Source organism: Rhagoletis pomonella, unplaced genomic scaffold (genome assembly GCF_013731165.1).
Source record: "Rhagoletis pomonella isolate Grant_MI unplaced genomic scaffold, Rhpom_1.0 Rhpom_scaffold_00004, whole genome shotgun sequence".
NCBI classification, from domain to species: domain Eukaryota; kingdom Metazoa; phylum Arthropoda; class Insecta; order Diptera; family Tephritidae; genus Rhagoletis; species Rhagoletis pomonella.
In genome coordinates, this window is record NW_023458558.1 from 83,304,876 (window position 1) to 83,368,986 (window position 64,111).

A 64,111-nucleotide genomic window follows, 5' to 3' on the forward strand; every position below is an offset into this window, starting at 1 on the left:
GTGGTCGTTGTTTATAACTCGTATAAATTGTAAATACCCCCGAGGTTCAGTCGTACAATTTACGTTTGTTTAAATTTCTCGCTTTAATTAAATTAATTGATAGTACGTTGTTTTATCAATTTTTGTTGTCGATAATTCGCGAAAATAGTAATTTACCTCGAGGTTCAGTAGTACAATTGACGTTTGTTTTTAAATTTTTCGTGTTAATTAAATTAATATTCGAAAGATGGCCAATGTTAATGATTTTTCGCGGGCGTGTGATGCATTGTTGGAATTCGAAGCGGGCTTCAACAACATGCCGTGTAGCAGCCATTCCATTTTTTCACTGGAGATCCAAAAGGAGGAACTGAAGGCGCTCTGGGTCAAGGTGAAGGATGCGTTCGATGACTATTCGAAAAAGGTGTCGGACGACGAAACCGGTCAGGCTGCACTTCGGCTGGCGAAGTGCAGATATCAGGATTGCTACTCAGCATACTTGACGTGCGGCGCATTGATGGGAGAGACGGCTCATAACCTGACGTTCACGCAGCAAAGTAGTTCGACAGTTAATCCGGTAAATCGCGAGATTGAACCCCCAGCCCGCTCGAGTATCCATTTACCTCCATGTGACACAGAAATTTTTTACGGTGATTACATGTCGTGGCCATCTTTCCGCGATTTGTTTACGGCAATTTATATTAACAATTCGCGTTTGACCCCGGTAGAGAAATTGTACCACTTGAATCAAAAGACCCGTGGTGAAGCGAAAGATATCGTAAAAAAATCGCCTTTGACTAACGACGGTTTCGCGACTGCTTGGCAAAATTTATCCGACCGCTATGAAAATAAGAGGATAATGGTTAATAGCCAATTAAAAACGCTCTTTAACCTACCATCGGTAACGAGTGAACGCGGGACGGAAATTAAAAATTTACAGCGGGCAGTTAATAATTGTATATCCGTTTTAGAAATGTACGGGATTGATATTGAGAACTGGGATGCGATCTTTGTGTTCTTAGTATCGAGTCGGTTACCGGATACCACGCTGGCGTTGTGGGAACAAGGCATTGTGAGAAAGGCGGAAATTCCAAAGTGGGAGGAATTAGACAGCTTTCTCACAAGTCGGTTCCAGACGTTAGAAACGGTGTCCGATATCCGAAGTGCACGCGCAGTAAAGCCTGTACCTAATCGCCAACCCGCAGCGACGTACGAAAGGAAGGTATCGGCACACCACGGTCAGTTTTCGCAGCCCGCATGCAGATTATGCCCCGAACAATCTCATGCTCTAAAGGGCTGCCCCAAATTTCTGGCAATGAAAGTTGAGGATCGCCTCAACTTAGTCAGAAAACACAATTTGTGTATGAACTGCCTAGCGCATTCACACATCGCGAAGGATTGCAAGAGTCCGTTTAATTGTTGGAGCTGTCACCAGAGGCATCATTCACTATTACATCGAACTTTAGCTCCACAGAAGGCCAACTCTTCGCAACAGCGACCCCCCCCGAGGAACAAGGACTCACGATCTGAGCAACCCCCCGCAGGCACCAGCAATGTGCAGGCGCTTTTTGCGGCGAGCAACCGGAACATTCTTTTAGGTACTGCTATGGTGAACATCTGCCACTCAGGAGTTAACTATGAGGCCAGAGCCCTACTGGATTCTGGATCAGAGGGAACTTTCATCACGGAGCGACTACAGAGACTCATCAGGCTGCCAACGCGTGCGGTTGATACGCAGGTATCGGGCATAAATGCCAGGGTATCGGCAAATGTGCGAAAAGTCGCGCATCTGGCTATAGGTTCTCCTATAAACCCCCAGTTTAGAATCGAGGCAAGAGGTCTGGTTCTACCCCAATTAACAGGAAACCTCCCGAAGTTTACAGTGGATCAAGGGCATTTTGATTCACTGCCCCCCTTACGGCTAGCCGATGTCAATTTTTACAGGAGTCAGCAAGTGGACCTAATTCTTGGAGCGGATGTTTACCCAGCAGTCATAAGGGACAAGGTCCAAAGGAATGTTCTGGGGTCACTCGTAGCGCAGGAAACGGTGTTCGGCTGGATTTTGACGGGACCAGTACCACCAACGACCACGAGGAGTTTCACTACTTCTGTGTCTCACGGCGCAGAAACTCCAACCCCCCCAGCTAACTCGGTTTTGGGAGTTAGAAGAAGTTTCCACCAAAAGGAAAATTACCCCCGAAGATGCGTTTTGTGAGGAGTTGTACGCTAAGACGACCACGAGGAATGAGCAAGGACGGTATGTGGTGGCTCTACCTTTTCGTCGGGAATTCCCAGACGAAATTAACCTCGGCCTTTCAAGGACTGGAGCAGCACGGCAATTCTTGCGCAGCGAGGCCGGTTATATCAGGAAACCGGAGTTGAAAACGGAATACGACCGGGTTCTGAAGGAGTACATCGAGCTCAACCATATGTGCCCCGTGAGGAAAACAGCGCAACAACCAGCACACAGGCCATACTACTTACCACATCACGCCGTCGTGAAACCGGACAGCATAACAACGAAGGTGCGAGTGGTGTTTAACGCGTCTTGTCCCACGTCAAATGGAGTCAGCTTAAATGACATATTATACCCCGGGCCAATTCTGCAAGCGGATTTGGTTTGCTTACTTTTAAAGTGGCGCTTATTCAAATACGTATTTAATGCAGACATCGAGAAGATGTATAGGCAAATTATGCTCCATCAGGAGCATACCCCATTTCAAAGAATTCTTTTCAGAGAATCCCCGGACGAAGAACTTAAGGATTACGAACTTAAGACCGTGACGTTTGGAGTAAACTGCGCTCCATATTTGGCAATAAGGACGCTACACCAGCTCGCAGATGATGTGAAAACGAGATTTCCACTGGCAGCAAAGATTTTGAAGCAGTATATGTATGTCGATGACGTCCTAGCTGGAGCCCACGATTGCACAACTGCAATACAAATGAGAGATGAGGTAATTGAAGCTCTTAACACCGCCAGCTTCCCACTAAGAAAGTGGACTTCGAATTGTAAGAAGATTTTGGCAGGACTACCCAAGGCGCACATATACAAGGAGAATTTCCTGGAGCTTGACGACATGAGTGAGACAAAAATGTTGGGAATCCGTTGGAACGCGGTACATGACATGTTTCACTTCACAGTACAGCCGATCCCCCGGAAGCAGGAGTATACCAAGCGAGAGGTTTTATCCTGCGTAGCAAAATTGTTCGATCCAGCTGGATGGCTCGGACCAATTGTAGTGGTGGCAAAGATCTTCATGCAGGAGATCTGGCTAACCAAAATAGACTGGGATGACAGTCTACCCCGAAATTTACTGCTACGTTGGGAGACCTTTCTGGATAACTATAAGCATATCCAGAAGGTAAAAATCCCCCGATGGACCCATTTTACGCCATGGGACGAAGTGGAGTTCCATGGTTTCTGCGATGCCTCTGAAAAGGCATATGCAGCCGCACTATATATTAGGGTACGCGATCGCGCATCAAACAATGCGCCCCACATAAACTTGCTGGTTGGTAAAACAAAAGTAGCACCAGTAAAAACGGTGTCTCTCCCCCCGGTTAGAGCTCTGCGGAGCATTATTACTGGCCGAACTAATTAATACTTTTATTCCGCAGTTTGAAGTCACGCAGCCAGTAATATACAAATGGACCGACTCCACGATCGTACTCTCGTGGCTTAGGAAACCGGCATGTACATGGACAACGTTTGTAGCTAACAGAGTCGCAAAAATTGATGAGCTGGTTGGAGTGTCAGGGTGGAACCATGTGGACTCTGCTGATAATCCAGCGGATCTTGGCAGCCGAGGCGTGTCCCCCCAGGATTTACTCGCAAGCACTCTGTGGTGGTATGGACCTAAGTGGCTGGAGCAAGATTCATCTACTTGGCCCCACCAAACCAATAGAAATCCATTAGAAACCGACCTGGAGCAAAAAACGGTACGGGCTCATGCGGCAGGCATCTCCGAGGAAATGGACATTCTGGAGCGGTTTTCAGACTTCTCGCGAGCCATGAGAGTAATTGCGCGAATTTTCCGATTTTTTAGAAAAACTCATCCGGTGCATAAGTTGGCCGCTAGTGACGAGACAGACGAAATAACCTCCGATGAAGTAAAGCAGGTAAAATGTCGTCTCATCCTTATTGCACAGAGGCGTCACTACGCAGATGAATACAGGGCCATCATCGCTTCAACGCCAATCAACGCGAAAAGTTCACTTCGCGCTCTCAACCCCTTCCTCGACAGGAACGGAGTAATGAGGGTAGGAGGACGACTGGCGTTAACGAACATACCTTACAGGGAACGGTATCCAATAATTCTCCCGTACGACTGCCAGTATTCAAGATTGCTCGTAAAATTCACACATCTGATTTCCTTGCACGGAGGAAACCAGCTCATGTTGAGAATTTTGCGGTCCGAATACTGGATAGTGCGAATGAAAAACGTGATTAAAAATTCAGTTCATAACTGTAAGGTCTGTGTTATTTACAGAAAGAAGGCGCGGGAGCAGTTGATGGCAGCGTTACCACCGGAACGGACTGAGGTATCCAGACCCTTCACCAACACTGGAGTCGACTTCACCGGGCCCTTTGAGATAAGGAGTTTTACGGGTCGAGCTTGTCGTATTACCAAGGGCTATGTCTGCGTTTTCGTCTGTTTTGCGACAAAGGCAATACACTTGGAGGCCACCAGCGATTTGTCCACCGCCACATTTTTAGCAGCTTTTGCGCGTTTTGTGTCTAGACGCGGCTGCCCGCAAAATATGTATTCGGACAATGGAACCAATTTTGTAGGGGCGAATAAGGCATTGCAACAGGATCTTAAGCTCTTTGTCACTGCAGCGGCCAACAGCACAACTCAGACATACGCTCATCAGGGCATTACGTGGCATTTTATACCTCCAGGAGCACCTCACATGGGAGGGCTCTGGGAAGCGGGGGTAAAAAGCTTCAAGATGCATTTCAGGAAGGTAGCGAACAACATGCGTTTTACCATTGAGGAGCTCTCCACGCTTCTGGCAAGAATCGAATCTTGTCTTAATTCACGACCAATCAGCCCCATCTCTGAAGACGCGGAATCAATGGAACCTTTAACCCCAGGACATTTTTTGATTGGCACCCCGCTACTGGCACTCGCTGAACCCGAAATTAACGAGAACCCGATGTCTATTGTCAACCGGTGGCAAAAGATCAAGGCGATTCACCAGACATTCTGCAGAAGGTGGAAAGCAGAATACCTGAAGGAATTGCAGAAGAGAGTGAAATGGCACTCCCCCCAACGAAACCTCGAAGTTGACGATCTAGTCGTCGTCAAAGAGGATAACCTTCCCCCAAATGAATGGCGACTTGGCAGAGTAACTAGGGTCTTTTCAGGTCAGGACAGCCGAGTACGAGTCGTAGAAATACGAACGGCACGCGGAATTATAACTCGACCAATTGTAAAATTGGTACTTCTGCCAGATTGACAAAACAAAATAATAATCGTATCTCTCTTTACAGAACTCAACGCAAAATGGTACGTGCAACCAAGAGCAACACCCAAGCTAACAAGGGCCAATACCGCTGCCCAGTGTGCCGCAGCAACCACCGCCTGGCTTTTTGTCGCGAGATGCGCAGGATGGAACCGGCCGAGAGACTGCGTGCTGTCCTCGTGCACCGCCACTGCGCCAACTGCCTGTCGCCGCATCACACGGCGAAGAATTGCGCATCGCCCCGAAAATGTGAGCATTGCCGAGACCGGCACCATAGCCTTCTCCACCTGGGCGAGGCGCCCCGAGATGAGGAAGACGTGCTACTGGGATTGGTCGAGCCAGAGATCCGTCAGCGACGACCGTTCCGCCCGTACACCATCCGGCCATTAGCCGAAACAAGCGACGAAGGTGAGGTGCTGGAAATCGACGCCGATGAAGAAGACCTTCAACAAGCATTGGGGGATGATCCCGAGCTTAGTGCACCGCCGGCATTCAGACCTGCTCTGTCGGGTGTCCGGTCGGTAGTGCAGCGAGCCCCAGCAACGAGGTCGAAGCGCCGAGGCGCACACCGACGCCAACGGCGATCCCAGCAACAACCCCACCGCCGTGGTGTGAGAGACGCCCGAGAGCGGATTACGGGCACGGCCCGTAGCGCTCCTAGGCTATCTGTCCTCACACCCACAGTAGCGGTTAAGGTAATGACCCGAGGGAGGACGCAAGTAGTGCGCGCCATCGTCGACCCAGCACAGTCCAGGTCGACAATATCGCTTCAGCTGGCACGCCAACTTCGAGTTTTGCCACGGGGCTATGCAGATGTGTGCAGGCTCACGCTCAAAGGGTGGCATGAAAGGCTGGATATTTGCGCCGACGTGCAACCAGGCCTCTCTCGGGTAACCCCCCCTCGCACGCTGGATGCCAGGATTACCAACGAGTTCGACAATTTTCGGCTGGCCGACCCGGGCTTTTACAAATCTAGCGCCGTATCACTAGTCCTAGGAGCCGAAATATACGCAATGATCCTGCGTCCGGGACTCATGCCAGCCACCCCCACTCGACCAACGGCACAGAACACAATGTTCGGGTGGATGATCTCGGGAGGCACCATCTATTAGTGGACTACCAGAAGAAATTGGCCTGAAATCCAAAAAATGAATTTTTTAATGAATTTATGAATTGTAAATAGCAAAATGAAATAGAAAAAAATGAATTGTAAATATCTAGTTAAGTTTATTGCAGCGACACTGCAAGGCGGGCGGCATGTTTACGCTAGCCCCCTTCACCTTAAGTATGTTTATGAAGTAGAGAATTTCACTTGTAGATGTCGCTGTGATCTAAGCGGGAACAGCTACTCGTTACTCGAGTTCCTTTTTCTCGAGTCCTGTTACCCGCCTCGGATGTTGGGTTTCGCCTTCTGCGATCGCCCAACACTCTGCCACTTTGGAAGAGAACTCCGAGCAATCCACAAGTAAGGTCCTCTACTATTAATCACTTTATATACCATTTTATTACAGCATTTTTTATATACACATATATACATATAATAAAGTGGCCGTTAGGCGCTTATATATATATATACATATATACGAGTAAAAGGTGAAGTGTTTTTATTTAATTTTATTGAGCGAATTTAAGCGTGTTAAATTCAACCCTCGAAGGACTTCAGGGATTCGGCAGCTCCTCGACCCTCGTTTGCCGCGGAATTCAAGAGGAATTCCCGGCCCCCAAATCATCCCGTCCCGAACAACGGCTAAAATGTTTTAGTGAAAATTCACATGCTTTATTTAAATATATCGCAAGAAACGAAAGACTAGTTAACACCATTAATTTATATCGAGTGTATATTCCTCATCATCAAATGAATCACTATTGTATATATCACCGGAATTCATTAATTTTAAGAATGCACATTGGATTTCTTTGCTTAGTTTTTATTATATTCATTGAACCAAATATTCGCTCTACTTCTGCATTACTTATAGGCAAAACAAGAAAACTAAAAAATAGGTTGGAAAGGTCAGCAAAAGGGTTTTCTCCTAGGGCATTTCGAAATTGATAAACTTCGGCCCAAAATTTTACAGTTGAGTCTAAATTACTCCAGGTATGTAACGTTAACCATTGCCATTGCATCTCTATGGATGTTATTTCGTCGGCATTATATTTGTGTTTTTGTTGCTGTAGTTGAACAAATACTTTTGGTTTAATTACTCTTAATGCATTTCCAACCGAAAAAAGTCAATTTTTTTTAGTGTGGCAATATTTGTAGGAAGGCGTTGGCGTAATTCCTTTATTAAAGTGATAATAAAATACCGACCATTTTCTCGAATTATTTTCTCGGCTTCGTGGTCAAAAGCGTTTGTGCTTACTTTTGTTTTTAAATACTCTTCAAAACTGTGATAAAACTGAGGAAATGGAGCAAGGTATGGTTCCAACGGGGAGCATATAGGATCAAATGTGTCCACGCTAATAACCACTAGGGAGCATAGATGCGAAAGTAAAACATTGAGTTCATTAAAAATCTTCATTGGGTCTGCATTATTGCTTTCGAACAACTTGTTTACTTTTTGCACCTGAAAATTAGGCAAATAGTAAAATCGGCTAAAAACGGCTAAATTTTTTTTACAAACCGGCTAACAAATCGGCTGCCGGCTAGATCGAATTTTCTCCGGCTAGTTGCTATCAAAACCGGCTAAATCTAGCCGGAAAACGGCTAAAATGGCAACGCTGGTCGCCACTCGCCAACATTTTTTTCTACCAAAATCTCTGAAGAGAAGTTACCAAATGTTACCAAATCTTCACTACCAAAATCTTCACTTCTTCAGTGAGAAAAAAATTTACTGAATAACAGTGCTATATTTTATAACAAATATGTATATACTTACAGCCCGGTTCTGTGCACTTAATAAATTCAATATTTTTATAATTTGTCAATTTTTGATTATTTATCAAGAACTCCCGGTTCTAGCACAGAAGTTTAAATCTATTTTCTTGATAAATTATCAAGATTGAAAATGCTATTGACAATTATAATAATACTTTTTATTAGAAAATATTTTTCTATCAATTAATTACTGCATGTGCCGTTATTCTCATTTTCGTTGTTGGTGTTTCCGACAGGGTAGGAGTATGATGTAATGTGGAACGATTTTCCATTATCCCTTGTCAAATTTGGTGTGGAGACAAACCGGTTTCGGCGTTGTACCATTTTCAGTGTAATTTTTCGTTCGGCATGTGCCGATACTTGGACCTGTGACTCACGGAATAATAGCACCGGCACACAAAAAAAGTGGCGGGTGGTTTTAACCGTTCGTTTGACTCGTACAAAATTTCGAGTAAATTGCGAAAATTGCTAATTTTTTTTTGTTATTTTTTCGGTTTTTCATAATTTACTGTACGTCGAAATATATGTCGGTAGGTGTCGAAACACATGTCGGTAGATGGGTCTGGTAAAAAGCACGCAACATTTTTTTTTTTGCCGGAATAAGCAAAACGATTTATGGACCTTACCAAAAATTGCCAGATGGCCAATATTAAAATGTGAGAGGGTATAGTTCAAAATTTATCGCAAAAAGTTGTTTTAAAAGTGCAGCCCTTGGTGCTGCCACTGTAATTCAAATATTTCCAGTATTTGAATATGATATGACTCTAATTTAATCGAAGTAATTTTATGAAAGTGTCAGTAGTGCTGCCACTGAAACTCGAAGAATTTTATATAATTACGCACATTCAAAACATAATTCATTTCTTTCTAGTAATGCAGATAGATATTTAGTTGCAAAAGTTACCAAAATGAAATAAAAGTTACCAAGTTACCAAACCATTTAAAAGTTACCAATTTTGGTAGAAAGTTACCAATTGTGGCAACCATGTCCGTGAGACTCCGTGTCAGTGTTACCAGGTCTTCGGCATGAAAAAACGTCCCTTTTTGGTCTGAAAAAACGTAATTTCCTACCCAAAAACGTCTTTTTCAAATGTATGCACAGAGAATTGCTCTTATTAAACTTTTATTGTATACAAGGGTACATAAGTATTTACTTAAGGTATATTAAAATATCATTTCGACAGAGCACATTTAAAATTCATGGTAAACTGCTTTGAGATCGTTATATAAAAATCATTTTATACATACACTTGTGATTAGCTGATTAACATCAACATTTTGATCGATTGTGGCTGTTTTTGTTTATTTAATGTTTATTATTTTTCCATAAAAGCCTAGCTTTTTATATAACAAACAAATTATAAATCCACATTTCAAACTTATTGCAAAAATTATAAAAAATCTGAAAAATTTCAGCTAGATTTTTACCTTTTTATTCAGAGTTTTAGGAATTTTTTGAGTATGCTATGAAGCCTATTAAATTCCAAGGTAATAATGTGCAAGTTTGAAGTTGCTAAAGAATCGCGTTGATTTTTAATAATTCTTTTTCTTGCAGCATTTGGTTAGGTAATCGGTTGTCGAAAATGCTAAATTACGGTCTGTAAGAAGGAACATAGCAATATTTCAGCCGTTTTTGCGTTCAAAACATTTCCACGGCAGTCTTAAAAAAGTCGCCTAATTTTTTCTGACTTTTTATGCTGCTACAGCTTTTTTGGTGCTTTTGCGAGAATCTCCAAATGACGTTAAAAACGTCAACCTGGCAACGCTGCTCCGTGTGCACCACTGGTCTAGACCAGTGTTGATATTTAAAATTTTTTAATCGTACTAAATCAATGTAACTTTTTGAGCTTAATTGTCTTTTTCACCATTACCGTCAATATATTACCTCCCCTTTTCCCTCAACCAAACAAAAACCATTTTTATGTCTACTACAGTGCGTTTGTTGTTCAGTTCATTGTACAGCTTCAGTTTGTGTAGAGTATACATTTCAGACTTAATTTAACGTAATTTATTATTGAGATCTCTTCGACTAGCCCATAAAGTCATAGCCAGTTTTGTCAGAAATCTCCACTTAGTTTCATTAATTTTACATTTAGTCTTAAATTATTTACACAAATAAATTCGTATATTATAATCAACGTTTTTAAAAGTACACCCCGCGACAAAATGCTCCAAACCGGGTAACCGCACAATTTTATCGCTGATGTACATATATTCAAAGATGAATTATGATAAAAAATGAATAGAGTAGATAGATCAAATTATATCCTTCTTCTTCTTCTTTATTGGCGCTGTAACCGCCTAAGCGATTTTGGCTGAGTCCCACAGCATGCCAGTCATTTCTTTTCTGTGAAAACTGACGCCAATTGGAAATGCCAAGTGAAGCAAAGTCCTTCTCCAACTGGTATTTCCAACGCAGAGGAGGCCTTCCTCTTCCTCTGTTACAAGCATTGCGGCCCGCGTTGAATATTTTCAGAGCAGGAGCGTTTCTGTCCATTTGAACGACATGGCCAAGCCAGCGGCGCTGAATTTTAATTTGCCGCACTACGTGTATATCGTTGTAAAGCTCGTACAGCTCATCGTTTAATCGTCTTCGGTATTCGCCATCGCCAACGCGTAAAGGTCCGTAAATCTTTCGCAGAATCCTTCTCTCGTAAACTCGAAGAGCCGCTTCATCAGATGTTTTCATTGTACATGCCTCCGCGCCATACACCAGCACAGGCATTATGAGTGACTTATAGAGTGTGAGCTTTGTACGATGAGACAGGACTTTACTTCTCAATTGCCAACTCCGTTATTATTGGTTGGATTTCAAGGCTGACATTATTATTGGTGTTAATGCTGGTTCCCAACTAAACGAATTCGTCTACGTTTTCAAACTTGTAACTGTCAACAGAGACGTGGGTGCCAAGACGCGTATGCTCTGACTGACACACGATGACAGGAGATACTTCGTTTTGTCCTCGTTCACCACCAGACCCATTCGCTTTGCTTCTCTGTCCAATCCCGAGAAGGAAGAACAGACGTAGCCCTTGTTTCTGCCGATAATATCAATGTCGTCGGCATACACCAGCAATTGTACGCTCTTGTAAAGTATTGTGCCTGAGCGGTTCAGTTCTGCGACTCTTATTATCTTCTCCAACATCAGATTAAATAAATCACACGAAAGGGATCCTATTTTGACGGAGCTAGTGGTATTGCTCAACGTCATTTTACATAGCCGTATTAGTTTCGCGGGAATACCAAATTCAGACATCGCGGCATAAACGCAACTTCCCTTCGTGCTGTCGAAAGCACGATCCAATTCTCGCGGGACTTTTCCAAGATTTGGCGTATTGTGGATACCTGATATATGGTGGATTTGCCAGGCTTAAATCCACACTGATAAGGTCCAATCAGTTCGTTAACGGTGAGTTTCAGTCTTTTGCACAATACTCTCGATAAGACCTTGTAACCTATGCTTAGAAGGCTGATTCCGCGGTAGTTGGTGCGAATGGCGGGGTCGCCTTTCTTGTGGATTTGGCAGAGCACACTTAAATTCCAGTCGTCGGGCATGCGTTTATCTGAACATATTCTGTATAAGAGCTGATGCAGGAACCTCATCAGCTCCTCGCCGTCGTGCTTGAATATCTCGGCTGGCAGGCCGTCATAGCCAGGCGGTGGGAGAACGACTCCATCGGGTGGAAAAGTGTTGCCTCCATAATAATTTTACATTCTGGACATCGGTAACTAGGTCGCCATTGTTGTTCTTACAGGAGTGCGCCCTGGTCTTGAAACCTTCCGTAAGTCGCCTAACTCTCTGGTTTAATTTTCGGGCGTTCTTCATGCCGGCCAGCATCTCAAGCTCTTCGCACTCACGCATTTCGGCCCCTCTCTTTTTATTGCGGCAAATACGTCTCGCTTCCTTCTTCAGTTCCCTATAAAGGTCCCAAATAGCTCGTGTTGCGCCTGATCGCAGCGCGGTTCTATAGGCGGCGTTTTTTCCTCTGCTGTGGTTCCACTCCTCGCGTATATCGGATTGTTGAAGATTGCTCACAGAGCGCAGGTGTGTGGGTCATGTGGCGAATAAATTGGCCGTCTATTTTGATTGCAGCTTATCGACGTTAAGCTTTCCTTGCATTGTTGGGCGGACATTTTTTCTTGCACAGAGGCGGGTGCGTATCTCGGCTACAACAAGATAGTGGTCCGAGTTGATATTAGGCCCTCGGAGTGTACGTACATCTGAAACGCTGGAAGCATGTCTTCCGTCTATCACAACATGGCCAATTTGGTTTCTCGTTTTTCGATCTGGAGACAGCCATGTAGCTTGGCGGATGTTCTTATACTGGAACTTAGTACTACATATTACTTTAGGGCCCCGGCGAAGTCGATCAGCCTCAGTCCGTTATCGTACGTCTCGTCGTGTAGGAGGAATTTTCCGACAGTGGCGCTAAAAATCCCTTACTTGCCCACCTTGGTATTAAAATCGCTGAGCACGCTTTTAACATCGTGTGTGGTGCTCATATGTACGCTCCAAGCGCTCATAGAGGAGATCCGTGGACGCCTCGTCCATCTCTTTCGTCGGGTCATGGGTGCAGAGGAGCGAGATGTTGAATAATCTCGCTTTGATGCGGATTGTGGCTAGACGTTCGTCCACCGGGGTGAACTCCAGTACTCGGCGACAGAGTCTCTCTTGTACCACGAATCAAACACCGAGTTTGCGCTCCTTTACGTGGCAACTGTTGTAGACGTTGCAAAGCTTCACACTTACCTTTTCTTGCCCCATCCATCGCCTTTCTTGGATGGCGGTGATGTCAGCCTTTGTCTTCCCGAGGACATCAACCAGCCGGGCAGATACACCTTCCCCATTAAAGGTCCGGATATTCCAGGTACATACCCTCAAATCATAGTCCTTTGAACGTTTGCCGTGGTCGTCATCAAAGAAACGGTGTATCATCCTAGGCTTATTGGAAATTTACTTTGGGCAAGGTTTTAACTTGGCGGCACCCAAGCCCAGCGCACGCGAAGTTTCACGCCTTCTCACTTTAGCTCGCTCCCAAACCGGTGTTTGGTTGCTACGCAGAGGATACGTGGTTATAAATATCCGGACGTTGTGAGCAGCGATTTGAACCGTACGCACAAGGATCACTTCTGGCCACTCCTAGGTGAATGGCAGTCAACAATTTTCCACTTCCGCGCACGCAACCATCCACCAACTATGCCAAACATAGTTTTAAATTAACAGCCACACACTTATACGATTTTGTTCCATCGATTTATTTGAGTATTCACAGTTTTTCTTCCTTACGTCTTGCGAAAATCGCAGACTGCCGCGTTTTGAGAACTAAAAAGACCAAAACGTCGCTCGAATAAAGAAACAGTGTAAATGCCACATACACTATTATTCGATAATTGCACCATTGGATAGACAATCCTTTAATCTATTAGAAAAATCTTTAGTTTTCTTAAATATCTCTTTGGCTCACTAATTTATTCCCGAAAAACGAAATTGCATTTGTATGGTTTGTAATGGTTTATAAAAACTTTCAATTCGTTTTTCTCAAAAGTATACTTTTCATGTTACATTATTTCATTATTCCAGCGAATTCCAGGAATTGAACAGGTGTGTCGGTGCCTTCATAATTAGTTTTATTACCGAGCGCACTTGTGCACGAGGGTATTATAACTTTGTTTACATAACGGTTGTTTGTAAAAGCCTCGAGGAATTAAGATAGATATATACTAAGGTGCCCATGGATTTTTTTTTTAATTTCAAGACCTACCCTCTAATTTCGTTCCTTTTTATGTGAAATATTATTGCCTATTTTTATAGATTTTTTAAAAATCGTTTAGAGGTCGCAACCTATCAATTTAAGTCAGAAAATACGGGTTTGGAGATTTGTCAGTTTTGAATGACTATTTTTCATTAAATTTTAAAGATCGAATATGCTGTAGGAAGAGGATTTATAGGCCTTTAAAACTTTGTATAATAGTGTCGCGACCTTTAAATGATTTCTAAAAATCTATAAAATCAGCAATAATATTTCTCATAAAAAGAAACGAAATTTGGTGGTGGGACTTGAAATTAAAAAAAGAAATTCGATGGTACCCTAATATATACAAATCGTCATTAAAAGTCCAAAACCGCGTATCAAGAAAATGCAAAACCTCTTATGTGACCACAAAAGATAAATTTTAAAACAAATTTTTTAAAAAGTTTTTTTTTTTTTTAATTTTAATCTTCAATCATAACACCCTTTAGGCTTGCACAATATTATTTATAGAACAAGAAATTGTATTTAAATCTCTTCGCCAACATGACAAATTAAAACAATGGATATGTCATACGTCATACGTTTCAAAGTGATACAAACAAGGAATACCATTTGTTTTCTTTAACTTTTTTGGACCATTGTATAGCACATAATTAGCTCTATATTTAACCGAAAAATGAAAACAATCAAACTGCTTGGTCCTGAAATATAAGCATTTAAAGAGAGTGTCGTTACGTGACAAAAAATGGAAGTAGATTATTTCTTTTCTTACAAAATTGCAAAACTCTGCGAATTGTGGATGGCTATTTTCATGAAACTTATTTTAATATGATTTGGAGTAATTCTAGTTGTTTTTAGAGTTTTTTGAATTAATGCAACTTGTTTCAATTTTCTTTTACAAACCCAAGTGTGAAACGTTACGTGGCGTAGCGTCACGTGACATAAATTTCCATCGTTATGTTTTTGTTAATATTGCTTTTAAATGAATTTTTAACGCAAATAGAACATGTATTTCATGTAGAATATACTTTATATTTTGCCTTCAGCGCCAATTCAGGGTGAATTTGTTGGAAATCTATGACTTATTATGTTTCAACTACATACGCCAAATTGGAACCAAATCGGACCATAAATACTGTTCTACTTACATAGCCAGTATATATTTTAAAACGCAGACAAATCGCCCCTTAAATACGTTAGATATAAGATTTTTATTTTTTTTTGTCGTGGTGGACCTTCCGATGGAAACACCCATATGTAGATACTATGAATGTATTGTCCTTTTATAACTTGACGACACTCACATATTGACAAGATTTGGCCATTTGTCTTAATATTTTTTTTTTTAATTTTAATTATTTGTTTATAAAAATGTAGAATATTACTTAACAAAAACCATAAAAAACCAAGTTTGGGTATTGGCGCAACACTTGAAAATAATCAACAGACTTTAGTTAAAATTTCGAACTTTTGACTTCGATTTTTTGGAAATATTTTGAGAATGCAGTTCAATTTTACTATAATAAAGTGAAAGTTTAAAGTAACTGGGACTTATGATTGATTTTTTGTTTTTTTTTGTTGACGGTGTCAGGCATTTTCTTTCATACGAAGGATTTTCGATGATTTTTTTTTTTTTAAATGGAGAAATGGGGCAACATCTTCAACAAAAAAATTCCCAAAAATCAATGGTAATTCCGAGCTACTTTAGACCTGCACTTTGCTATACTAAAATTGAATGGGCTACAAAACTGCATACTTAAAATAATTCTAAAAAATCGAATGAAAAGGTCGAAATTTTTACGAGAGTTTGTTGATTTATATTTAAATTTTGCACATGCATTGAAACTTGGATTTATTAGGTTTTTGTTAAAAAACATACCATATTATTATAAACAAATAATTAAAATTAAAAATATTAAGATAACTGGTGAAATCTGGTCATTATGTGTGTGTCGTAAAGTTATGATAATCACTATATGTATGTCGAATCGAACTTTCTGACACTATTTTTGTCTATTTCCGCGGTGAACGTAGAAATTTTTACTTTCAACTGCGTAACCAGTCAATTTTATGCGCAAAAAGTTATTAATAACTAGAAAAATATACTAAAAATTAAAAATAAATCTATAACCGTTCATTACCGTTCTTATTAATTTTTATTATAAGAGCATATTTTATGAAAACATCTGTATTCAAAGGTTAAAATAAATTAAGAAGTCCCGGCTTAATCAGTATTACCCCGATGTACTACATGATTAAAAGGATGAAGGATAGCAGAATGCCCACTGCTCCTAAAATGCGCACAAATTAGCCATAAATTGCCAAATGCATTAATATTCACGTAATATATTCATTTCATGTCAGGGAAATAACAGCAAAATGAGTAGAAATTAAATAAAAACTTGTAAAAACGCTTGCATTGCCACGTTAGTTACCGATATCGCTAAGGAATTGGATTTGAACTTATTTCTTCCATCTAAAATTTGTGAATATAATACGCTATATGAAATAAAATGCGTGTGTAACACCGTACACATGATAGAAGTGAAACTTCTTAAAAAAAAGATGTGTAAACATATGTTTACGGTTCAGCAAACCATTAGGCGATTGAGTTACATACATAGGTTTGGTTAGAAATCAAACAATAATTTCATTTCATCTTATTAATTTTCTGATATACATATAATTTATTTATTCATTTTCCGGTAACCTTATATGAATTCGCGCTTCTAGTATCTATAGGAGCGGGTTGTAATGGAAGTAATTGTGTGTTTAACAAATAAATGAAAATGTTTATAATGCAATCAATAGATCCTTACGAATTCGCCATTACCAAGGCACTTAGTAACGTACGCACTTTTGTTTGCAAAATGCATTTATTTTAGTTGAAAGAAGACAAATTCCTTTGTTCGGCATTTATTCTTACTCGCTTTCTATCTTCCTAGGCGAATTCATATAAACTTATCACGAATTCATATATTCATGTGGTAGCAAGAGTATAAAAACATAAAATTACCTTATAAATAAAAAACATAAGTATCACATGTATGCGTAGTCCAATTCACGAAATCATTTCATCGATCTGAGTAAAAACTGCATAAGTGCATAAACTCTATTTCGCGTTAATTGAAATCATGAAATGGTGTTCATTCATTCAGTTTCTACTCAAACGCATGAAATGATTTCATGAATTGGCCTACGCATAATGGTAGTAAATGACAGAATGAATTGCAACAAACACATCCTTTTGACATAATGCAAGCCGAAAACATTGGTTCAAATCAATCCGCATTTAAGTTGGACGTTTTGCCCACAAACATTGCAATTTTTCGAGCAGTCTCATTGTAAAATCTCATTTTTACAATTTCATAGTTTCGGCTTACATTTATAAAATTCAACGAAAGCACGTAACTATTTCGGCTAAGTTATCCACTTCCGGTTATTTAGTGTACAAAATAAACGAAAATTAAATGAGTTTGTACAACATGGCCATTAATGTAGCGATAAATTGTACAACTTGCCAGAAAATCCAAATTTTTTTATCTTTCATACAACCAAGACATAAATTCACACAAACGGTGCAATCTAGAGCAAAATAACACCAAGTTGAACCAACGGTCGCTACTTTTATGGCTTTCTTTAAGAAACATCGGGCGAAAATTTCAACTGCTCCTGTAACACTACCTTATATAAGTTGACCTTCCCTGCAGGGAAACCGCCGACTAGTGAATCCAATTTCTAGTTCCGTACTAGGTCTTTATCGCCAAAAAGGAACTAGTCCGATAGGAACTATATCTCCGCCAGTCCAAAATCGGCGAAAAGTGGTACTTTTAAGAAACTAATTTTTTCAGTTTTTTTCACTACAAATCTATATCTAAAGTGACGAATTTAGAAATGGTTCGGAACTATAGAAAAAGGGATGCAGAACGAACTAGATCCTATTTGTCGAATTTAGAACTATTTCGGAACTATCGAATAAGGGATGCAGCGGGGGCTTGTTTACTTTACATAGATATGTGTTCGGCGGCTTTTTCGTTCAAATACGCTTCTATTCTGTGCTTCGCAGATGCTATTTCATAGTTTGGTAATACAAAACAAAGCTTTGTGTTAGCATATTAACATCTTGGGGCCATCTGGAATCTAACCAATAACAGCGAGCACCTCTGCAAAGTCAGCTACAGTAAGGTAAGTAAACGTACATTTCTTACAATCATTCAAACAAATTAAAGTTCAAATTGAAAAAACGTTTCTTTGAAAATAATGTAAAATCGCACACGGAAGAACCGAAAAGATTGAAAAATCATGATACTTTTTTCTTTCGTCTATCGATTTTAGAACTGGTTCGGAACTATAGAATTTAGGACTAGTTCGGAACTATTGAAAAAGGGATGCAGCGGGGGGTAACTGACACTTCCTAGGACATCGCCATGTTAAATTCGCCAGTTGCTTGCATGCAAAAGAGATTTATCGCGAACCAGTACTGGGTCTAAATGTACTAGAAGCGCCCCAGTTCAGAACTAGAGATTTTCCCCACAGGGTGGTTATATTCCAGAAGGTCCCAAAATGTTAAGATGCTAACACAAATATTAGTTTTGTATTGCCAAACTATGAAAAAGCATCTGCAACGTGCAGACTGAAAGCGTATTTGAACGAAAAACCCGCCACGCAAAAATCTATTTAAAGTAAACAAGCCCCCGCTGCATCCCTTTTTCAATAGTTTCGAAATAGTTCAAAATTCGCCAGATGAGATCTAGTTCGTTCTGCATCCCTTTTTCTATAAAAAAATTTTACCACTGGCAAATTGCTGTGGGCTAAAATATATATTTATATGTATAATATCGTCGGTCCCTACGAAGAGTAGCACATTTCACTATTCGCGTGGAAGACTAGCACATTTCACTATTAGCGTGGAAGACTAGCACATTTCATTATTCGCGTCGAAAAGTAGCACATTTCAGATTTTTGCGTGGAAGAGTAGCACATTTCGTTATTTGCGTGGAAGACTAGCACATTTCAGATTTTTGCGTGGAAGACTAGCACATTTCAGATTTTTGCGTGGAAGAGTAGCACATTTCGTTATTTGCGTGGAAGACTAGCACATTTCAGATTTTTGCGTGGAAGAGTAGCACATTTCGTTATTTGCGTGGAAGACTAGCACATTTCAGATTTTTGCGTGGAAGACTAGCACATTTCAGATTTTTGCGTGGAAGATTAGCACATTTCGTTATTTGCCTTGAAGACTAGCACATTTCAGATTTTTGTGTGGAAGAGGGATACGCAAGGCAGTTCATTAAGGTTGTAGCAGCCGTTAAAAAAAAAAGTTACATAAATATGTATGTTTATACTATAATTATTTTTCTTCGGTCATGCTGAAAGTTTAGTGTTGTATATGGAGCCTTTTGGCCGGTTATTACAAGTAAAATAAACGTTTATTTTTCCTCCTACACCTTTCGACATTCGCGTCTTTCTCAGGGAATCTTTATTTATAAATAAATACGAAAAAACATATACATACAGTATCATATCAAGAGCACCCCGTTTCAAAGTGATATTATTTATGTTATGTTTATTTATTTACTTAAAAAACCTTCAATTAAAATAAAGTCAATTCTCTTAAAAAAATCCATATTGGCCCAAGTTTAAAGCCCAGGAGAATACTAAAAAAACTCAACAAATTTTCAACAACGCAAACGCAAATGAAATATTTTCCTTCGAAGAACTGTCCAAATATTTTCATTGGCAAAAAATTAAGATATCACATGTACGGAAAATTACAATAAAAAATAGCAAAAATCAAGTAGACATGGCAGTAAAATACGACTTTATGCAAAGCGAGGAGAAGTTGAACCTAATGAAAAAAAATGTTCAATGGTCAACCATGAAACACTGTAAATTGCCTAAAGCTTACAAGGGAAAAATACCTTAAAAAAAAAAGAAAAGTGGATGATATTCAACAAATGATTAGTAAACGGTATATACCGTCTGAATTTCATGATTTTCATAATACAATTAAAGAAATATAGAATAAACGTTTGAATTTTCAATATATATTATGCTTTTATGATTTACTTTAAACCGGAGACGTGCAGTTTTCGCGGCTTAACAATCCGAAATATGCTACTCTTCCAAGCGAAAATCTGAAATGTGCTAGTCTTCCACGCAAAAATCTGAAATGTGCAAGTCTTCCACGCAAATAACGAAATGTGCTAGTCTTCCACGCAAAAATCTGAAATGTGCTAGTCTTCCACGCGATTAGTGAAATGTGCTAGTCTTCCACGCGAGAATCTGAAATGTGCTACTTTTCGACGCGAATAATGAAATGTGCTAGTCTTCGACGCGAATAGTGAAACGTGCTAGTCTTCCACGGTAATTTGAGATGTGCTACTCTTCGTTGGGAGCGACGATATGTACGTATGTAAAATATGTATGTATATGTGTAATTTGTATTTTAAAAAGTAAAAAGAGCAAACATGTTCTAAGCAAGGAGAAAGTAAAAAGAGCCGCACTTTGCTAAGCAAACAGCCGCATTTGGCTCAAAGAGCCACGTTTGCCCACCGTTGGTATAAAGATTTTTAATTAGATAATTGTTTAATAAATTTTACTACAATAGGACCTTGCAAAATTCGGAAAATCTCTTCCCGTATATACAATGTAAATAATAATGCCGAATATGTTGTATGTGTTCCTTTTGTTGATATGCATAAATTTGATGCACGATTTGATTTGAATTTATTCGGCAATGTCGTCATATATCACCTTCAAACATGTATAAGCGACATGATATAAACTGGCACTTGCATGATGTGTTACATGTCGCTATGTTTTGTAGTTCAGGCCTTTAGTATCTACATATATATAATTGCTCAGTCATACGAGTTAGTTAGGCCGATCTGTAGCAACCACAGAATTGAGCTATATATCAAACTAAAATGCAAGCTGCAGTTGCAGTTGACCGTGTTTGTCAAAAAAGTAAAAAGCAGCAGAAAAGTCGATAGTGAGTAATATAATCTATTGAAAAATATTAACCACCTTTCCATGGAATTCAGATTCAGAAAAGTTATTAGGTTTTATTCATAGTTTTAAAATATATTTCACGAAAGCAAAAAATAAAAATAGCTGAGATCCCTTTCTTTTTTAAACACCTAGGATATCACCGACCATTAAAAAGGACCCTGAATGACTGCAAACCTCAAAGCATTACACATTTTTGTATGTGATTTTTAAAATGAACGATCCAAAATTAGCCGGTATTCATATTTAAAATTTTTTAGAACCAGTGGTTGAATTTTTTGCACTGAAAGGATACCCTTAGTATATTCTACGCCTGCGAGGCGTATACGGAATGGGTATTTTTTTAATTTTAGCGCAAAATTTGCTTTTTATTTTGTTGTTTTAAATAAATTTGGTTAAACATTTTATTAATAAAACTATGTTTTATTATTAGTCAAACTCACAACTTCAATATTCTTTAAAAAAGTAAGACAGGACTAAGTATATTTTAGCTCACAGGTTATCTTTTAAGTGTGTTAAGGCTTTACGTTACTCCCAAATAGATTAGGCTTCTAGGGTTAAGAAAGCTTTAGTTTGAAAGTGTGTGTGTGTGTATTAACTGCTTTTCACCATAAGCGGCGCCAATTTTCAAATGATTATTGCATTTCAGATTAAGACTATTACCAGATATTGTGAAAGGTTGGACTATACCTTAAAGATCACGGTTTTCTCATGGCCCACTGCACGACGCTTAGAGTAGAGTAATGTCTTTTAAGAACTTAAAAATTATCCTGGGTTATCAGGTGTCTAGCAATACAAGATTAATTCTTGTCTTTCACGAAATTCTTTAAATAAATTTTGAGCTAAGTACTCTCCTATAATTTACCTTTAGGTTTATGCATTTTAAGAATACATCGAAAATTTGTTTTAGAGAATCAATGTGAAATATTTACAGAAACGATTAACCGGTTTAATAAACCGGTTCAATAATTTTTGTAAAACAAATCCACAAGTACATATCGTCCCCCGCATGCCAGAAACATGAATGTGTAAAGATGAAAATTTTGGGATTTTTTTTAATGTCGCCCCTCCCCCCCTAAATTCGATCCTGGCGACGCCCATGTCGGTCCCTACGAAGAGTAGCACATTTCACTATACGCGTGGAAGATTAGCACATTTCACTATTAGCGTGGAGGACTAGCACATTTCATTATTCTCGTCGAAAAGTAGCACATTTCAGATTTTTGCGTGGAAGACTAGCACATTTCAGATTTTTACGTGGAAGAGTAGCACATTTCAGATTTTCGCGTGGAGTAGTAGCACATTTCACTATTTGCGTGGAAGAGTAGCACATTTAGGGTTTAAACTAAATCGTAAAAGCATAATTTATATTGGAAATTCAAGTGCTTATTTTATATTTCTATAATTTTATTATAAAATTCATGAAATTCGTAGGGTATATAGCGTTTAGTGATCATTTGCTGGAGATCATCCACTTTTATTTTTTTTTAAGGCATTTTCCCCCTTTAAGCTTTATGCAATTCATATTGTTTTATGGATAACCATTGAAATTTTTTTTTTCAGTATGTTCAATTTCAATTAAACTAAAGTTCATTTAAAAAACCTTGTAAATCCACGCTTAAAATTTTGTAGAAATCTAAAAATTCAACTAATTTTCATTTAAATTCAAATTTATTTACTCAGCAGTGTTACAATTTTTTTGAGTATGAAGCTTTACAGCCGATTCAATTTTAGTGTGACAAGTTTCAAGAGCCTTAAAACCTTTAATTCTTTTCGTCGCATTTGTTACCATATAACGAATAAACACAATTTATTTTTATATGGAAGAAAACCGCAACAACGGAAATGTTTAGCCACTTGAAACTTGCACATTATTGCAATAAAATTGAAAGGGCTTTAAATCTATATACTAGAAAAATTCTGAGAAAATAAATTTGACATTTGGATGAAAATTTTAGATTTTTTTAGTTTTCTACAAAGTTTTAAATTTGGGATAATATGGAGTTCTTCAGAGAATGAACTTTATTTTAATGAAAATTCTTAAAAATAAATAAATAAACATAAGTGGAAAACAGTATCACTTTGAAATGAGGTGCTCTTGATATGACTGCATGTACATTAGGGTGGTCCAAAAACAGTAAAGTCGGAATTGTAATGCTCTAACCCCCTAGGATTATTCTATAAAGAAAAAAAGTGTACCACTATTTTTTTATTTCAAAATCAAAATATATTTAGAGGTCACTCAAAGCGCTCAAAGTTTTCCGTGTATTTTTGTATGCGGAAAAAACAACTTTTCGTAGAAATGGTATAGAATTCTTGAAAATCAATATTTTTAGATCGGAAAGCTCTGGTTCTCTTCAGGAGACTTACAATAATAATACCCAATTATTTATTTAACCGAGTTTTAATACTAATGATTTTATATTTGTACCATTGCATTTTTCGGGGGTTTTGTGGGTTTTTGGAGGACCTACAAATTATAGTTGCGATGAAAAAATGGTTAAATAAACAATTGGGTATTATTATTGGGAATCCTGCAGATGAAAAGAGTTTTCCGATAGAAAATTATTAGTTGTTTTGAATTCTATACCATTTTTACCAAAAGTTTTTTCCCCCATATAAAATACATGGAAAACTTTGGGCGCTTTGAGCAACCTCTAAATATTTTTTGATTTCAAAATAAAAAATAGGGATATATTTTTTTAAAACTACGACCCAGTGGACCACCTGGTCCTCAAGTTTTTGCAGGGTGTTTATCTGTACAAATGCACTAATCGCGCGCTGTGATATTGTTTCAAACTCAGCTTTGAAAACACATTTTAATGTATGGCTGTAGCTGAGTGTGCAAAGACGCTTGATACAATTGGTTGCTGCCAAGAGGGTCCGGGTCCAATTACCATCAGACGTGAACATAAAATTAAATTTTTTTCTTCTTAATTAAGTTAAAACATGTGCACAGACAACATTTATTATTTATAACGTACATACTCAAATTTAAAACGAGTTGGGTTGGTGCTATTTCATATGCGCATTTTCTTAAATTTAGCACGTTTTTTTATTCTAAATTTTTTTTCCCTCGGTGTACTGAAGCTCAGTGTACTGAAGCTTATTTATTCAAAATTGATGTTTGCAATAACTTTTTAGCAAGAAATACCTTTATATCAAATTCTTGCAAAACGGGCGTGACCCCGCCCACTTATGACCACATATGTGTATCTCCGTCACGGTTCTATAAATGTCTACCAAACTCGGTACAATTATTATACATGGCCCACGAAATCAAGACGTTGAAAAGGTTCGAAATCGGACTAAAATTTCAAGAAATACCTTATCCCGCTTTCCCCCCGGTTTACCAAATTGGCACTTTTTAACTTTTTCAGATTTAATAAATTTTCTGTTGTGAATGTTTTAGCCAATGCTTCAATAATATTGTGTATACAAATTTAAAAACTTCGGACCCACGTTTTCAAAGTTATGATCAGAAAAGAAATAGGTACATCATATTACCCGACTTTCCTCTACCTTCACATCATTTTTGCGTGATACGTAGAGATTCTTGCATGCGGTTGGTGATGATTTCGTCATGTAGATTACCAGATCATCCTCGTAGCTTGGGTGTTCAGTGTGAAAAGTAGTATGTCGTCTATAACCCTGGTCCACAAAGTGGGACCCCATTCTGATTTTATGTACTTTTAGTTGGTTGATCTACCAATCAAGTGGTAAAGTCCAGGGACTGCTTGTAGGCCAAGAGTCATCTTGCATAAGCTAGGGATCTGGGAAAGCAGTCTAAGCCGCTTGTGTGACTCCGCTAAAAAGACATCATAGCACCTCATCCTGGAGTGTGAGGACGTTATATGATCAATATACAGTGTTGTGAAGAACTGAGGGTACAATAGACCTACTGCTCGAAGTGTTCAGCGTGTTCAGCGTGAATAGACTATTGTTAGTTGCGCTTGTAGCAGGAAAAAAATAATAATTACATGCACACAACATTCATTCAAAAGGGTATGGAGAGTAGCGTTTGCATGCTGCATACCAGGGATTGGCATTGGTTGATCGTCAACTGTTCATACTCATTCAATACCGCTGCTTTGTATGACTGAGCAGCGGCGTTGGCTTAGTAGTATCGATACTTAAACGAAATTACAGCAAATACCGCCACCACAAGTGAACGATGCTTATAACTGCTCATACTGATATTGACTTCGGCAAATCTGTACTCTGAATGATCGTGCACGAAACCAGCAAACGTGGCAGTTGAACGGCTCCGAAAACATGAGAGTCATAGAGAGTGCAGAAGTCGTTTGACTTGTTGCTGAAAATCATCTGACTTGTTGCTGAAAGCCATTTGACTTGTTGCTGAAAATCATCTGACTTGTTGCTGAAAATCATCTGACTTGTTGCTGAAATGACGACGAATGTGGTAAAGGGTAATTTATCGTCTCGTATGCATGTATGTATGTATTTATAGCGCGTCTACCATTCAATTGCATTGCTCACTGCTGGCTAGTTGTGAGGAATGTGCATACGTACGTATGTATGTATGCACATATCAATGCTTCATTTCAAACAAGCAAGTGTCGTTGAATGTTTTTGAACTACAGTATCATCACTTCGGCAACACGTCAAACGCACCTTCAGCAACAAACCAAAGGCGGCGGCTTGACTTCTGCAACAAATCAAGTTAGCTAACTGCGGCATCTTGCCTTCACCAGTCTTTCACATAAGCTCTCATGCTTTCGGCAACCGTCCAAAGCAGTATCGTGCTTTTGGCAGTCGATCAAATACGGCGGTTGCTGGTTTCGTGCATGATCATTCGGAGTACAGATTTGCCGAAGCCAATATCAGTATGAGCTGTTATAAGCATCGTTCACTTGTGGTGGCTGTATTTGCAAGACGGCACGTTTTGCGGTGGTGTTCATTCATCCTCCGTTTTTAACGTGAGTAGGCTTAAAGTCACAAAAACAGCACCCTTTGCCAATCCCTGCTGCATACTAGTACATGCAAAGCTGCTGTGGACAATTCTTAATCGAATTTTTAGTATGCTGCATTAAAAATGTAAAAATGCGAAAATGCAAATGCGTCAACAGCGAGCGGCAAGTCTATAAAATGCAATTAATATATCTACTGTTTAGCTTTGGCTGCAACATTGTTGTAACCGGCCACCAGCCAGTCAATCGCATACCTAGCAAATGCTACAGGCGGCGATTTAGTTATTCAGACTTCCTCACTGCAGTGCATTTCAGTTTGCCCCATTGAATTTCAAATGAGAGCGAAATACAGTCTATACACTGCGCTTATCACGTCAGAAGTCTATAATAACAGTAACAACAGCGAAAAGAACCTGAAAAATGAATGAGGCTTGTAAATACATATATGAAAGCATGCATATGTATTTTGATTAGGCCCTCTTGGGACGGTTGGTTGGCATTGCTTGGAGGCCCAGTTAATGCCGAATAGTCAAAGCTTAGCAAAATGGCGCAATGCATATGTGTGTAAGTATGCGTGTGTGTTCCTGTGTATCGCCTTCGGTGCACTAAATTCAGTGTAGCTTAACAAGGCATACTGAAAATGGTGCACCTTTAATTAAAACCTCTCTCACAATTCATGTTCACTAGTTAATGCTTTAAACTCCCCCCTCCCCACTTCAGAGTCAACAATGTTGCACACTTGCAAGATAAGTAAAAACGAAAAATTCAACTAGCTGAACCGCCTTAGCAGCTTGAGCGAATAGGCATCCGGCTTTGGCGTGGCAATTTTCCTTTATTTGCTTATCCGATTGCGATTCGACATTATTATTATTGCGTTATACGTTCAAACTGCATATAAACTTCCATGCCATATTCTTTCATTTAACCGAATGAGTCGCCGGATTGATTATAGAATCCTTAAAAACATTTCTTCTTTCCCTCTTGCTTACGTACATACCATGTTCTTAATTAATACGACAGTCGCGTGCAGTAAATTAAGTCATATCTACATATACATACACATATTTCGTGTATGGTATACATATGAAATATAACTCCATTTTTTCACTTTTTCTTTTTCGTTCAACACCTTTTATGAGCTTAAGGCCGTTTTTAGTGAAAACTTATTGTGGAAAAGCAACAATAATTTGAAAAAATGGTAGAAGTGATAGCTATTTCGGAAATCACCACACTTCCTCATTAGACTTCTTTCAGTAGGATTCGAACCGACGATCACCACTGACTCAGCCAGTTGCCTACGCACTGCGCTAAGTTTGCCTTATTAATTCTTTATGCTTATTTCCACTATTTCACTTTTGCTAATCCTACTACAATCAATCGCATCTATTCCGCTGCAACTCACTTAATCTGTTGTTGGTTTTGTTGGTTTTTGTTAATATTTCTATTATTAGAATGTTTAACATTTAGGTGTGCTCGTCCTTAAGTTATTTGTTTTTGTTATTTTTATGGCCTTATAACAATTATATTCAACAATTTTTATGAGCTTGAGGTCGTTTTTAGTTCCAGGACTTAGATTACACAAGTAAACACTGATTTTGGTGCGGCAAATATTAAAGCTGTTTTTGGTAGACTTTTTGCACTGATTACGAATACGTAAATATATAAATTTCATCAACTCCAGATTTTGAGAAAGACGAGGTAAAAGTGTCAAAAAACTGCGAGCTTTTACGATACTTTTGATGCTCCAGTAAAGAAACAAAAGACGATAGATCCCGCCTCTTAGGCTTAAATTAAAGGTAGAACTCTCAACTACCATCTCTGTAGCCTGACCTAATAGTCACATACAGTCATTTATTGAACAATAAAAAATCCTGAAAAATTGTGCAAAGCAATATATTGAGAAAAAATATGTACAGTGCCGGACAAAAGTATTGGCACAGAGAATTTTTCGCAATATATGCAAAGTTTTTTATACTAATTTATTTTCAATATTTTTTAATAAAAATATAGTTCGTACTTCACCAAAAAACATAAAAACAAACTCTCTAAACTTTGTGCAAAACTCAGGAAAATTCAATAAATTTGCATACTAATTTGCAACTTCCTACTAAGATTTTTTAGAGAAATTCTAAGTATGTAGTTTTATAGCCCAACTAACTTTAGTATAGCAAAGTGCAAGTTTGAAGTATCTAAAATATTGCGTTGATTTTTGGACATTTTTTTAGTAGAAGGTGTTGCTCATTTTCTCCATACAAAAAATAATTGTCGAACATACTTTGTACGGAAGAACCTGACTGAAAAAAAATTGCCAAAAATCAATGCGATTTTTTAGCACCTTCAAGCTTGCACTTTGTTATACTAAAATTAGTTGAACTCCATACTTAGAATTTTTCTACAAAATCTGAATAGAAAGTTGCAAATAAGTATGCAAATTTATTGAATTTTCCTGAGTTTTGCACAAAATTTAGAGATTTAGTTTTTATGTTTTTTGGTGTAGGACGAACTATATATTTATAAAAAATTATCGAAAATAAATTAGAATAAAAAACTTTTCAGATATTGCGAAAAATTCTCTGTGCCATTACTTTTGTCCGGCACTGTATATATATTTTGCTAAAATCAGATTTTGCTGTTCAATAAATGACTATAGCTGACCATCAAGTCAAAGTGCAGGAATTGCATTTTCAGTAGTCGAGAGTTCTAGCTTTAATTTGGGCGTAAGTGCAAGTTTCTATCTCCTTTTGTTTCTTTGCTGGAGCTTCTAAAATATTTCAAACACGCCATTTTTTGACAATATGACCTAGGTTTTTTTTTAATCTGGAGCTGATGAAAATCGTACACTTACGGATTCGAATTAGTTCAAAAAAGTCTATCAAAAACAGTTTTAACATTTGCCGCAACCAAATTTGTTTTTCATTTTTGTTGGCCGGTATTGGTTTAGATAAATTTTAATGTGCAAGTATAGAAAAAAAAAAAAAAAAATTATTGGTCATTTTAAGCCCCATTTATAGCTTGCCCTTGAGTGATAAGTCCATTTTGGTTTGGTACTGAAAAGGATGGTTCCGCGCGCAGAAGTTCATGTAAGTGGGAAACTTTTGACTGTCATTCACCTGGGAGTGGACAGAAGTTGTTCTTGTGCAAACGGTTCAAATCGCAGCTCACAACGTTCGGATATTTATATCCACGTATCCTCTGGGCAGCGAACAAACACCAGTTTGGGGGGGGAGGTAAAGTGAGAAGGCGCAAAACCTCGCTTGCGCTGGGTTTGGGTCCCGCCACGTTTAAACCCCGCCCAATGAAAAAGAATAAGAAGCCTCGGATGAGACGCCCTCTCCTTTTTTTTTTATGGCGAAAACGGGAAACGTAGAAAGGACTATGATTTGATGGTATGCACCTGGAATATTCGGACCCTTAATAGGGAAGGTGCCTCTGCCCGGCTGTTTGATGTCCTCGGGAAAACTAAGACTGACATCACCGCCATTCAAGAAATGCAATAGTCGGGGCGAGGTAGGCTAACCGTAGAACTTGCGACGTTTACTACAGTTTCCACGTAATGGAGCGCAAATTTGGGGTTGGATTTGTGGGGGGAGACAGACTCCGTATAGTGGAAAGGCCCCAAAAAAAAAGCAAAAAGGAGTAACTGTGCTCCGATTTTACTGTAAAGTTGAGTAATTTTGCCTGGGAATAAATAAATATGAAAAATTATAGAATTTAGCGGGCTGTCATGCCCACTATACCAGGGGAATAGGAATAACCTAGGAAGACATAAATCTGAAAAATGGTCAAAATAGGTCAAATGCCACGCCCACCAGCCATTCAAATTCCGTATTCTAATGTGGGAAGCATTCCCATCCACTAGTGAGGGGGTGCGGCTGGTCGCCAATCCACACTTTTTTTAATAGTTCTGTATTTGTATGCAAAAGTAGACCTTGCATAAAAGTTTTGCTATGTTTGGGGACACTACTACTATTCCTCGCCGCATTAAAATACAGTTTACAGATTTTAACCATATTTTAGATTTGTGTATTCCTAGGTTAATCCAAGTTACAAACCAAGTTTCATTGGAATCGGATAACATTTACCATATCCGCTCCTAGTATAAGTGGCAGCTCGCCAATTTACACCAGTTCTCATACTTTTTGTATTTTTGTACCAATCACACCCCGAATCGCATGACGCCGGAAAAATGCATAATATCTCTCAAATTTCCTTAACTCTGTAAGGACGAGGAAAAACTATGAGAACATAATTTGGAGGATTTGGAATTTTGCATACCATTGAACTTTATAATGAAGATAAAGACAATTCCAGTTTCAATCAATCATTCAACTACTATTCTATTTATAAAACATCAACTTTCTGTGCTTTTTGATAATTTCTAGAGTAGTTTTTCATAGGAAAATCCTTAAAACCCGTTAGCAGAAATATTTAGAATCGAGCTAACTACTTATTTAATTGGATATTTCACACATTTCGAAATTAGAAATTCCAGCCACCCTCATGCCACTTTGCTCCGTCGTCGAGTTCTGGCGTTCACCCGGTGGACGAACGTCTAGCCACAATCCGCATCCAAGCTAGATTCTTCAACATTTCACTAATCTGTGTCCATGCGCCGACGGAAGAGAACGACGAGGTGTCCAATGATCTCTTCTATTAGCGGTTGGGTACATATGAGCGTTGCCCCTGGAAGCTTATGATAAAAAAAAACTCCTGCTTGGCGATTTCAATGCCAAGGTGGGCAAGGAAGGTATCTTTGGCGCCACTACGGTTGCCAGACGTACTGATTTTATCAGTACAGTACTGATTTTTCAACTTTTGTACTGATTTTACTCATTTCTTCAATCAGTACGCTAAAGTCCTTATTTTTTTAAATTTGTACTGATTTTTACATAACGTTGGGTCTTGCTTAAACTGCACTGTAATAAGTAAGAAAATAATTTAATTATAGTTGACATGTTTCCAACAATGTTTGATATGCCCACGAAATTAATACAACAAAAATATCAATAGAGTTATGGGCATATCGCCGGGTCGTTACGTACCAGTTACAATAATATGACGAAGCTTAAATTATTAAAAAAGGAGGCTGACGATTTTTTGTCGAGTGTTGTTAGTTATCTCGAAAATATCTTGCAGTTTGATAACAGCAAATTTGAACATTCGAATGGTTTTTGCCTATAACTTTAGCTGCGTTTAGATGAGACGATTTTTTGACAGGCGATAATCGCCTGCAAAAGTTGACTTGCTGTCTACTTTGAGGCAAGCAATTTTTGAATCATTATTTACACAAGCGATTTTTCTTGAGCAAAGTTGAATCGCCTAGAAAATCGCCTAATGTAAGTTCAGCTTTATAATTATTTTTTTCTCAATTTACTTGTAAAAGAGGTTTGCCCACAAGACATAGAGTTAGATATTCTTTTCAGCGAATTCCTAGTCTTTCGATGAGGAAATATAGATGAAGTCCTTAAATGGTGGGCTCATTCCACGGTAATCGATACCGAATGAAACGAAAATAAACTAAAAAATATGACTGTATTATTTCTAGTAAGTAAGAGTAAATAAATCTAACTTTCAAGACTGAAAGCCAAAATTCTGAAATTTATCTCAAAATCAGATATTTTTTACTTTAGGTTGTACCATTTACAAACCCATATGAGAGGTTAATTTTTTTCAAAATTTACAAGACTGATTTTCGTAGTCTATTACCTTTTTTGCATTGTTTAAACCGTCAGTGGAGAGAGTAATTTTCAAATTTTTCGAGCAAGTACTAAATATTTTATTATATATTGAAGCAAAGCATATTTTAATGTCACGCCCGTCACAAGATACACAAAATAGTTATTTTTTGAAGGACAACACATGTTGGACAGTGTAAAAAGCTGACAAAACTAACGCTATGACACAGGGAAATATGTGCGAATTGTTTTTAAGTATTTTTATGCTTTTATTTTCGAAAAAAAAAAACCGATTATGTTGGTCACGCCCGTCACATGTCACACGATGGGAAAACTTAAGCTTTGCTGTCACAAAAAAAGTATCTGAAACGGTTTTTTCAGGTAACGGCCTCGGTTTGACAGGTAATAGCCTCATACTATTTAAAAATAAGGTACTTTACAATTACTAAGACATACAATGGAGAAGAAGAGTCCGATCAAGGATTATCCCGTCTTTAGGTGGCAGAATCTTGTGCGTGTTCGTAAAATCCGATTTTTTGAGAAATAAAGTTTGCTTAGTTGTCTAATAATGTGTATTTATGTATTCATGCTCAACTTGTCACACCCGTCACAAAGTCAAGTCACACCCGCACAGTTGAATTTGGAACATATAATCTATAATTTCCAATAGTGGCAAGCAACTTTGGCGTAAATGTTGAGAATGTTTATTTAACTATACAACGAACTATTTAAAACCATAAACAGAAGACATAATTAGCAGAAAAACTCTGATGCAAGTAAGGAGTAGTTAATTTGGATTGCGTACTCGTCACACCCGTCACAGTGACTAAAATTCAGATAACTCGTTCGGATTAAATTGTTTTTGGAATTTGTATTCCAGGCATTGTGTATATCTCGGAAACCTACCTACCAGGCAATTTAGACTTCAGCTGTAACGTGCAAGTGTTATTCCCATCCAGAAGGGAGAAGGGAGGCGATCTCTCTATATATCGACGGATCCAAGATGGATTTCGATGTAGGAGCGGGAGTCTACTCCGAGGAACGCGGTGTGGCTCTGTCTCTACGGTTGGGAAATGATACCAGCATCTTCCAAGCGGAAGTTCTAGGGATCTTAGAAGCCTGTAAACCCCTAGGCAATAGAGTTGGGCACAAGAGTAAAGCAACAATATATTCTGACAGCCTGGCTGCGTTATTGGCAATAGCGTCACCGGTTACCAAATCCAAGCTAGTTAAGGAATGCAAAGTAATATTAAGCTCAGTTTCTCAGTCAACTACCGTCTCTCTTGTCTGGGTTCCCGGACATAGGAACATAGAAGGCAAGGAGATGGCGGATGAGCTGGCGATGAATCCCAGGTGGTGGCACTGGTTTGCTCCCTTGGAATAGTCCAAAGAGAGATTAAATACTACGCATATCCTTGAAGTGGTCAGATGTACAGACTTGTAAGATAAGACTATGGCCTGACTACAACACGAAAAAGACCTTGGACCTGCTTAGCAGATCAAGGACGGAGGTATTCATAATTGTAGCAATCATCACGGGTCACTGGCCCATAGACAAACAAGCAGAAAAAATAGGTCTACCCCATGGTGTAATAATAACAAGGTGTTGTCAGTAACTTAACCTCACTTTTTCGGCAGGTCTATTCCGGTTACGCATTTTAAAGTATTAGAAAAGATGCTAATTATTTTCTACTTTTAATTTAATTTAATTTTATTTCAAATTAAATGTAGAAAAATGTATAATTACAGGTTTGTATCGTCAGATCCACACAGCTTGGACACATATTGTAACTTATAAAAAAGTAAAGGCCGTAAAATAAAGAAATTTAGTATAAGACTGTAAATAATTTTTGAAATAGATTAAAACACATAAATATCGATAATATAAGCGAAATCGTAATTTAACCAAACTGCCGCTCTATTCTAGTGTATCAGTAGTCCATTTGGCTCGATATTATGACAATGCAGCAAAAGATATTTAATATAAAAAAATCGCCTTTCATACGATTTTTGTGTACGTCTTTTTCCATTGATCACCACGATATCTTTTATATTTTATATTTTGAGGACACAAATTATACAAACCCAGCAATTTTAAATATTAATATCGTTCTGAAAACACCAAGTTCTTTAAAAATCGCGATAAAACGAAATACTAAAATGGAGTATTTTAGATACTATTTCCCAACGAATAGTAGTATAAAAATTAAGATCGGCAGCACTGGAAATAAGCATGCCGATCTTGTCAAAATTACAACAAACACGTCGCTACTGACAACACCTTGTTATTATTCCACCATGGGTCTACCCCATAATATGATTTGCCGCAGCTGTCAACTAGATGATAGCGAAGAAAGTCTCCAGCATTTCTTTCTGCATTGGGCAGCGACTAGGAAGCACTGCAACCAACCAACCTTTAACATAACCTCCCAAAATTTCACTCTGGATCCGCCACTCAAAGCATTTAATCTTGTAACTCTCTAAAAACATAAGCGTACAACTTAACAAAACAAAAGTCTTATATTTGTAAATTATCTCAGAGTTCACTCATGGAAGACCAAGCTACCAATCTCCAATCCAAATTCGGTAGAATTCTATCGAAACGGCGACACAGATTGTACATAGTCGCTTGACGCGCAATGCCTCGTATCCAAGAAATGCAATACCACGTAAAGATAGTCAAAAAACTTCACAGAGGAGCAAAAACTTTATTACCCACTTAAAAGAATTGATACAGAGTAACCAAAGTAGCATAAACATGTCTGTGTCATCTAATACGTGGTATTGCATTTACCGGATGAGAGACATAGGGGTCCAAGCAATGATGTGTTCATACTTACTTAATACAAAGCAAAATAGGCCTGCCCAATATTGCCAAGCTTTTAATCAGTGGAGTCGAGCGCCTGGGTCAGCGGTTTCACAACTGACCTTGGTTCCATGAGGTCATGGCAATTCGATTGTTGAACAATATCGGGGAAACCTGTTGGCCTCATTTTATCCTGTGATCATGTAAGCACATTACAAATTAAAGTAATAAAATTTTGCGTAATATTATAATTGCTTCTGTGTAAACAGTTTATTGGATCTACAGACATTTTCAGATTTTTGAGTTGTGACCATTTTGTATGCATTTAATGTGCGATATGAATTTACATATCTTCAAAAATGTAATAAGTAGCTACAAATTTGCTATTTTTGGTATAATCTATAGCTCTCGATTTTGTCCGCACATTTTCAAACATCCCGGGTATATGAGCAGCGAGTACTCGCACACTTGTTCAATGCTCATTACTCGAAAATTTTCGAGCATGAGCTCGAGCAATTCGCGTTTTTTCGAGTAATTTGAGCAGTGTTTTTTTATGATATTGACATTTTTGGTAGCAACTTTTTAAATTTTTCAAATTATTGATATATAATGCAAAGATTGTTACATTGGTAGTTAATAATATAATTTATTTAACATGAATTAGAAAGCAGCTGCTGACAAATACAATTTACAAATTTTCTTTAGTTTATGAAATTGTTCAAAAACTCGAAAATTTTGAACAAACATTTGAGCAGTTGAGCAATGGACGAGTTTCGAGCGAGTATCGAGCTACTCGCATTGCTCGATACCCGGGTATCTAGAGCTCTAGTATATTCGGAAACAAATTTTTTTTGTAATTTAAAAAAAACAATTTCCAAATCAAAGTCTCGCTTGCCCATATGGTTTACACGTGCTTATAAATAGTTGTATGTAAATATGTTTCATAAAGACGAACATATAGTATGCTCATATGCTTGTGGATATGAACATTCACAACATTTGGAGATACCTATTCTCTTACAAAAACGTATTTTTATATCATTTATTGCTTGTATCTCCTTATAACTACGGTGACCATCCGTTCTTTGTCCTTTGTCCTAGTCATTTATTTATTTTATACGGGACGCCAAATGTTCTGTATTTCTTTTAACCTTTCTGGTCAAATCCGTCCTTGATAAATATAAACATTTTTCCTCTTAACTACAAGATTCATAGAGCCTCATAATACCAAAAATAAGGAAAAAATATTCAAAAGTTGTTATGGGTAACTTTTAGGGCTACCTCAAATGTGTGCAATATATTGTATAAAAGTCCGCAAAGGAGCAAAACACTCAAGAAAACTCAATAAATATTTCATTGAAAATTAACTTATTTATGTACAAAATAATTGATTTTACTGCAGATATGTTGGAAGGAATATTTATATCTTTTTAAGTATCTTCAGTTAAGATTTGCATTTTTAATTTTCCCCATGAGAAGAGAATTATATAAAGGAATTTTGAAAAATTTCAGATACAATTGCAATATAAAATACAAATGACCCGTTTTAATAAACAGTCCCAGTTTTTCTGCCTTCAGTAGATCAAGAAATCAAAAACCTACCCTTTACTGCAACAATAGCGCACAAGCTCTTCAAAAACCACGGCAAAACCACCCTAATTGCCTGTTCAACTGCAACCTTTGCGGACGTTTGTACAATATATTGTACAAGCCACTTAAAACCTTTCAGTGTAAGTGTACAATATATTCTAAATTTTTTTTCCACTCAGGAAAAATATTTTAAATCCCGATAGTTTAATTTTAGCATTTTTATATTATGAAATGTTTTTATATCCATACTATGTGCTTTTATTAGCGACTCGACTATACTCGAATTTATAAAATGGTCTATCGATTTTGAAATTTACGTAAACTATTCGGGACATTCCAAAACTTCATAAACTTTAATTTGTTTTCAAAAATATGAATAAGATTTTTAGTAGCACGCTTCCAATGTTACAAAAAATTAAATGTACAATATATTGTACAAATTCAGGGAAAGGGTTAATGTCCCGTATTCGGTATTTTGGCGCCTTAACAGGTCATAAAAATGACATGCCTATGTACCAGTATGCCTATGAACCAGTGGTTGTGATTCGAATCCGGGAGCACATATCGATGGCTGAGTGGAAGATCGACCTATCCTGGCAGCTAGTTCGAAAACACTCTATCTCAGAAAACCTTTCAAGAACGCACTGCTTCAGAATTTCATTGAAAATTAAAATTTGGTTGAAGAACACCCTATTTCATTCACATTCACAAAATATTTATCTAAAAATAGATGCCAAATAAAATGCTGCTTCAAGGCTTTTGCTGAAAAAACTAGCAAAATTATTTTTTGTCCCGTATTCAGCTCCATAATTACGGTAACCGTACTTATAACTGATCGAAAATTCCAAACATGTTCCAAATGTATTTATTATATTTTTCCAACACCCTTTGTACGTTTTCTGTGGGCTTATCTGCAATGGTATTAAGCAAAGGATAATAGATCATTTACAATTTATATGCAGCTGATGTCGTACATTACTACACCACTTTTACCATGTTGCCAACAACTCACTCGTTAACTCCCCAACCCTGTAGGGAAATCCACTAGAATTAAAGTGTATCGAGTATATGTATATGGAGTCATAATACCCACCACATGCTAGGTAGAGTATTGGCATACTGTGTGATAAATTTTAATTTCCGTTTTCGTAAAGATATAAAACCTGCATATTTTATGTTTTCATTAATGATTTTTCTAAAATATGAAAAAGTATTATATATTTACATATAAATATGTATAATATACATATATAATATATAATACACATTGTATGTATCTTCTCCTTCTTATTTGGTGCTGTAACCCCCTAATGGCGATTTCGTTTCTACAAAAGATGTTGATTTCTCATCGCCCTCTTCTTAGTGTTTGTGCGCAGATGGCAAAGATAAGGTTGCATTTTTCGGTAGAAACGAAATCGGCATAAGCGATTTTGGCCGAGTTCAACAAAGCACGCCAGTGGCTTCTCTTCTATGCCAACTGACGCCAATTGGAAATGCCAAGTGAAGCCAAGTCCTTCTCCACCTGATCTTACCTCTTCCTCTGCTACCACCAGCGGGTTCCGAGTTGAATACTTTCAGAGCTGGAGTGTCGGTGTCCATTCGAACGACATGGCCAACCCAGCGGAGCCGCTGTATTTTAATTCGCTGCACTATGTCCATATCGTTGTAAAGCTCATACAGCTCATCGTTCCTTCGTCTGCAATACTCGCCGTCGCCAACGCGTAAAGGCCCGTAAATCTTCCGCAAAATCTTTCTCACGAATACTCCAAGAGCCACCTCATCGGATGTTCTCATTGTCCATGCTTCTGCGCCATATACCAGCACGGGCATGAAGTCACTTATAGAGTGTGGTTTTCGTACGTCGAGATAGGGCTTTACTCCTGAATTGCTTACTCAGTCCAAAGTAGCACTTGTTGGCAAGAGTGATTCTGCGTTCAATTGCCATGCTGACATTGTTATCAGTGTTAATGCTGGTTCCCAGGTAAATGAAATTCTCTACTTTCTCGAAATTATAACTGTCAACAGTAACGTGGGTGCCAAGGCGCGAATGTGCTGTCTGTTTGTTTGATGACAGGAGATACTTCGTCTTGTCCTCGTTTACCACCAGAACCATTCGCTTTGCTTCCTTATCCAAGTTGGAAAAGGCAGAACAGACTTCGTGGTTTTTTGTACCTATGATGTCGATGTCATCGGCATAAGCCAGGAATTGCACGCTCTTGTAGTAAATTGTTCCTGAGCGGTTCAGGTTCTATGTATGTGTAAATATAATATCATCAAAATTTTTAATGGACATTTCTAAAATGGTAAGTTGGAAAAAAAAAATACATCATTTAAACTTTTTTCGTATTATCATCTAATTTAATACCAAAAGCCTCTTTTTTCGCAGGCTAAAGCATACAGGGTGTCCCAGAAGTAACGTGCCAAACTTTAGGGGAAGGTAGGTGGGGGGGTGAGCTCCCTGATAAACAAAAAATTTTCAAGTAAAAGTCACCGTTTTTGAAATCTTTACATTTTTCCGAATTTAAAAAAAATCGTGCCTTTTCATGTGTTTTCTTTAACTGCAACTACAAACCGGGCAATACTTAGTAAATTTTGTATGTAATTCTCGGCCCCTTACTGTTTGATTTGTACATCAACGATCTGCCGAAGGTATTAAAGCACAATAAAATTCAAATGTACGCTGATGATGTGCAATTGTATTTGAGCTGCCCACTTCACTCATTGAACCTATGCATACAGAACCTCAATAGTGATTTAGACCTCGTTCACGAGTGGGCAAGTAACAATGGTTTGGTCTTAAATCCAAACAAATCCCAATGTATAGCTATTTTTAAAAAACATTTTGACCTCAACGTTTATGATACAGTCTCATTGAACAGAACTGTGATACCATATGTGACCTGGTCTACGAAAAGGGAGCTTACGTGCGAAAACTAGTTTTCTGTGAAAAAGCTGTTAAAAGTAAGCAACTCGTTTCGTCAGTTTCTCATTATCTCGTTAATTGTTCTCCGCGCCGGACGTCCAGTAAGTGTTGTTGTCGGTCCAGTAAGTGTTGTTGTTGGCCCAGTAAGTGTTGTTGTTGGTCGGAATATTATTATAGTTTTATTATTAATATTATTATTATTATTATTAATATTATTATTATTTTTAGTACACTTCTAAGCAAGTTAGGATTTTCTGCTTTTCACCACGTGAAAAAGCATCTCATCTTCCATCCGAATCAACCAAAAAGTGAAAATTGATTTTTTGACACCTAAGCCCCCTTTCCGTAGACCAGGTCACATATATTGATGTAGCTAAGAACCTGGGCGTACTATTTAACAGAACACTAACGTGGGATAATCATGTCTATAGCACAATTGGTAGAGTATATGCTATGCTAAGGTATTTATGGTCAACACAACACCTAACGCCGATGCCCACTAGAATGTTAATCGCGAAATCTTACTTGCTACCAACGCTGTTGTACGGTTGCGAACTCTACGCTAACAGCGATAGTCAATGCAATAAAAAACTCAAAGTGCTTTACAATAACATCGCCAGGTATATATATAGCAAAAAACGGTATGACCACATTTCGCAATGGGCTCGTAAGATAACTTCAATATCACTCGACGATATGCTGAAGCTCAAGTGCCTTACAATGCTTCAGAAAATCTTATTCTCAGAGGAGCATCCGCATCTCAAAAATCGTCTTCAAATTACTCAATCGTCACGATTACAACAGCTTTTGCACCTGAAATTCAATTCTGTCATATCTGAGCGTCAGTTTTTCGTCTATACTATTCGCCTATGGAACAAATTACCCCTTAAACTCAGGGCTATTAAGGACACATTGCACTTTAAAATAGCATTACTTAGACACTATGCTGACTAAATGAAAATTTGTAACTATTTAACTCGCGTCAGTCACCTCAACTCTAACCGCTAAATTACTGTATTTTTCTTCATTCTCTTCAATCCTACACTTTATGAATAATTTTATAAGTTTTAGATGTTAAGTTCAAATTTTATACATTTTAATATCGTATTATATTGTAATATTCTCAGTATCTAACACTGAAATATAACCTGTGGTTGTTGTGTTAGACTACTTTAATAAATAAATAAAAAAATACTTCCAGATAGTTGCCTCTCCATACTCTAATGCAATGTAGTTAAAATATATTAAATTAGGACTATTTCTGGATTTATAACTTTTTGATATTTTCTTCCCCAACTTTGACTATCTCGGGTGAAAAAAAATGTACTGAGCTATAACTTTACATTACTTAAAAAATTGCTCATGTAATAAAGATTTCAGAAAGGTGCCACACTTACTGTTTTGAATAGAAAAAAAAAGTTATAGTTATAGTTTGTGGGTAATGGACTGAGACACGCTAGAATGTACTTAATAGATTTAAATTGAATTTGCTCTTGTTACCGTCAAATGACATGCTAAATAGTACAAAGGTACAGAATTACTTGCTTCTGACATTATTTTATGTTACTTACCGGAATTCGGACTAGAGTCTATAACAAGGGCTATATCTATCAATATTTTGTGTGAAGGATGGGTTCATTCATTTATTAATAAAATATGCTCAAATTGGCGACCTTCTACTCTAATACAAGCTCGGCACCTTTTAAGAAAAGACGCTTTTAGAGATCTTAAACTCAATTGGGCTATCTCAGCAGCAGCTCCATTTATTTGTTCCCGCAAATGCTCTTCGTTTTGAATTGTTTTTGAATAAATTTTGTCCTTAAGACAGCCCCAGTAGAAAAAATCTAATGGATTCAGATCTGGCGATCGAGTGGGCCACGTGATTGGCCCGTATCGTCCAATCCGTCGGCGAGGATAAGTTTCGTCTAAATGAGCTCTTACTTCACGCCCGTAGTGAGCAGGGCACCCGTCATTTTGCCGCCATAGTCTTCGCCGCAGGTTTAAGGGTACATCTTCCAAAAGAGTTGGAAGCCGTTCCTGAAGGAACTCTAAATAACTGTGAGAGTTGAGCGTTGGCGGCAGTTCCACAGGTCCCAATATCTGACAATTAAAAATACCGCACCATAAATTTATTTTGTACCGGTACTGCGAACGATCTCTCTCATTTCGTGAGGATTGTCTATCTGCCAACTGTGAAGGTTATGTAAATTAAAATAACCATCACGTTTGCATGATGATTCATCGCTCCAAATTATATTATTAAAAAAGTTGGGGTCTGATGCATGCATTCGCAACATTTCACGGCAAAATCTAACCCTCGACAGGTAATCTCTTTCCTGTAGAGCCTGAACACGTTGAATGTGGTAGGGATGAAATCGATGGTCTTTTAAAGCTTTGTGAACTGTAGTTTTTGGTATTCTCGTCCGTCTTTCCATCATTCTCACTGAAGTCGATGGACCTAGTTCCACTTCCTCTAACACAGCTTCGACATCTACCGTTGAAGGACGTCCTGTTTCGCCGCCACGCCTTCCAGGTATGCAACCTTAAAAAAGTGAAAAATGATAGTTAACAAGCAAGCAAACAAGAAAGGTGTAAAAATCACTTACCTTCATATATTTCTATATGGGTCCGAGCGAATACTTCACGACCCGGATGTCGACGATTGGGGTATCGCTCTGCATAGGGTCTTTGAGCAGCTCTGGCATTACAGCAAGCTTCACCGTAAATTAGGTGAATATCCGCATATTCATGCGACGTATACTGCGTGTTCTCTGTCATAATATTAATAACACAATGTTCGAAGGGTCCAATTTCACAAAATCCACTTTCACTAATTCCGGTAAGTAACACAAAATAATGTCAGGAGCAGGTAATAATGTACCTTTGTACTATTTAGCATGTCATTTGACGGTAACAAGAGCAAATTCAATTTAAATCTATTAAATACATTCTAGCGTGTCTCAGTCCTTTACCCACAAAAGCAGCTATAACTTTTTTTTTTCTATTCAAAACAGTAAGTGTGGCACCTTTCTGAAATCTTTATTAAATGGGCAATATTTTTATGTAATGTAAAGTTATAGCTCAATACATTTTTTTTTACCCGATATAGTCAAAGTTGGGGAAGAAAATATCAAAAAGTTATAAATCCAGAAATACTCCTAATTTTATGATGGTTCCTTAATATATTTCAACTACATTGCATTTGAGTATGGAGAGGCAACTATCTGGAAGTATTTTACATAAAAAATTTACTAAGTATTGCCCGGTTTGTAGTTTCAGTTAAAGAAAACACATGAAAAGGCACGATTTTTTTCTCGAACGCTGGATTCTTATATATCAGTAGAAGCTCAGTATTTCAACTCAAAATACGACTTGTGCACTGCTACGCTTTATAACCAACAGTTAGAGGTATTAATGTAAACCTATATCTACTTCTACTTAAATTTTTTTTTCCTTCCAGTTTTAAATGATTGTAATATCTCCAACAAGGTTCAATCAATAACTTACGATAGTGCAGCAGTTATGAATGCTGTGGCACAGAAACTATTAAATATATGTGATATTATTAAGTGCAACGCTCATCTTCTGCAGTTGGTTGTTAAGGATGCAATTCACAGTATATACAGTAATAAACCTTTTCGCAGGTTTTCACCAATTGGTCCCCGAGGAATACTTTTGGGTTGTGTGCAGAGTTTTCGTTTTTCACGCACGGCAACACTTACTGTGGGGAATTTCGCCTCATGATTAGAAAAAGTTCTTTTTGTGGATAAAATATACATAATTTTGTGTTATTTATGTATAAGCAAAATGTAGGTTAAGTATAGTATCAATGCTTAATTAAGAATAATATCAGTAGTTAAGTACATAATTAACGCTTGTGTTTCTATAAACTGGAAAATCACATCGTATTTTTTATTAAAAGCGTGAATTTTGTGAATTTATCAAGGAAAACTCTAAATTTCTGAATTTATTTAAGTCTTTATTCCAAAAAAACACAAGGCTTATTTAGTTATAGAGACTCCAATGCCTGCCAGCGCATCCGCCCAGACAGCTCATTAAGCACACCCAAGATTGAGCGGAACTCCTCAAAAATACTTAACATCAAAGTATATAATGTCACATATATGAATCATACACACATACAATACCAATTGCTATGAATTGCTACCGTAAAATTTCAGGACACGCATTTGCTTGGAGACTTCGTTGGTCATGGTGGTCATAAGTTCAGCCAACACATTCAATGGTCCATTGCCCGGAGCTGCTCCTACATGATGAGTAGATTTTAGTGCCATTTAGCAATTATCCCTTTAAAATTATAAGAAAAGTGTTTGTTTACCAAATTACCTGTGCCACTCTGCCATGGTACGGTTGTTTCTCCCTTTCATACCACAGTAATTCTGTATGCAACTCTGAATTAGCAAAATTCATGCTTCTTCTCATTATCAACCCCGATCAGATTTTACCCCCGATGACTACTCAAAAAGGTTTATTACTGTATATACTGTGATGCAATTGGAGCCGTTCCACAGATTACTTAAATATACAAGAAAGCCAAAAATGTGTCTTCTTATTTCCATCGCTCAAGCGTGGCCAAAAATACTCTTTCAGTTCGCTATGTACAGTAGGGAACAGCGTTGCCGCTTTGCTAATTTTTAACCAAAATTGGTAATTCTTTTTTCTTTATTCATCAAGTTTGGTAATTTGGTAATTTTTTATTCAATTTGGTATCTTTTTTAATTCTGTTTTACATGTCAAATAGGTCAATATTGGTTCTGATTCCACATTAGTAAGTAGACCGTAAGCGTTTCCTTTTATAGAAATACCAGGTAATCCTGAGAGTTTCGCAAGGCGAAAGTTGTTCAAGCGTTCCTTGGCTACTAGAATGGTGTGTTCTTTAACAAACGGCTTGAAAGTGGCTCTTGCTAAGTATATCCACCGTGTCCTCTCCTGGAAGGTTTGGGGTGGTACTACCTTTCCCTGTCAGTTCGTCAGCTTTTCAATTACAATACGTATGTTCTCGTTCAAAAAGCTACGGCATTCAGCGGGGCTTCAATCTGTCTATGTGTGAGTCGAAAGCTTTCCTTCGAGCGTTGAATGTTTGATATATTTTCTTGTCACTTGTTTACATACAGTGGTCGAAAAAATTATAGCCGCACCATATTTTGAAAAGTTTTAAGATATTATTTTTTTAGTAATTTAATTTTGGTTATTTTTTATAATAATTTTGTTCTTTCTTTAACAGAGTTCTAACAAATTCAAACTTTGTTCAATATTTAAAAAAATTCAACAAACTTTCGTAAAAATTTTAGGTTAATGGAGCGCTGTTTGCCTGAAAAGCTTGGTATCTTCGGATATACATATGTACAGACTAGAGATGTTGCGAATGTGGAATTTTTGACATCCGCGGATGAGAATGCGGATGCGGATGTTTATAAGGTAACATACGCGGATGCGGATGCGAATGCGGATGTCATGTATTTTTAATAAATAATTTAGGTGTGTAAATTAGGTGACTTAGGTAAATAAAAAATGGAAAGATTAGTAATTTTTAATAATCTGCCTTATCCTGAGTTTTGCCCGAAAATTTATATTCCGCCCATAGTAAATACATGAAAACCAAAAGTGAAAAGTGAACGGGCTCGGGAAAAATGAAACTCATGATAAGACTGAATGTTTTTTTAGTACTTGAATTTAAAAATTGGAACACTGTATTTCATAAAAACTTTTTAAAGGGTCGTAAATCAAACCGGCGCCACTATATAACTACTCGCTCGAGGCGACAACCTTGAAAAGCTTGAAACTTGGCAAAATGTAAATTCTTTTCGATTGACACTGCATAAGTTGAGAGGACTTGCAGTTATATTTATTTATTTTTATTGCGGTGCAATAATTACTTTCTGAGAATTTCATCCGGCCCCCAAATGTCGGATGTATCCTCCTGACTTTAATCTTCACAATCTAGCATCATGGCACGATCGTTGTTTAAACACCGTTGTGTTCCAAAGAATTCTTAATTCTCATTCTTTTGGTTGTTTCGGAATTTGGTGAACCTGTCACGTCATCAGCGTTTTTCGATTTTAGTTTTTGTAACTAATTTTTAATGCTTTCTTCTGTGACTGGTGAGATATACGTGTTATCAGTGCACTTGCATAATATTCTAGGGACCGAAAATAACAGTTATTTTTTTCGAGTTAAATTTGGCCTAATATTTTTTTTTCCGAAATAAACGTCCTTTCCGGATAATAAACAAAGCGCTTATCCAAATATAACAGATTTGCTATCGTATGAAAGAGGACTAAAATAGCTTTTAAACAGAAAAAGTGAACGAAGATTACAACCTCAATTTATAATTTTTTTTTATAATCTAATACTAAAGAAATTCATATAAATACATACCTGACCCATATATGTAATACTTCTATATAAGCTACCCAGCAGAAAAAAATTATCAATTGATAAAAAATAACCTACTTGTAGTTAGCTTTTATGCGGGATTTCTATAAAATATATAACTTGTGGTTAGCTACAAAAAGCTAACTTGAAACAAATGGACAAGTAATGCAGGAGCAAAGCTCGAGATTGTTTTCTTTAAACGAGTTTCAATTTAAAAATCCTGCACTTCGCAAATACTTTTTCGAATTGAGTACAAATAAAAGGGAGATCGAAATTTCATATTATCATTTTGAAGTTATGTCTGACGGAGTGGACCTGCAGCAGAATATTAACACGAATATGAAATGTAATAAAATAAATAAAGTAAATAAAAAAAATAAAAAAATAAAAAAAATATTTTGTTTTTCCTATTGATATTTTATGTCCAAAAGTAGTTAATTACAAGCTAGTTACATCAAATGCGGCGTGCCCCTGCGTAAGCCCGTGCGTAAGGGCCGGAGTATTTGCTGTCAGCACGAACTCGTGCGTGCATGGGTGTTCAGTAAAATTTCATAAAAGCACGAATAAGCACGAAAAAGCCCGTTGTTAATACTACAAATTTAGATAAGCTTTTGTTTATATACAAAAAAAAATAAAAAATTGTACGTATTAAAACTCTTTTGATAAGAGAAAAGCAAAAAAAGAAATATTTGGAAACCGATAGCTAAATTAAAATACTTAGTAGTTTTGTTTTCATATCTGTACATAAAATACTTTCCAGTTCTTCTACTTCCCAGAAAATATATGTATTATAAAAAGCATTGATGTGAGAAATTGATTCGCTCAAATAAATATACATATATACATAAACACAAAATTAAAAATATATACATATGTATACACACAATAAAAGTTGGCTCTTTATTTCCGGGCTGGGACGTGTCCTGTCGTGCCGGGCCGGGCCCTCCTAAAATTCTTAACGTGCAGGCTCGTGCGTGTTTTTGAAAGTTGATTTTGCACTCGTTCCGGGCCGGGCCTGAAAATTTAGGCCCGTGCCCATCTCTAATCTGTACTGCCAATATAGCAATATTACATATATGACCTGACCCAAGGGTTGTTCTATGGTTATTAATTAACCTTTTTTTATTGAAATATTTTTCAATATGTGGCTTTCCTCGTTTAGACATTTCAGTTTTAAAGCTATTTAAGTCCTCTTTCATTTGATACCAAACTTGTTTGATTTGGATAAGCGATCTGTTTATTATCCGGAGGGGACATTTATTTCGAAATAAAAATATTTGGCCAAGTTTAACTCGTAAAAAAACTGTAATTTTCGGTCCCTTCAATATTCGCATTCGCAAAAGATCCGCATTGATTTTTGGGAATGCGAAAGCGAATGTTAAAATTAATGCGGAAGCTCCGCGGCTGCGAATGCGAATATTCGCAACAACCCTGGTACAGACATATCGAGCCCTAACTGCCAAAACAACGTAAACGAAATTTTTTTCAAAATTTTCTTTTCGATGCTCTAGGAACATTTCCGCGTCAAAAATAAATTTTTTTAAAAATGTCGGTAACGTTATTTTGGCGGTTAGGGCTCGATATGTATGTTTGTACAGTTCTGCACATAAAATAAGTTTGGTAATTTTTGGTTGAATTTGGTAACATTTTCCGAGGATTTTGCTAAAAGATAAAAAAATTTTGGTTCTGGCAAAATTTCTTTTAGTTTCACTTTTATTTCAACATATCTTGATTAAAAGAAAAATACTGATAAAAATAAAATTTTTCATAAAAACAGGATTGGAATATTAAAATTCCTGCTCTTATTTTTTTTGTTTATATGATAGCACGGCCGCGTAATCATAGCCAACTTATGTACAGTAGCCAACTTATGTACAGTAGCGGAAAAAATTATAGCCTCATCAAATTTTGACAAGTTTTAAAATATTATTTTTGTTGTTATTTAATTTCGGTTAGTTTTTTATAGTTCGTTCTTTACCAACATGCGTATAAATACAGCTTTAAAGGCAGTGTCACACGATTGGGTATTTGCCAAAATTTTGTGCAAATCGTATCTCATTTGTTTGAGCACCCAAAATATTTTTCACTATCCCAATCACGAAAATTAATTTATTGAAAATTTTCAATAGAACATCGCTCTATTGTACCAATCTTTTGACTACAAAAAAAATTTCCAATTTTTTTTACCAATAGCCTAATAAAAAAATTTACAAATCTGTACAAATGTACCAATCGAGTGACGCTGCCTAAAAATTTATGCAATTTAAAAAAAAAATCTACAAATTTTCGTTAAAATTTCGAGTTTTTTAATTAAATTTTGAGTATGCAGTTTTGTAGCCCACTGAATTCTAGTAGAATAAAGTACACGTTTCAAATGGCTAAAAATGTCGATTGATTTTTTAGAATTTTTTATGTTCGAAATTCGTACGAACGTTTGTTGAATTTTTTTTGAATATTGCACAAATGAGTAGTCCACTTGCAAACAGCGTTTTGTGATTTTATAAAAGTGAGCCATAAATTAAAAAAACCGTCTACAACAACAAGTAACATCCAAATTGTATATTTCTCTTTATTATCTGAAAATTTGGATAAACAAGAGCCTAATAACATTAAAAAACAATATCGCAGTGTGGTAGTTTTTGCAAATTTTATATATAAAAATTGATTATAGCGAGTTTTCATACAGTAACTTTTACATAGCTATCTTTTTTTAGCTTTTCGCGTTCAGAACACCTACATCCCCCCCTAAATACGACCTTGGTTACAACAGTGCTATGTAGCGCAAAAACTGTACCGATGTCTTTTGTCTGTCCTCTAATAAATCGGTTTACTCAAAATCATATATCAGCATCATCTACTGATGGAATAAATGAAAAATTATTTAAAGAATGTGCCACAAAATCTTTTTTCAAAAGATTTAACATTGGAAACAGTTGCTTCTTTTGTAGCAAAATTTTTGGATCCACGGTATAAAAATTTATATGGCGAAGATGTTAAAACAAAAACCATAATTCACGAGTTTGTAAGAAACTATTTAGAATAGGAGAAATCAACAAATGTGCCAGAGGCCAATGTAGAATCCATGGATTTGGAATTTTTTGTTTGACGATGACACGTTGCTCAACGACGTGACGTCGCAGTTAGATTTATATATTGCAGAACCACAAGTTGGTCATAATATTGATCAAATAACACAAGCGTTATCTATGTATTTTAGTAACTTCAGCTGAGTCAGAGCGTATATTTTCTATTGGTGGAAACATTGTCTCAACGAAGAAGCTGTCTACTGCCACAAAATGTACACCATCTCACATTTTTATGCCATAGACGTTTCTTAAAAGAAGTTAAGATATTATAGGGTTTTCAATATTGATGTTTTTAAAAAACTATGGTATCCATATAAATATATTTACATTTATGGCATCCATATAAATATATTTACATTTATGTTGTATTTCATCCTTTAAAATAGAAATAAATGGTTCTTGAATATGGAAATAACATATTTTGGCAATTCACAATGTGTCTTACACTGAGGGAAATAATGCATAGTAAAAATGAATACTTTATATTTGATTATCGTTTAAAAATATTCGTATTTAAAAATAATATTTTCATACAAAATTTATTACGCACGTATTTGACTGTTCACATCTGTGGACGTATATGTATGTGTACATACCCTGCAGGGAAAACGCGGACTAGTGAATCAAATTTCTAGTTCCGTACTAGATCCCCACCAGTCCAAAATCGGCGAAAAGTGGTACTTTTAATATACTAATTTTTTCAGTTTTTTTTTCACTAGAAATCGATATCTGAAGTGACGACTTTAGAAATGGTTCGGAACTATAGAAAAAGGGATGCAGAACGAACTAGATCTTATTTGTCGAATTTAGAACAAGTTCGGAACTATCGAATAAGGGATGCAGCGGGGGGCTTGTTTACTTTACATAGATATGTGTTCGGAGGTTTTTTCGTTCAAATACGCTTCTATTCTGCGCTTCGCAGATGCTGTTTCATAGCCTGGTAATACAAAACTAAAATTTGTGTTAACATTTCAATTTTTTTTAGTTTTTTTCGCCAGAAATCTATATCTAAAGTGACGAATTTAGAAATGGTTCGGAACTATAGAAAAAGGGATGCAGAACGAACTAGATCCTATTTGTCGAATTTAGAACTATTTCGGAACTATCGAATAAGGGATGCTGCGGGGGGCTTGTTTACTTTACATAGATATGTGTTCGGCGGCTTTTTCATTCAAATACGCTTCTATTCTGCGCTTCGCAGATGCTTTTTCATAGCTTGGTAATACAAAATAAAATTTGTGTTAACATTTCAACATCTTGGGACCGTCTGAAATCTAAGAAGCGAGCACCTCTGCAAACTCAGCTACAGCTAAAGGTATGTAAACGTACATTTCTTAAAATTTCAAAACGAAAACTCCTTTCTTCCAAAATAACTTAAAAGCGCACACACGGAAGAACCAAAAAGATTGAAAAATCATGATACTTTTTCTTTCGTCTGTCGATTTTAGAACTGGTTCGGAACTATAGAATTTAGGACTAGTTCAGAACTATCGAAAAAGGGATGCAGCGGAGGGCAATTGACACTTCCTAGGACATCGTCATGTTAAATTCGCCAGTTGCTTGCATGCAAAAGAGATTTATTGCGAACCAGTACGTTGTCTAAATGTACTAGAAGCGCACCAGTTCAGAACTAGAGATTTCCCCCACAGGGTAAAATCGCACACACGGAGGTACCATAAAGATGGAAAAATCATGATACTTTTTTCATCCGTCTGTCGATTTCAGAACTGGTTCGGAACTATAGAATTTAGGACTAGGTCGGAACTATCGAAAAAGGGATGCTGCGGGCGGCAATTGACACTTCCAAGGACATCGCCATTTTAAATTCGCCAGTTGCTTGCATGCAAAACAGATTTATCGCGAACCAGTACTGGGTCTAAATGTACTAGAAGCGCACCAGTTCAGAACTAGAGAATTTCCCTACAGGGTACACATCCCAAGCATGCATAGCGCCGCTCTGAGAGCGGTGACAATACACACATAGATACATAGTACACACATGTTTATCCGTACAAATCACGTGCTGTGGTGTTGATGGATATTAAACATTTGAAAAAAAATTTATATGGCTGGGTGTAGCTGAGTGCGCAAAGATGCTTGCCACAAGTTGTTAATATCCGGAGATGTTCCGGTTCGAATTGCACTGCAGGCAACATGCAAATTAAATTTTTCTTTTTAGGTTTTGTCTTGATTATTCACTTCACGGATGCTTTTTCAGTACGAACGCGGTCATTTTAATATGCGCGTAATTGAATTGAATATTTACCAATAAACAGTACTTTCGTTGACGTTTATAGTAAGATCAATTAAGTTTCTATTTGATTTTAATATTTTTTTCCCCTCATTGTAAGTAGCGTATTGCAAACAAACTTACCAAAAAAATGTCCTTAGCATTGATACCAAAGATTTAGTAAAAATTATTAATTAATATGGGATAGAATTAAATTTTATTTCCTCCACTATTTTGCTGCACATACCTTTATTTTTTTCAAAAAAAGTTTGCTTTAATTTTGCACATGCAGTCTTACATATTAATGTAACAAAACTATTGATACATTTATTTTAATGTAAATCCAAAAAAAACTCGAACTTAAAATATTCGATTAACCGAAAACGAACGAACCGAATAATCTAAAGTGAACGGTTAATCGTGTAGTCGACAGCTTTCGACTACTCGAATAATGCTTACCGATTAATATTAGTCGACTTCAGTCACATTCGAATAATTCGGTTAATCGATTAAGGCCCCCCCCCCCCCTTCCCTTTTCACACCAAGCTGATATTGTAAGTAAAGGAACATTAAAAAAACGCTTTAAGTTTGCAACTTCTTCAACTCTTTTTAAGATTTAATTAAATACAAAGATATTTCTAATAAATACATTGGTCGTAAATGGAAATTCCTTGAATGGACTGCGTTACGTTATGATATAAAATAAAACGGCCAACAATGAGTAGTAAAACAGACCTATATAACCCCTTCAATTCATTTAAATAGGATTGTACAAAACAATATTTGCGATTTAATTAAAGTCTCAAGAAAGTTATGCGCGCCGAAAGTAATTCACTACATTTTAATTGCCGTCGATTTTCGCGTCACCGCAAGGCTATGAAAGTAAAACCTAGCAAATATGTATAAACCGTACGCAATTAAACCAGAAATTGAAAACGAACTATGTATATAAGAGCAACAGAAAGGAATGAGCATTAAGTAAATAAATACCTTTTTGTATCAGATTCTTTTGAAAGGAATACTGTGAAGAAAAGCATTACCTGAATTTAGATGCATACATAAGTACATAGAGATATACATTCTTCTGTAACAACAAAAGAACATTCGGTAAAGTAACTAAATATATGCAAGGCGACCACACAAACTGCGCTATTTATCGGAGTTCAGCCAGGCCAGTTAAAAAATACGCGACCGGAAGCGTAGTGTTGATTAAATGAAAAAACTGCTCTATTGTGAATTTTTGATGGAAAAGTGCTTATAGAAATTTTTGTTTCCTTATATATATATATGTATATGATTAGTATTTTAAATAAGTATATATATTACGCAAATAGCTCGCAAAATTACTCATTTCCATTGGTTTTTGTATATAAATCCCATTAAACTAATCACACGTTTCTTATCAGATACCAACAGGGTTGCTAAAGAAGCTAAAAGGAAATTTTGCCCGAGTTGAGTGTTCTTTTGCAGCTTGTTTACATAAACATTGAGCTGTACATATGTACATATGTATACAAAGCTCTTTCGTAGACCATCTTAACTTTACCATAGTCCTAAATTTCATCGGCATCCCTTTTCATCTGTATTTGATTTAGACTGTAACGTGCCATTTTAAACAAGCAATATGTACATGCATATGAATGTGTATTAGGAAGGCTCAAAGGCTTTAAAAAACGATAGTTCTTATGAGAATAAAATTTTTACAACTATTTTATATGTAAGTGTAACACTAACTGAAATACATTTTGTCAATGTAATGTACGTACCCAAAACAAAAGTTTTAAAGCATGAATAAAAAATAAATAAATAGATAATAAATATGTATAGAAATGTACGTTATTGTTAATGCCATTACAAGGTGTTTAATTTTTTTTTTTTATTTTAAACAATGTTCCCCAATTTTATCCAAAATTTGTTTTGAACGGAATGTAGAATGAAAATTTAAAAAGTCAATATTTACTTATTTATGAAAACTTTTGCATACTCAATTTCTTGCATTTCTATTTGTTACTACTTTGCAACCTTTTTTTGTCGCAACCATTCACAATACAACGCGTGCAGAAAACGGCCCTCAGACAACATACCGTCAATTGTATCGTTCCTCATCCTTTTAATATGTTCATGTCCCTTTTTATCTGTTTTAAATATGCACGATTTACGAATAAACCTAAGTATATTATTGGGTGTTAGAGAGCTCTGGTGTTCGTCCCTTAATACAATTGCCTCATACCTAATTCTTGCAAATGCGGGGCAGAAGCACAAAAAGGGTTCCACCGTATCATCCTGTTCAAGTCAGGGTGGGCAAATCCGCCTATCACAGTCAGGTGCTTGTGCCACGTGAAGTGACCAGCCACCAATCCAACACCCACCTCCCAATCATTGCTGAGCGAAGTATTCACACAGTTTCTGATGGTGACTTCGATGATCGAAGGTTGTTGCGGAGGAATGTCTGGTCTGAGCCAACTCTGGCCAAATGGTTAGATGTCTCATTACCAGGTATTCCCGAGTGACCTGAAACCAAGTGTAAAGCAATCTCATTATGTTTACTAACATTATTTATTCGAGACTTGCATTGCCGAACCTGTTTGGAAGTAGTTAGAGGGCTGGCCAATGCCATAATTGCAGCTTGACTATCACGTAAGCTCCTTCCCCTCTACCTATTCTCCAACACGTAGTCCATGGCCTTGAGGATTGCAAATACCTCAGCCTGGAAAACCGAAACATATTCCCCAAGAGAAAAGTGAAGCGTATCCCCATTATCTTCGATACCAGATCCTGGCAAGTAATGGTGGTGTACTATCCTGCGGCATGCAAAGATACAAGTGCTCAGATCTCTACCGCCAGCAATTTCCGCCTCGCTAAGTGTAATACCAACATCCGTTTATTTTTAGTCTGCACTTAAACATAGTTAATTATAATTACACGGTGCTACAAAAAAGTCATGAAATACACCCAAAACAAAACTTAGTGTAGGTTGTACCTATGGTTGAGTACATAATGAAAATAGGTTCCGTATAGTTCCTGAGCCCCCCATTTTTTTTTTTCCAAACAACCGTTATGTTCGTACTTGATGCACTTATCTATTAACAGCTTGACTATTTCTCATCCGATTTTAAAGGCCATGTTCACAGTGTTGCCAACTTCTGAGTTTCACAAAGCACCAAAACTTGGGGAAAAAAGCGTTTCACCGTACTAAAAGCACTAATTTTTTTTTTACCAAAGATACATTTTTCATAACAGTTTGTATCTAACAAAAGTAAAAAAAAAACATAAATAATATTCACTAATATAAACTTTTTCTCACGCTAACGAAGTAATACCGTAGTAGGTACTGCAGATTAAAACTGCTATATTTAAAGAAAGAAAAATCTAATCGCAACAAACGAAAAAATTAATGAAGATTCTTTTAAATTCAGTGCTGCTACAGCTTTAAATATTTCAAATTATTTCATGTTTTAATTATCTATGAGAAATTTGAGTTCAGAAGAAGAGCACTAAAAAATAATTTTTTTTGGCGTTTTAATTTTCAAAAAGCACTAAATCTAGTGCTTAAAGCACCAAGTTGGCAACTATGAAATTAGTACCTCGCCTAATGTAATTGCATAAAAATGTTCGAAGTTAAGCAAAAATACTGAAGTTCAACATTATGTTAACTTTTAAAAATGTAATCGTTTCCTCGCCTGTATTTTTTTATTTTTTTAATGCTGGGGACGTTGCTTCGTTCATGGTAGAAAATTGTGCAGCTTTGTGAGACACGATGGGTACAAAGATACGATTCGGTTCTTCAATTTATAGTGGCCCTTCCAGAAATCATAGAGCACTGATAACAAGAAGTGAATTGAAATATAGAGCGTATGTAGGTACATAACAAAAGCGTCAAATCTGATGAGCGCACTATGAAATTTTGAATTTATTATTTTTACTTTCTGCCTCAGTTTATACCTGAGTGTGATTTTTCAGAAAAAAACTATCGACCTTCCGAAGGCATCAGACATTGTAACGACTTTGGCTGCAACACCAAGCAATTGAAAAATCCACGTAGGAAATCATTTCCGTGGAATTTTTATACCCGAGCGCACTTGTGCACAAGGGTATTATAACTTTGTTCACAAAACGGTTGTTTCTAACAGGTAAAACGAATCGAGATAGATATAGACAAATGTACACATAAATAATCAGAATGAAAAGAGTAATCGATTAAGCGGTGACTGTCTGTCCGTCCGTCCATCCGTCTGTGCACACGATAACTCGAGTAGAAATTGAGATATCTTAACGAAACTTGGTACGTGCACTTCTTTCGGGCGTAGGACGGATAGTATTAGGCAGAATCGGACTATAACCACGCCTACCTCCTATATAACGGTAATTTTCAGAAATGCAAAAACTACGATATTTTAGTAACTACTGAAGATTATTCACTCAAAATTGATATTTACAATAATTTTTAGACCAAAAATAAGAATATTATAAATTTTTGGAAAATGCGCGTAGCCACGCCCACCTATGGTTACATGTGTATATATTGGTAGCTGCTGCACCAATTTCTTCCAACCTTGGCACTGTTGTTCGCATTGATATAACATACGAAATGGCCGGAAATTTTTTAAATCGAACAATAATCACGCCCACATCCCATATAACGGTAATTTAGAGATATACAAAATCTTCGATAAATCAGTAAATATTAAAGCTAATTTATTCAAAATTGATGCTTGAAACAATTCTTTACCAAGAAATACGTTTATGATAAAATTTTGGAAAATGGGCGTGGCACCGCCCACTTATGATCACATATATGTATCTCGGTAACCGTTCTACCAATTTTTACCAAACTCGGTATGGTTATTGTACTTGCCACATTAAAGCAAAATGTTATTATGTTATTATTGAGGCCGCTTTTCATATAACGGTAAATTTCAGAAATGCTTGAAACTTCAATATTTAGAAATTTAAGGACGCTAATTTACTCAAAATTGATACACCCCGGCTTACCATGTAGTGGTAGCCTTCGGAAAGGTGAAAAACATATATTTAATACTTGCGCCGGGTGTTTAATGTTCGGCTCCGCCCGAACTTAGACTTTCTTACTTGTTTCAAATGCGTTAGCGCTGATGTACAATCCCAGCCACGAATGGGAGCGCTAATAGGTATTTCTCTTCTTTGTGTCGATTCGAAACATGGCTTGGAACAACAATGCTAAAGGAGAGATCGAACGTAAATTACCACATTAAAGTACAGCCAAAGTAAGTGATGGAAAGAGTTCTCTATATCAGAGGTGGGCAGCCTCAAAAGAGAATTTTTGTAGTGTGCGTGCAATTGATGTCACTGTGTGCATGCGAACAAGTCGTGCACTACGTAAAATTTTTTTGATTTCTAGTTTTTGGTGGGTAACGTACCAGTATTTAAAGTAGTTTCTTGTCCACTAAGAATACAGTGCTAAATCTTTCTATATTGTGAAAAAATTGCATAAAATGTTAACTACTCTTGCAAAAGTCGCTATAATACTAACGTATGTATTTATACACTTTCAAAAGTCTCCATATTCTGACGAACTTAGAAAACTGCAAGAAAACGTGGTAATTTCGGGGCCTAGTGTAAGACGTCGTAAAAAAGAAGCAGACCAATCTTCGTAGAAGAGAGAGCGCAAAAACTAAAAAAAGCTAAGCTATGTAAAGATCACTGTTGCAAAAGTCGCTATATTAAATTTTTGTATATAAAATTTGCAAAAATTACCATACTGCGATTTTGGTTTTTAATGTTATTAGGCCCTTATTCCTTCAGATTTTCAAATAAAAAAAATATACAGCTTGGATGTTACTTGTTGTTGTAGACGTTTATTTTAAATTTATGGCTTACTATTATAAAATCTCATAACGCTGTTTGCAAGTGGACTACTCATATACATATGTAATTGGGTATTGCTATTGGAAGTCTCCTAAAGAGAAACAGAGTTTTCCGATCGAAAAATATTGATTTTCAAGAATTCTATACCATTTCAAAGAAAAACTGGTAATAAATAAAATACACGGAAAACTTCATGGGCTATTTTTTCCATTTAGAAAAATCCTAGGGTTGGATCTTAACATTTTAAACTTTTTCCTCCCGCATGTGTTTCGGACCACCCTAATGGACATACATACAATATGTATGTATCTGTGTATATTGTGAACTTCTGGTTTCATTCTTTTTCCTCATCCGCTTGATTCGCTCTTTAGAAAAATACTTTTTTTGGGTGGATTTAAGTCATATTGCGTTATTTGCGCATACACTGTGCCAACAGCGTTTTAGTTGTTTCGGTATATATACGCTATTTCACTATTGCCTTTAAAATTGATTATGTAATATCTGTCCTTTGCTTTTGAAAATGTCGCGTTGGTTGTATTGTCGTTTGTGCATAAATACCCTGCTCTGAAAAGCTGAACCGGTATGCACAAATTCCAGTTCATGAACTATTATTTAAGAAAGAAAGTCCATTATGAACTATAATTATACCAGTTCCTCATAGAAAATGTAAATAAGTTGGTAGAAATTCTACTTCGAAAACTGGTCTTAAATGGGGAAGTCACACCAGTTCGTCATGGAATATATGTAATTATACCAGTTCTCCGCAGTGATATGCAAAACCAGGCAGTAAAAATACTAGTTCATTAACTAGTATGTGCTAAAGCGATTAGCCAAAACCGAAAGTTGAATTGCCAAAACCGGTTAATTGCTTTCACAAATGTAGGCTGTGGCGTCGATTAAGTAAGGTAAGTAAATTAGTTCAATTTAAATATAAAATAAAAATTTTTAATTTCATTTCATTTGGAAAAAACCCAAATACTCAAATACCATAAAAAACTTAATTGAAATAATTATTTTTCTTTTTAAAATAATTCAATGTAAAAATTACAGCAAGAGATGTAAATAAAAAATAAGCAAATAAACAAAAAAAAAAAGAGTCACTAACTGAGATTCGCACTCGGATCTCTAGAATGGCGCGCCGTTTTATTCTGTCGGCCATTACCGTTGTTGCAGTGGCGCAAGCAAAATGGCATACGTACCCTGCAGGAAATGGCCCTAGTTTGTAGCTAACTATTAACTAACTAGCAGTCGACTAGTGGTAACTATTTATTAACTATTTCCTTTGGCCGTAACTAACGACTTTTGGTGGCCGATGTCAACTACCTTGTAGCTAACTACTTTTGGACATAAACTATCAATAAAAAAATTTAAATATTTTATATTTTTATTTATTTACGTATTTTATTTAGTATTACACATTTGCTTATTTGTTTAACTTGTTCTTTGGTAGGTGGTCTCATATTTGAATTTGATCAGACATAACATCAGAGTGGTAATATAAAATTTCGACCTTTATTTCATTTGTCCTGAATACGAAAAAGAAGTGTATTGAAAGTTTTTATGAGAATATTTAAATAGAAACTTGTAAAAAAAAACTCCCGATAACGCCTGCATGACTCCTGCACGACTTTACAACTAACTTAAAGTTAGTTTTGTCATAGCTAATTAAAAGTTAGTTATTTATCGAAATCCCGCAAAAAACAGATTTTGCTGAAACGTAAACTGGTAGCATTCTGGTTAACAACTGGTAGTTTTCCCTGCAGAGTACTTATGTATGTACATGCATACATAAGCACATATAAAATTTTTTCATGGACAACATTTGAGTTTGTTAAAAACCCTCACCATTCAATTACACTTTTGGCTAAAGATTCCCGTCTGCTCTTAAAGTAATCTGTCTAGAAAGCGCCCCTAACTACAAAAATATTTAGCTAATGCAACCTGCTGCCGCGCCAACACTCCACGACAACACGGACACCATGTTTCTCCCCTGAAATGTGTACGTTCTACCCCTGAAAATTTACCAAGGGCTTACGTAAAATAACGGGATACTTCCCATTCGCTTCAAATATTTTAGAAAGTAAACAAAATGTTTGTCTTGGGCATAAAATAAATTGGTTTTAAACTAATCCCAACACCCCATCAACGCATCACCGCAGCACGCCGGCTTACATATTATATATAAAGGCGCTGTTGTTGGCTGAAAGTCATTTTTGTGCAAATATTATGTGCTGTGAGGGGTGAAGACAGCAGCGGATTATTTTTGAAACATCCGAATTCTGTGGGTGTTTTTGTATTGCGTGATATACGAAAGAATGAATGTATAGATTTATATAAATAGGTTTATGTATTATGATTAGGGTGGCCAGATATTATAGTGACATAATCAGTACAGTTGGGATCAAAAATCAGTACAAAGCCATAAAAATCAGCTCATTTTTAAGTGTATTTTTTATTATTAACAATATAACAACCTAATAACAACGCATTAATTTAACAAAAAATAGCTAATAGACTTTTAAATACATATAGTATTATCAATATAAAAATTCATCACTTTAAAACAAATCAAAGGTATTACGTTTGTATGCACAGCTTTGCTCAGGAAAATAGTAGTAAAATATATTGACAGGAATTTTTCTTTCCTTACTTAATTTAAATTTCTTTTAAAAATATAGTTAATTCTATAACAAGACATGTGAGGTGAAGTCTCAAACTTTCTAGAAAATTTATAAAAATTGAGAAAATTAAAAAAAAATTGTAGCCCGATCAGTTTTAGTAGAAGACGAGCTCCAGCCAGAATCTGTTTGCATATTTTAAGCTACAAATTTTAAACATATTTAGTTGGTGGGCTTATAGAATACAACATTCACATTAAAATGTTGACTAAAAGGTATATTACCGAATTATCGCTAAACGAATTTTCGAGTACGCATGCAATTTAATAGTGTTAAATATGTATGTGCAAGTAAAATTACAGGTGGTACAACATCAAAAATCAAAGTAAAGCTACATATATCATATCCAAGAGTTGGTAGTTTGCACCTTTTCCAAATTTTTAGAACTTACATTGCACCCGATTTCTCAGTGGATGTTTAATTATAATCAAAAGATTATCTCTAATTGCCATCTTCTCAATGTACTTAATATATAATTAACTCACCACGACCTTTCATTAGACTTATTAATGGCGAAACCAGCTTTTCCTGTAAATCCTGTAAAACTTGCAAATCGTGAAGTTGGGTTGGGTTGAATCCAAACAGTTTTTTATCTTGTGAAATCCTAGGAAACGAAACAATTGCAAGCTGACACCTTTTTAATAATGGTTTAAATTTAATTAATGCTTTCAATCTGCTCACACGTATGAGTTGTCAAAAACCATTATTTTGAACATGTAAACTTCAAGTAAATGTCAATTACATTAATTTACAAAATTATTTATTAAATGTAAAAATCAGTACAAACTCAAAAAGTCAGTAGATTTTGCGTACTGATTTCGGGCTCTTAAAAATCAGTACAATAGAAAAAAATTAGCACATGTACTGATTAAATCAGCGCATCTGGTCACCCTAATTATGATACACAAAAATAAAACTACTATAAATCAGTGTGTGGACTCCATGGATGCATATGTACATACCGATAAGATCTATATATTAATACACCAACATAAATTTTGTCCACCTTCGTTTGGCGATTGTACCGAACCCGAACACTATTTGAAAGGTATTTTTCTGTATATGTGATAGGATTTTATTGTTTCAAAATTGGTTGAAAATTACGGCCGCAATCGTCGTTTCGAAATTTCCGTATTTGTATATAGTTTTTGTTGCAACCTTTGTAATAAATAGGGCTCGGAATCTCATGCAAATGCATATTTTTACTGGGCATCTGCAAATGGAAATGGTGAAGTTATCTTTACGAATCATGAAATTTCCTTTAAAACAGCATTCAATTGTTAGTGCATATTTTTGTATATTTTGCAGTAAAAGCATGATTTTGCATATTTTGTAAAATATGCATATTTCTTTCGCTTATTTAAGTATAGTTTAAAATAAATGCATGTGGTTTTTTCAAATTTTTGCTTTTTTTGATTTACAACCATTTAAATTTAGTGTGAAATCTCTTGACAAAAAAATCAATACGAAATTACCCTAATATGAGTCCTGGGACATATGGACATTTATGGAAACGAGGCAGCGGACGAACTACCAAGGTGCAGCTCCGACCTGAATGTGTCCCACGCGGTGGACATGTGCGCCTCGCTCATGGAGATAAAAGCATAAATTATCGAAATTTATTACTCGAAAACCAAGCAGGGGTGGAATCTTACAGGATCGTACAGTATTACCCGGCAGTTCTGGGTGTCCTACGACCCACTTAAAACCAAAGATCTCTTAGGAATGAGCAAAGAAAATACCTACAAATTGGCCCGTTGGGGTACATGTCGAGAGGTGGATTACCCTTCCAAGGGGGTCTGTCTAGATCAAAAGAGACAGTTGAACACTTCCTATGCCTTCTCAAGGATGAGGCTAAAGACTAAAGGAATGCAGAGGTCCTGCAGAATGTTTTAGAGTGAAGCTGCCTCCCTGTATAACGTACTGAAATTTATTAAAGCCGCCAAATGGCTGTAGGTTACACGAGTTGTGGAAACAAAATGGCATAGTTTCTCAAACTATTAAACTGTCAATGTTTCTATTTACACAAGATTGTAACTGACTGTTTGATTATAAATTAATTTTATACAAATGTAAATATGTATTGTATATGGAAGTTAATTATTTTCTTGTTCAAATTTTCGTACCGACAATAAAATATTAGGAACATATTTTTAATTGCGTATTTTACATGTTTCTATCGCATATTTTTGAATTTCGCGTGCATATTATATGCGCATATTTACGATTTTTTAGTGCATGAGATTCCGAACCCTAATGATGATGAAGAAATGAATGATAACTAAAAGGCAAAATTGAAGATAATGACAGAAATGAAACAGTCACGCAGGTTTTGCAATTCACTTTCGAGTGAATTTCAATCAAACTCACTTTGAATTCAAATTGACAGGGCTTGAAATTCGCTCAGAAGTGAAAGGCTGAACCTGCCCGAATGAGAAATACGTAAGGATTAGGTTAACTGAAAGGGTAAGCATATTTATTGAAATTTTTCGATAGGAATCGAAACAAACTCAGTCATAAGAAATTTTGTTATCGTAAGCTATCAAGTTGTTGGCCGCTGTGGTGTAGTGGTAAGCAGTGCGCGCTTCCACTCCGCAACGCCTATGTTCAAACCCTGATGAAGGAAAGCAACATCGCAAAAAATATAGAAAAAAAGGTTTTTTTTCTTAACAGCGGTCGTTCCTCGGCAGGCAATGGCAAACCTCCGAGTGTATTTCTGCCATGAAAAACAGCTTCTCATAAAAATTAAATCGCCGTTCGGAGTCGGCGTAAAACTGTAGGTCCCTCCGCTCTGTGTGACAACATCAAGGCGCACGCCACAAATCGAAGGAGAAGCTCGAAGCTATTATTATTATTAAGTTATCAAGTTACCGGTATTTATCGAATCATCGACGTTAATAGATATCAAACTTTATTGCGTTTTCCAAGTTGATTTAGTTATTGTAACGTATCGAATTAATAAAGTTGATCAATGTTTATTGAGTTGTCGAAATTTATAGACACAGAAAACTAGTTATCGAAATTTACAGATATTTATAGAGCAATAAAAATGTATGCGATTACCGAAATTTGTCAAGTTAATTAAATCAAATAAAAGACCTCTTTGAGGTAAAAATTTCGAGTGACGAAAACTGAACTAGAACACAAAATTTATGATATCAATTTCGTAACGAAAATTATACGCATTTTTTAACTGCCTTGGAAACGTAGGAAAAATCTTTTTATTCATACGAATCGTTGCAAAAGTTCTGCTTTTTATTTTGTGTTTCTAGCAGTAGACGGAATTTCGCAACGTTGCGAATAAATAAAAAAAAGATTTTCCGTACGTTTCAAAGGCAGTTAAAAAATGCGTATAATTTTCGTTACGAAATTGATATCATAAATTTTGTGTTTTTAGTTCAGCTTTCGTCACTCGAAAATTTTACCTCAAAGAGGTGTTTTATTTGATATCAATTATTTTGGGGTAGCAAATTTAAAATCGACCAAAATAATAAAAATGTTTTATTTTTCTCAAATAAATTGTTAAAAATATTATCTAAATCTAAATTATGTATTCAAATCGATGTGTCCATTGAAACATATAATTTTTCGAATACGAAATAAAGCGAAAAAGAATGATCATATCCTTGGTATTCGAAAAAATAAAAAATAAAATATGAGAATTGATAAAAACTTCTCAACTTGGTACCAACTTTGGATAAAATAAACAACTGTATTCGTCTGATTGTCTCGCAGTTTATTTTGGGGTAAGATTTCTACCGGGTGTGGGGCGCACACATGTGCTTTTTTAAGAAGTTTTCCTTCTATCACGTGTACGGTGTTGCACTTGTGCTATTAAGCTAATGCTTTTTTCTCACGTAGTTTTGCTCAGTGGCAATTTATACACTTTATGTAAGTAGTAGCGGCACATTGGGTGAACTAAATGCATTCATACATACATATTTATGTACAACTGTATGTAATATTGTATGCGTCTTCCCAGGTAGGTTAAGTGAGGGTGATAAACCCATGTAGCATAGTTAAATACTGTGTACATAGGGTAGGAGTGTGATGTAATGTGGAACGATTTTCCGTCTTCCCTTGTCAAATTTGGTTTGGAGACAAACCGGTTTCGGCGTTGTGCCATCTTCAGCGTCAGTTCAGTTCAGTGGAGAACGAAAAATTACACTGAAGATGGCACAACGCCGAAACCGGTTTGTCTCCAATCAAACTTTGCAAGGGATGACGGAAAATCGTTCCACATTCATCACAATTTCGACATGTGACTGTAAAAAACTCTAAAATACACATAAATAAATTCTGGTTTCCAAGATATGTACGAAGTGATTAGTACAGCTGCATCCTCTAACTTGTCAACTCGCGGGAAATCCCCATTTGCAGGGAATTTCGGTTTGAGTGGCAATCAGGGAATGGGCAATTTTTTCGGGGAACTGGGTATGTTATTTTTATATCTTAAAGTAACCAAATTAGACGAATATGTTAATTTTAAACCATTGGACGCTATTTGGGGCGATTTTTTTTAAATTTGAATCGTCATATATCCATAACACGAGCTTTCCCAGATATGAATTGGTATATAATTGAAAGCTATGGTTTTGGGCTAGACTTGAGGAAACCTAGTATAAAATCGACTGTCCAGTTTTTGAGAAAATTCCCGAAATCTATATTTTCAGCAGCCCAATTTTTAGTTTTCAGGCGATAATGTTATGACGTATTTATATTTCATAAACACAAAAGATAGCGTTAGGTAGCTTGTTTTAATACCCTTCTACTGATATCTACACCAATGACATGCACTGAGTAGTGCGGCCTCAGTGAAAAATTGTTTTTTTTTCGAATTTCAGGCAGCAGCCACGCCCACA

General features: G+C 36.6%; 1 protein-coding gene across 1 annotated transcript; it reads left to right on the forward strand.

The window, feature by feature from the left end:
* The first annotated feature begins 2,654 nt into the window (after positions 1 to 2,654).
* On the forward strand, positions 2,655 to 43,290 carry LOC118738358. Its single transcript, XM_036469279.1, has 4 exons — positions 2,655 to 3,491; positions 3,598 to 5,156; positions 5,477 to 5,965; positions 43,197 to 43,290. Exons 1-4 carry the CDS (start codon positions 2,655 to 2,657, stop codon positions 43,288 to 43,290), a joined length of 2,979 nt encoding a protein of 992 aa, XP_036325172.1.
* Positions 43,291 to 64,111: the final 20,821 nt, after the last annotated feature.

Excerpts from the sequence above, each read along its gene's own strand:
- LOC118738358 (XM_036469279.1), top strand. The coding sequence starts at position 2,655 with ATGTATAGGCAAATTATGCTCCATCAGGAGCATACCCCATTTCAAAGA. Across the intron at positions 3,492-3,597 it reads CGCCCCACATAAACTTGCTG|TTTGAAGTCACGCAGCCAGT; the intron begins GTTGGTAAAACA and ends TTTATTCCGCAG. Across the intron at positions 5,966-43,196 it reads CCTGCTCTGTCGGGTGTCCG|GACACGCATTTGCTTGGAGA; the intron begins GTCGGTAGTGCA and ends GTAAAATTTCAG.